This window comes from Phodopus roborovskii, unplaced genomic scaffold, assembly GCF_943737965.1.
Source record: "Phodopus roborovskii unplaced genomic scaffold, PHOROB, whole genome shotgun sequence".
NCBI lineage: Eukaryota > Metazoa > Chordata > Mammalia > Rodentia > Cricetidae > Phodopus > Phodopus roborovskii.
The window spans coordinates 17,906,167-17,978,255 of NW_026126571.1; the positions used below are offsets into that span (position 1 = coordinate 17,906,167).

The following is a 72,089-nucleotide window of genomic DNA, read 5'->3' on the forward strand; positions in this document are numbered from 1 at the left end:
GGGGATGAGAATGGGAGGATCCGGTGGGAAGTGGGGGGAGGAGATGGGATTTAGTGAGGAAATGAAGGGACAGCTAGAAGTGAAGAGCTTGTCAGGGCAGTATGGAAACTTAGGTCAGTGTAAACTTCCTAAATTACATGACAGCAATCCCAACGAAGTCTCCAAATGAGGGAGACAGAATCACAGATGGCCATCTGTTCTCCCCAGAGGAAGCTTTCAGTCCAGGACCAAGTTTCATCCAATTGAGTTGTTGGCTGAAAGGGCCCCTATGAAATTCCCAAACATCCTAGGCTGTTGCCAAAGCTATAGGTTACAATCAACAAACTGACAGCGAGGGCTGCGTTGCTGGAGACAACCACCACACAATTCATTGAACATAAAGAGAGGTAAGGCTGGTGCCTACATAGATCCCTCACCCCCACGTTCTAGTGTTTTAAACACGGATCGGTACTCTGCAGGCTACCAAAAGACAAACATTAACACCAACCCAGCCACAAATTTTTCCTGCCTGAAAAACATGCTAGGGGGTGGTTATACAAACTTTGTGGGAGCAACCAACTGATTTGACTTAATGCCTACTCCATGAGATAGAACCCATACCTGAAACTGCTTAGGCCACCATGAACCAGGATCACCACAATCTAGATAGCCCAGAAACCAAATAGCACTTGCCTTGAAAATAAAAATAAAAAGGAAAAAAGAAACATGGAAACAATAAAATGACTCTTACAGATAGATATTCGGCAATACTTATTCAGCAGTCATCAGAGAGGCTTCATCCTGCAGCAGATGGGAACAAATACAGACACCCACAGCCAGACATTATGGAGAGAGAGGGGAGAAAAGGAAAAGGAGAGGGGGGAGGGAGGGAGGCAGGAACAGCTGTAAAAGCGGCACCTCCATTAACTTCCTCCCCTCAGAGCTCAGTGAACCCAAATCCCACAGAAGAGAAGGCAAAGGGGGTGAGGGAGACAGAAGGGATGGAGGACACCAGGAACACAAAGACCCTCTAAATCAACTGAGCCCACCCACATGGATTTGCACCGGGTCCCCTGCTTGTGTGCCATAGCTTTCAGTTTAGAGCTTGTATGGGACTCCCGAATGTGAGAATGAGAGGATATCCGATTCATTTGCCTTCTCTGGAGCTCTTTTATTTTTCTGTTGACTTGGCTTGTCCAATTTTGATATGAAGGTTTTCATTTCTCGGCAACTGGACCGTGCCCTCAGCCTCTGCAACTGGACTCTGTTTTGCCTCTGAAGTTGGACTCAGTTGGACAACAGCCTCTTCCTTGCAGCTTAGCCCAGGGGTTTATTATTGTATTCCAGTAGGTTTTCCAGCTCTGGCTTTCTAGGTCTCTTTGAAACTTCTTACCCTTTTAAATCCTCGTGCACACTCCATTGTCTATATATTATACATATAGATAGATGGATTTACCTTGTGATGTTTAATGTGTGATCCGAAAGTCAATAAACAAGACTGGCATAAAAGAACCTCAGCGAGGGTTGACGAGAAAAGCAGAATCCATGAGAATTGGCTGCCACTGAAATTGCTATACCTTGTGAATTTATTGTCACTTAATAAATATATCACAAACCTAGCAATTTGCCCAGAGTAGCAGGACTCACAAGTGCCTTAGTTATGGAGGAGATACTTTCTATTTCCTGGTCTCCTCTGCTACTCATGCACAGGAAACTCACACAGCCAAGTTTAAGAGGACCTGAGGGGGAAGCCCCGTGGGAAAGCTGTTGGGGGCACCAGACAAGAGGATACTCATTCGAAAGAAAGAACCGTGACATCAGAGATAGGGCAGCGTTCCTGGGAGGAGTTAAGAAGCCCGGCCACTCACTAAGAGCCCATTTGACCTAGCTGTCATACCAGAGTTGCGGGTGGCTGGGCTCTGCAGAGATGTACTTCCATTGGGCTGCGGACTCACCGCAGCGTCGGTGGCTGAGGGAGAGAAATGGCCTTAAGCTCTTGCAGGCAGCCAGTGGAGAGCGCCACTCTCTGCTATTGTTCAGCAATCACCAGGTGTACTCCTGTGGGGACAACAGCTTGGGCCAGCTGGGCCAGAAGAGAGGGCAGAATACCAAACGGCCAGGTGAGTACTCAGCCCAGGAGTGGGTGCCCGGGGATGAGATGTGGATGGCTCTGTTGCACTGGGGATACCTCGATGCTGGTACCCGGCTTTGAGCTGCAAGTCAATGGTTTCATTTCCCGGAGCTCTAGAGTTTGCGTTTGTTTCGGTTTCCAGTTCCGCTTCCTTGAGAAACTGAGAGCTAATCAGAACTGCATTCCTGTAGACAGAAGTAAGGTCCCTCCCCACCTCCCCCCCACCCCACCCCCCGGACTTCCCAGACTTTCTGGGGGAGGTCTGTCTTCCAAACCGAGTGAGTTGCGCACCTCTAACTAGCTTAGCAAATCCCCTGGAGCATCTTTCCTCCTAATTTTAAACAAAAGTATAATAGCACTTTTGGGTTAAGGCTATTGTAGGAATATAGAAAAGAAGCCACCTGCAGGATCTGGAGAGATGGCTCAGTGGTTGAGAGTTCAGTTCCTAGCACCTTTGTGGCAGTTTACAATCACCTTGTGATTCCATTTCCAGAGCATCTGATGCCTCGGTGGGCACCAGCACACACACACACACACACACAACACACACACACACACACACACACATGCACACAGGGATGTACATGCACATACAAATAAATAAAAATAATAAAGTATTTTCAAAGAAGCTACCTGTAATCACACCAAGAGGCAGCTCTAATAACAGGGCATAGTTCATGCTTGCCTTATTTTTCTGTGTATGTAAATTTGATCCTTATAGAATCGCGACATTATAAAGTATTGTATTTGTATTTAAAGAAGTTGTGCTTTTATCAAAATATATTAACCTATTAGATTATTTTAAAAAATATATGATACTGATTGTATTTTTGTAAGTAAGGATCTAACTAAAACTCTAGTTTGTTTTTCTGCTTTTTTTTCTTTTATTCATTTTACATGCTAGGTAATCACTCTACCATTGGGCTATATTACATTCCCAAACCTTGACCATAATTGATTATGTGTTTAGAATAGTTTGAAGAACTGTGTGGAAAATGAAAACTAGTCCTTTGTCCTTGTAGACACAGTTCCTGGAAACTGAAACAGGGAAAAGAAACTAACAGAAAAACAAAAACAAAACTTGTAATATTATTCATCTTTTACCTAGAGAGCAATTGTGTGCATGGGAATTTACAGAAAGTAAATGGAACCCAAAGAGGTGCTTAGATTCAGGAACTATGTACTCTATTTAACAAATGAAAGGGGGTTGAGACTTTACTGGATAATAAATTGTGTGGAACCATCAAGAAATAGTGATAGAGCACTTGCAGGCAGGAATGGGACCCTGGGGTCAAACCCTAGCATTGCAGAAACAAAGCAGAACACAGAAGAAGCAGAAATAAAAAAGATAACCTGAGTACATTAATAACCTAGAGTATTAATTGGGGCATTTTGTCACTCATGAAGAAACCAGCACCAGGACTCAGGCTGCACTGAGGGATTGAACAGATTCCAGTCAGAAATTTCCATAAGCGTATACAGAGCTGTTCTCTGTGGAGAGGTTAGCTGGACGTTTCAGTTTTGTTTCCCTGGGCTTGTGACCCTCATTTTCAGCTGGGTTTCAGTTTGCTTATGTAGGAACTTGTGGTGCTCAAGCCTTGCCAGCCAAGGTGTGTCCAGGTAGTCAGTATAACGTAGCTGTTTCCACACACATAGTATGAACGTGATGGATTGTTTCCTCTTGATGTTTAGTAAGGACTTCAGATTTTGGCTTAACAGATATTGAAGGAGTAAAAGATTCTGTATAAACCCTTCCTTTTTTGAAGGTAATAATTCTCGTAAACTCTTAGACACATATAATCTGATGGGAGTTTTCTATTTGTTTTTGTTTACAAAGAACCAATTAAGGCTTTGGATACTCTGCATGTCAACCTTGTGAGCTGTGGGAAGGAGCACTCCATAGCTGTCTGCAACGAAGGAACTGTCTTTGCTTGGGGAGCAGGTTCTAAAGGGCAGCTGGGGATTGGAGAATTTAAGGAAATAAGTTTAACGCCTATGTAAGTATTTAAATCCACTCCTTTTACCAATATTTTTGAGTGCTAGGTACTTAAAGACCAGTCACAAAGATGACTACAGCTAAGGCATCCCTAGCCTAAGGGTTAAAATGTGAGGACAGGAGTGGTCAGGAAATCATTTGTAGAACCTGCTGATTAATTAGAGCCCATGAAGGAGAAAGTAAGAATGACATGTCGTATAATTCTTGAGTTCTGATTGTATTCATTATAATATACATATGGGGGCACACTTGGGCTCCTACAGTAAATCAAAAGCAAAGACAAGCATTTTAAGTACAAACATCAAGATATGAAGGATTCCGAAAGAAATTTCACTTGATGATCTTGTATCTGACTAAAGCAGAACCTCTCACATTAACCACACTCTATGTATTTTCCAAATATTCAGTGAATGAAAAAAGCCTAATGGAACCCACCATTCTCTTCCATTGAAGCTCTGAAACACATAGACCTTCACGAAGATAGCCACAGGAGTTCAAAGCCATCCTCAGTTACACAGGGAGTCAGAGACCAGCTAGATCTACATGACACCCTTTCACACCCTCCTCCTCTTAAACACACACACACACACACACACACACACACACACACACACACACACACACACACGCCCAAAACAACTGATACAATGTGATTTTGGCCATGTGCTGTGTATTAAAATTCGATTAGGAAGGAGTGGGTCCTCCTTGGATAGTCGGATGTGTTGTCACTTAGTGACTCATGAACGGGATTAGATGACTGAGATTCCTGTTGTCCCCTGCACTGTCCAGGGAAACCTCAGCCATGGCAGTGGCATTAGCAGGGTCACTGTGAGAAAGAAGATTCTGTCTAGCCTGACGAAGAGATATGAGAGACGCGGAATAGGTGGGAGACGCCCATGCTACTCTGTCTTCAGAAGGGAGCAGAGGTGTGGAGTTCTTGGGGGTTGGGAGTGAAACCATTCCTCTCAGTAGCTAAAAGTCACAACAAGAAGGAAAGAAAAAGCAGCTTAACACTTTGAAAATGGCATTGCGGGGCACAAGAGAATAAAATTGTTTCCTGGGATGTGATGTATTATCTAGACTATGTGGTGATGTGTTGTTTGTGATTTATTAAGACCACTGAAGATCAGAGAGATCAGAGCAGTAAAATAGCCAAGCCAGGAGTTCTTAACCTCTACCTACATGAGCCAGCAATCTTGTCTCCATGAATCCTCAGAGACAAAAAGGCTCTCAGATCTTGTCTCCTCCCCCTTACATTCCTGTCTCCGCCCAGCCATATCACTCCTTCCTAGTGCTAGGATTAAAGGCATGTAACCCCAAGTGTTGAGATCATCTTTGTATGAGCTGTTTCTTTTAGACTGGATCAATTTAGTGTAGTCAGTGTGACCTTGAACTAACAGAGATTCATCTCCCCCTTAATCCTGGGCCCTGGGATTAAAGGTGTGTACCACCACCTTGATTCTACAGCTAACTAGTATTTGCAATTTTTGATCTCCAGAGGCTTTAATAAATCATAAACAATATATATCCACAAGAATATTTTTAAAATGTGTGTAGTTTCTTTGATAATTCATCCTAAACAAGGTTTAACAGACTTTTGTGACTTTTTCTTACAGGAAAGTAGAAGTTCCAGGTGGTGTAAAAATAATCCAAGTTTCCTGTGGACACGACCACTCCTTGGCATTATCTGAAGGTAAAGAATATTTTGGGGACCTCTGAATGTCACTAGGAAATATTTTTTTTTTTTTTTTGAGACGGGGATTTTCTGTGTATCCTTGGCTGTCCTGGAACTCATTCTGTAGACCAGACCTTGAACTCACAGAGATCCACCTGTCTCTGCCTCCTGTGTGCTGGGATCAAAGATGTGCAGCACCACTGCCCGGCTCATTCTCTCTCTTAGTGATCACACTAAGTATTAAGTTTTGTTACGACTCTTTTCATGCTGATTTATTTTCTGCCCTGCTTCTCTTCCCTTTTCTCAACCCAATGCTCAGACCTCACACTCTCCTACCACAGTAGCCTTCCTTCTGTTGTGACACATGCATTCTATTCTTCTGTCCTTAGGCGAAGCCAAGGTGTACATCATTTCTCGCTGCTACTGAACTGTCTTTTCACTGGTCTGGAGTATTGAAGCTGTATAAAAGGCATTCCATACATTTGCTACAGTGAACTCTATGTCTCTACAGACATTTATAAGAACTTCACATTTCATGACATGTCCTCAAAAGTAGCTTTTAGAGAAATAAGTACATTTAGAGGAGTCAAAAGTTTGCTATAAATAACAGAAAATGTTGAGGATGCATTGTTATTGCCTTTGTTATTTGTGTATTTAAGCACTGGAAATGCTTAATTTTAAATATTCTTGAATTACATTTTTTTAATTGGTTTTCGTTTTGTGTACATGTGTGTGGGCATGTGGGTGTCGGAGAACAAGTTTCAAGAACTGGTTCTCTCCTAACATGTGAGTCCCAAGGATTGAATCCAGGTCACCAAGCTGTGTGACCAGTGCCTTCATCTGTGGAACATGTGACCAGCATAGAAGAGCTAAGTTCATCTCACATAAATGACTCAACTCTGGTCAAATCCAGCATAGCTGCTGATGTGTCTCACCCTAGTCACCCATAAACATGTACTGAATGTCTGAACATTCGGACGAAGAAGAGAAAGCAAGGGACAACTCCTGTTCTGGAGGAAGTAGAGATAAACCAGGAATCACATGGATACAGCGCTATATAATAAAACAAGGAAGAGAACAAAACAGACCTTTAGGGGACAGAGGCTGAGTACTGGAGTGGAAGGGAAACGTCTTTCTACTTCATAAAAGAAGTTCTTAGTTCTAAGGATTGAAGTACAAGGTTTGCTAAGCAAGGGCTCTTCCACTGAGATATCTCCAAGTCCTGGAGACATACACATATATGTATTTAACATATAATCTGTAAACTATGTATTGCTATAACTATAATATAATTTTATTTAATTAAAATAGAATCACATCATTTCTCCTCTCTTTCTCTTCCCTCTAACCCCTGCCATGTTCCCTTCTCAAACTCATGGTCTCTTCAACTTTAGTTCTTATTGTTATATATGTACAGCTGTATAAGTAGAGAAATATATAAATGCTGATTCCATTTAGAGTTACTTGTATGTATATGATTTCAGAGCTGAGCACTTGGGATTGGATAAACATTTAGGGAGCTCATCCCTGGTGAAGACTAGTTTTTCTTCTCTTAGCAATCTTTATTGCCTGCAGCTCTTTTTCTAGGGGTAAGACCTCTAAGACATTTCTCCCTTCAATTTTGGCATGTTAGCTGGTATCATTGTTCAAGTCCGGTTTAACAGTCATATTGAAGCTTCTCTGTCTTATCTAGAAGACACACTCTCTCAGTCGATTTCCCGCCATCTGGCTCTTACAGCATTTGTACCTCTCCAATGCTCCCTGTACCCTAGGAGTCAGAGTTGTGTTGTAGATGTATCAGTTGTGGTTGGGCACACAATAGGCAGATATTCTCTGCTTTATGACTGGCTGTTTATAACATTCCACTTCTTAATTGTTGATCTTAATTCATGGACCAATGGAGTCTTAGTCAGAAAGTCATTTCCAACCTATGAAGGGTACTGCCTGTTTTCTCCAAACAGTTTTAGTGTTTTGGGTTTGAAATTGAAACTTGAATCCATTTGGAGTTAATCTTTGTAGTGGTAGATATGGGTGTAATTTTATTCTTTGTGTGACATCCAGTTTTCCTAGCACCATTTGTTGAAGGTGCTGTCTTTTCTCCAGTGTATATTTTCAATTTTGTAAAATATCAGATGGCAATAGTTATGTGTAGTCATGGTTGGTATTCTATTTTGTTCCATTGATCTATGTCTATTTTTGTGCCAATACCATGCTGTTTTTATTATTGTATCACTTTAACATAGTTTGATATCTGGAAAGATAATCACTCCAGGTGTGTGTGTGTGTGTGTGTGTGTGTGTGTGTGTGTGTGTGTGTGTGTGTGTTTCCTGTTTATTTGAACAGGGTTGCTTTGATTGCCTAGGATCTTTCTGTTTCCATGTGAGTTTTTAAAATTATTATTTTTTTGTTTTTGTTTTGATGAAGACTGTCGTGGGTATTTTGCTTAGGATCGCATTGAATCTGCTCATTGCTTTTGGTTGTGTTGTCATTTTCACAATATTATCTCTACCTACTCGTGAGCGTAGGATTTTTTTATTTTATTTTGTTTCATTTTCTAATATCTCCTACCTTTTCATTAGAGATTCAGAGTTTTCACTGTAAACTCCTTCACATTCTTGGTTAGGTTTATTCCTAGATATTTATCATCTTTGAAGGGATTGTAAAATGGGCATATGTCCATCATCCCTTCCTTAAACTGTTTATTGTTGGTCTTTAGAAAGGCTACTGGTTTTCATGAGTTGATTTTTGTTATGTTGCCATTTTGCTAAAATTATTCTTTCTAGAAGTTTTCTGAAGGGGTATTTGGAATTTCATGCCAAATACCATGTTATAAGTAAGAATAATGTTGCTTTTTTTTCCCCTTATTTTTGACTCTTTCATTTCCTTCTATTGCTTTATCACTCCAGATAGTGCTTGGAGCACTATACTGAAAAGGAGTAAGGACCATAGACAGCTCTGCCTCATTCCTGATTTTAATGGGAGTGATTCAAGTTTTTCTCCATTTAGCATGTTTGTCATATGTAGCCTTTATTAATGTGATGTGTGCTTTCTCCAGTCCTACCCTTTCTAGGACTTTTACTATGAAAGTATGTTGGATCTTGTCAAAGCCTTTTTCTGTATCTGTTAAAATGACCATGAGATTTTTTTTTTCCTTACCTCTATATTACTTATTTACTGACTTACATATGTTGATCTATCCTTACATCTTTGGAATAAAGCCAACTTAAGTGATCTTATGAAACACACGCCACCATAGTTTTAAAGTATTTTATTGAACATTTTTTGTAACTATATTCATAAGGGATATTGGCTTGTGGTTTTGGCAAATTTGTCCTGTCCTTACCCGGTTTTGATGTGTAGTGATACTGGGTTCATAAAAGAGTGTGTAAGTTTTCTTTCTGTCTCTTTCTTTTTGAATAATTTAAGTACCAGTTGTACATCTTCTTTGAAAGTCCAGTAGGATTTTTCTATGAATTCATCTGGGCCTAGGATTGTTTTATTTGGTAGGGTTTTTTTTTTTTTAATTACAATTACTAACTCCTTAGTTCTTAGGGGTCTATTTAGGTTGTTGGTCACTTCTTGAATTAACTTTGGTGGTTTGGATGAATTACAAGATTCATCCACTTCTTTTAGATTTTCTGACTTAGTAGAGTACAGGCTTTTCAAGCATTTCCTTATAATATTCTGAATTTCATTGGTATCTGTAGCAATCTTTCTATATTCATTTCTGATTTTGTTCATTTGGAATGTGTCTTTCTTTCTTTTAATTTGTTGGATCAATGCTGTTCATCTCGTTTATCTTCTCAAAGAACCAGCTCTACGATTAGTTGGTATTTTGTATTCTTTTTGTTGGTTTGTTTGTTTGTTTCTATTTCATTAATTTCTGCACTGATTTGTATTTTATCTTACCATCTGCTGGATTTGGGATTGGTTTGTTCTTGTATCTCCAATTCTTGAGTTGCATCATTAAGTCATTTATTTATAATCTTTCTAGTTTTCAGTGTAGGAGCTTGGAGCTATACATTTCCCTCTGAGGATTGCTTTTAATGTAGACCAGCTGTTTGGGGTGTATTGTGTTCTCTTTTATTTCCAAAAAGTTTAAAATTATTTTTCTTGATTTCTTCTTCAGTCATTCATCACTCAGTAATGAGTTGTTTAATCTCCATGTGTTTGTATATGATAGAGATTTGTTTGTTAGTAATTTTGTTTTATTTCATTATAGTCAGATAAGATACTGAGTTGTGTAAATTTTTCTGAATTAGTTGACAATATTTTTTTTGTGCCTCAGTATATGGTCTATCTCATAGGAGTTTCCATAAGCTGCTGAGTGGAATGTACATTCTTTTGTGTTGGAATGAATATTCTGAAGGTATCTGTTAGGTTTATTTGAAGCATGATGTCATGAAATTCTGATATTTCTGAATCGTTTTCTTCAGATGGCCTCTATATCTCTCTATATTTTAAGAAAGTGGGGTGTTAACATCATCTGCTATTATTGGGTTGGTTTTAATCTGTGTCTTTTATTCTGAATTTATAGGTGCTATGAAGTTGTGTGCACTAGAGTTAGGCACCTCTATGTTTAGGATTGTAATGTTTTATTAGTTAATTGTTCCATTGATTAAAATGAATAGATTTCTAATTTCCTTGAGTCTTGACTATCTCTTTGATTAGTTCCAGTCTGAATATTTTGTCAGATACTATGATAGCAATACTTGCTTCTTGTCTGGCCCCATTTGTTGGGAATATTTTTTTTTAATCTCATCACTTTAGAGTTGTTCCTTTCCTTAAAGCTAAGATTATTTTCTATAGCTAAGAGAAATATGGATTTGTTTTCTTTTTTAATCCAGTCTCTGTCTTTTAATTGGACAAAGCCCATTAATACTTCAAGTTGTTCTTTAAAGGTGTGTGTTGATTGCAATCTCCTTTCTTTGCTGCCTGGGTTCTTATTCTTAGTTTGTGTTTTAGTAATTGAACCTTCATGCTTTTCTTCTTACAGACTGTTTGCTATGTTTATTCCTGTCTTCAGTCTGAAGTATTTCTTCCACTATTCTGTGCATGTTTGTATCACACAAAGCTTTTCTTTCTACTTCATATATGGCTGATAGTTTCACTGGGTACATACATACAGTTTGGCATTAGCGGTCTTCTAGAACTTGGATTCATTGCTCTAACCTCTTCTGACTTTCAGAGTTTCCATTGGAAATCAGCTATTATGATGATGGGTTTTCCTTTGTATATGCTTTCCTGTCTTGCAACTTTCAATATACTTTCTTCTCTGTATGTTAATGTTTTAACTATTGTATGCTATGAGGAATTTCTTTTCTGGTCTTGTCTATTTGGTATCCTGTTTCTTGTGTCTTTCTGTTGGGGCTGTTTCCCTCTGTGATCATGCTGACGTTCTGGCCTATGACACTCACCTGGGATCTATCTCCTATGCCTTAGTTCCAAGATTTGATCTTTTTTGTACTTTCTCACAATTAATGCCTGTCCCCTTCCTGTCTTAAAATAGGTTTCACATCCTTTGCTTGTGTTGTTTAATTCTTCTATTTTTAACCTTAATAGTCCATTTTTTTTTTCTTGATCCATTCTCCTTGTAAACCTTTCCTGACTTCTCTCAATGGGTTATTGGGTTTTTGTTGATTTTTTTTTTGGTTTGTTTGTTTGTTTCCTATCTCCATTTCAGCTTGAGTTCTTTTCAATATTTCTATCTTTTTATTGAATTTGAATCTCAAATCCTTTATTGTCTTCATCATTTCTCACTCATGCTTGTTTTCCGTGAACATCAAACAGGTGTTTATTCTTTAAGTTCACTACACTGTGTCTTTTTTTAAACTCCTTGAATTCTTTGATGAAGTTTATGTCGCTGTCTTTAGGTTCTGTATCTCAGTGCCCATATATATAATTTTCACTGAAGAACATTCCTATAGGACTGGTAGATTTGGCGGTGTCATGATCTTTTATATTGGTTTTGCAAGAAGACAAGGGCCTGAGGACTTCTTTCGTCGCTTGTGTTTCTGATGTGGACACAGCAGGCTGTGAAGCTGGACTCTAGTACAGGATGTATATACTGGGCTTGGACTAGAGAATGGATCTAATCTATACCAGTTTACATGGGGTGACCAGAGTTAGGAAGGGTCATGCCAAGGCATGCAGGAGGCTTACCTGTGCCTCCTCATCACATGGACCTGCTAGAAGGTCCTTGGGGGAAAGGAGCCTGTTATCTGGCGAGAAGAGTGGCTGGAGCAAGGCAGGGTGCCAGGGTCCCTGACAGGCAGCTGCAGGGTGACATAAGTTGGGAACTGGACTTAAATGGTTAAAAGTTCCCTCTTACCACCTTGGTAAAAAAAGACTTTTGGGAGCAAGGGGATGGAATGTGAGATAACAGTTTGAGGCTACTAAAACTTCCCTTGGTGACTTAACTAAAATGGTAACAATTGAGAGGCGAGAAAAGGTTATATTCTACAAAGATTTGGCAGCAGGGGGTGAGGGTTTAGGATTTTCTAGTTTGAATCATATTAAAAACACAAGTCAAGGATAACGCCAAGTATTTGGTGTCAGAAAATCTGTAAGAACGCAGTTGCCTTTGCAAAGGAAAAGAATGGGCTTCATTTTGGAGGGACTCTTAAATATGAATTTAACATGCATGCCTTGCCTTTTCATCACAAAACTTTAGTTCCGTTTTCTCTCATACTCATGTTTTACTTTTTGAAGGTTTGTAGAATTAAGTACAATACAGAATAGGAGAAAATCATGCATTTGCAACACATGTAGTAGTAATTTAAGATAAACATACTTACCAGATGCTACCTGGCATACATGTAAAATTAAAAGAAACTGGATTCATAGAAACGGAGTAGAATGGTAGTTATCAGGAATGTACAGGTAAGGGAGATGAGAGGTCCAGAGGCTACAAATTCATGTTGACGAATGACGTCTGGAAACCTGTTGTCCCATAATGTACCTATCATTAACAATAATGCTTTCTATACTTGACATTTACTAAGAATGCAGCGTTTTGTTTTGTTTCACTTTCCTGTTTGCTTATTTACTTGGAACTGGCCATTAGACCCAATACCTTACTTAGTCTGAGCACACTCTAGAGCTATATAGTCCAAGCTCTGCCAGCAGAATTTGAAAACAACACCATGAACAAAAATCCTGGGCGAGGCAATTTGATCAGCTAATCCTGGCATTTGTTTTAGAGAGTGTATGTACATTAGAATATTGCTTTAACATTTCAAATGTAGATAGGTTTGTTTTGTGGAACTGAGTGTGATAGTGTTTACTATTGTGGTAATTCAGTGGGCGTACAATTATAAATGTTCTTTATTTTTGTAGATAGCCAAGTGTTTTCATGGGGAAATAACAGCGAAGGGCAGCTGGGCCTGGGGAAGACCATCAGTTGTGAGGCCAGCCCACAGAAGGTGAAGTCCCTGGAGGGAATTCCACTGGCTCAGGTGGCTGCAGGCGGCACTCACAGCTTTGCTCTCTCTCTCACGGGGACTTCATATGGCTGGGGGAGCAACAAGGCTGGGCAGCTGGCCCTCAGTGGCAAAAACATCGAAGGTAAGAAAATAGTGTTGTTGTCTTTTTGCGGCTGGAACACTAGCCTACCAAAGGGCACATCACAGCGGTTTCCAAACTGCCAATTGGCATTGCCAGGAGAGCGGCTTCTGTTTCCTATTGCTTCTGGAATAATACCACAAAACTTTCAGTGACTTAAAACAATGCACTTTTTATCTAGAGTCAGAAGTCTGTTATTTGGTCTCAGCCAGCAGAGTTGCTTTGCTTCCTGAAGGTTCTTGGTGAGAATCCACTCTCTTGTCTTTTTTAGCTTCTATAGGACACTGTCATAGGATATTCCCTGTGTCTTCAAAGCCTGTAGTGGCAGATAAAGTCTTTCTTAAGTCATGTTATTGTGACACTGGCTATTTTGCCTCCAGTTTCCTCAGTTAAAGGAATAACATTGGTCCACCTGAATCATCCAGGCTAATCTCCCTACTTTAAGGTCAACTGATGAGCATTTTTAATTCTACTGACTATCTTATTGTGCCTTTATCTGGCAACTTATCATATTTACAAAGCTCTGGGTTTGAGATGTAAACCATTTGTCTACCTTTAAAGCTCTCTTTGCCCAGGTTGGCCTCCATGCCCAGTACATCAGAATGTCTGTGAGTGACGGTTAGGCTTCAGCCATTGTTAATGGATTTGGGACTCACTGATCATATTAGAGGAAATGACTAGCTCCTGTGATAAGGAAAAAAAAGTCTCTGAAAACTGTCCCTCTAAAATACAATCCCTTAAGAAGTCTTCTCCAAGAACTCCATTTTCCTGTTTATCTCTTTGCATTTGGCTAATAAATACCAGTACCTACTAGGTTCTAGAACTTTAAAGAGTGTTTATAGCCCATCTCACCCTCTTTTATTATTATTATTTTCTTATTTTATATATCGATCCAAGTTCCCTCTTTTCCTTCCTCCCTTCCATGCCCCCTGACCCCTCTTCTATCCCATCCCCCTCCCACTGCACAGGAAGCCTGATGCCTTCCAGGAGGGATCATCCTCCTGGAAAAATCTATCAAGTCATTTGGAGTATGGTCTAGACCCTCCCTTCTGCCTCTAGGCTAAGGGAGTATCCCTCCATGGGGAATGTGCTTCCAAAGCCCTTTTGTGCACTAGGGATACATCCTTGTTCCACTGTCAGAGGTTCTTAGTCTGCCCAGGCCTTCTAACTGAGATCCACGATCAGGGGGTTTGGGTTGGTCCAATGCTGGTTTCCCAGCTATCAGTCTGGGGTCCATGAGCTCCCCCTTGTTGAGGTCAGCTGTCTCTGTGAGTTTCTTTGCCTGGTCTTGATTCCATTTTCTTATCATTCCTCCCTCTCTGCAACTGGATTCCAGGAATTTGTGTCAGTGTTTAGCTGTGGGTGTCTGCTTCTGTTTCCATCAGCTACTAGATGAGGGCTCTATGATGGCATATACATTAGTTATCAATCTTATTATCATGGAAGGGCATATAATGTAGCCTTTCCACTGGTGCTCAGATTGTTAGTTGGGGTCATCCTTGTAGGTCTCTGGACATTTCTCTAGAGTCAGATTTCTCTTCAAACCTATAATGGCTCCCTCTATTATGGTATCTTTTTTGCTCTCGTCAATTTGTCCCCTGACTCAATCTTCCTGGTTCTCCTCTCCTTCTCTCCCATTTCTCCTAACCCCCTCTCCACTTACTGCCCCCCTCACTCCAAGTATGCTCAGGAGCTCTTTTTCCTTTCCCCTTCTGTGAGGGACCTTGTATGAATCTCTTAGGTTCCTCCTTGTATCCTAGTTCCTCTGGCAGTGTGAATTGTAGGCTGGTGATCCTAAAACCCATATGTTCCTCTTTTTGTGACTGGGTACCTCACTCAGGATGTTTGCTTCAAGTTCCATCCATTTGCCTGCGAATTTCAAGATTCTATTGTTTTTTTTTTCTTTTGAGTAGTATTCCACTGTGTAAATGTGGCACATCTTCTTTATCTATTCTTCAGTTGAGGGGCATCTAGGTTGCTTCCAGGTTCTTGCTATTACAAATAATGCTGCTATGAACGTAGTTGAACAGATGTCTGTTCCATCTCACCCTCTTAGGTATGTTCTCTCATTCCCTGTGTCACTAACATATGATCAGCCACCTATTATGTGTCAGAAATGAATACAGAATTAGGAAAACATATTGGGAGCTTGGTATGCTCTAAGTTAATAGCTGTATATGTTCTAGAAGGTTAAGGATAGAAATATTAGAGTGTAGATTCCCCCCCCTCAAATCATAATGTTTTTCGTTTTAATACTTCTGAATGTTCACTTTTAAAAATATGTTGAGTTGTAAGACAGAAATGTAGAGATTGCAAAAGCTATAAAAATATAAAGAAAATTCTGAGATACATACTCCAGAGTCTCACTTTGTAGTGCAAGTTGGTCTCAAGCACACAAACCTGCGTCTGAGTCTTTTTCTTCTATCCTAGAAAGTCTGCTTTCTTTCAGCCATGCAAATCTACAAGCCTCATGCAATTGGTGCCCTGAGAAATCTAGGTGTGACTTATATCAGCTGTGGTTATGAGCACACTGCAGTACTTACCCAGGTAACTCAAAAACGCACTTCTCCTTTTTAGTCATCAGTTAACTAGTAAAAAAAAAATATGTGTGTTGCTTATTGTTGAAAACAAGTGATCTTGGTCTGTCCAGGTTACTGTCACGACGCCCCATCAATTGGAAGCTTATAGACATACTTCTGACAGCTTTAGAAGCTGGGGTGTCCAAGATCAAGGTGCCAGCAGGTTTACATATAGTGATGGGTAACACTCTGACTCTAGGTGACAATTGCTGTGTTCTCATGTTGAAGGTGTCCGAGTGTCCTCTCTCGAGTCAAGAGAATCATTTTATTAATGAAGGATTTACCCTCATGATTGAACCATCTATCAAAGGACCCCATCCTACCCCCTAACAGCACTATGTTAGAAATTAAGTTTTGTTTTAAAGATTTATTTTGTGGGTATGAATGTTTTGTCTGCATGGATGTCTGAGTGCCACACACAACGTTCATGGAGACCAAAAGAGGGGCCAGATCCCCTGGAACTGACATTACAGACAGTTGTCAGGTTCCTTGTGGGTCCTAGGAACAGACCTTAGTTTTTCTGCAGGGGCAACAGGTGTTATTAACTGCTGAGTCTTCTCTCTAGCTCCTCGAAATTAGGATTTTAAATTTATAAGTTTTGAAACACAAGTGTTCAAATATGACATACGTTGAATTTCAGTATCGAAACCTATTTAATGTACGAATGTCTAAAGTAGAAAACTGAACTAAATATAAACTAAAAGATATTTCAAGATACTGTAGTCGAAGCTAACATAGGAGCTAATCTTTTAGGTCAGGATTCACTCACTGTCAATGCAGGTCTACAGAAAAATTTGTTTTGTCATTTTCAATAACCCACTCTGCAGACAAGAACACACTTTGTTACATTCCTTGCTTGATTCAACAACCAGCAAGTTTTGTTAGTGTTTTCCTCTACCTCTTGTTCTGGCTGTCCAGTGTATTTCAGCAGGTTTGATTCCTCTGCTCATCATAAGGAACAGACTTGAAAATGATGTCTGTAATTTAAATGCATGCTTTGAAATTGCATTCTGCAGGACCAAATAAGAGTATCAATGACAGAATGCTAGCCTTATTGGATTTGATTTTCAGTGCCTGAAAATGATTTTTAAATTTCACTATTATTATTAGCTACTAGTATTTTCAATAGATAAAATGGAGGACCTTAGAAATGCTAGATGAGCGCTTTACCACTTAGCTATATTCCTAGTTCACCAAATTATTATATTATTTTTAGTATTTGTTTTAAAGCCATGACTTAAGTTAGGAAACCTCAATTGCTTGAATTATATTAATCTTAGTCGACAAGAGGAAGCTAGCTCTGTGTGTGTGTGTGTGTGTGTGTGTGTGTGTGTGTGTGTGTGTGTGTGCGCGCGCGCGCGCAAGTATGATAGGATCCAGATTCCCTGGAACTAGAGTTATAGGTGGTGGTGAGCTGTCTGACAGGGGTAGTAGGAATCAAACTCTGGTCCTCTGTAAGAGCAGTGCATCCTTCTGAGTGCTCAGCCATCTTTCCAGCCCCTCTCTTTGCAATCTTAAGTGTGTAATATATTTTTAACATCTTTAAAGTGCATGATTTTAAAGAAAATTCCACAAATAAACTAACAAATAATCTTTGAAATAAATAAATAATTTTGGAATAATTTCTTAGAAATTTGTAAGTAAATGAATGTAAATAATTTTGGAATACATTGTGGAAATTTATAAGTCAATTTATAAAATATACAAACCAATTTCACCTATTGCTTTCATCTTGTGATAGTTATATTTTAAAACATGAAATTAATCTGATTTCTTATTTTTAAACAGGATGGGCAAGTGTTTACATTTGGAAAAAATAGCTCTGGGCAGGCACAGGAAAGCCCCAGTAAGAGAAGAGACCCACAACTCGTGGAAGGAATTGATGGCCAAGTTTCAAAGATAGAGTGTGGAAGGTATTGAGTCTTTTTTAAAAGTTTGAATAGAAAGTATTATTCTTATTACTTATAAACCAAAAGACACGTGGCTATACTTTCAATAAAGCATTTTCTTGAAAATTTACTTATTTCAGATATACTTTAATTCAAAATTCTCATTTCTATTAATAATTATGCAACAAATAGTTAATAGAAGTTTAGTATGTATAGGGCACCGTACTATGGGGAGAGGGTAAGAGAGAGGTAAATAATAAATGTTTGTCATCTTCAGGAGATTAGACAAATTAATCTCAGGCATGCAGAACATGCTGACTATTTGTATATACTCAGGGTTTTGGATAACCTAATTATGAGGGCATTTTGAGTATTTCTGTATCTAAACCAGCACATTAAAAAATAAAATGCTTGAAAAAAATAAAACAAAATGCTTGAATTCAGAACACATGGACTAGAATATGAGACTCAGAAATAAATTTACACTGATACAGCACCATACAAATGGTGCTAGTAAAACTGGATATCCACCTTAATAAAAATAAAATTAAAGTTATATCTCTTACCCTGCACAAAAAAAATAAATAGTTCAAAGTTAGTCTCTGGAAGGTAGCTCAGTGACTAAAGTGCTCAAAGCACAAGCATGAAGACCAGAGCTCATATCCCCAGAACACATGTAAATGCAGGGGGGGTGGTAATGGCAGTCCACTTGCAATTCCAGCCTTGGAAGGCAAAGACAAGGCATCCCCAAGAGACTAATCATATCAGCAGTCTGTGGCTGGGTTCATTAATAGATGCCCACCTTAATGAACAAGAAATAAAAGTGATAGAGGAAGATTCCCAACTTCAGCCTTTGGCCCCCATAAGCACACACACATACATTGCCCACACTCATATGGGCATGCATACCTACACACATGAACACCATACATACACAGACACAGGAAAAAGAAAAGCAGCAAAGTCAACTCAAGTGGATTCCAGACCTTAATTTGAAACCTGAAACCCTGAAAATGCTAGAAGGAGGCAAGAGTAAAATCCTTCAAGATGCAGGCATGGTCAAACTTTCTGAGTGGGTCTCTAATAGAACAAACTTTCTGAGTGGGTCTCTAATAGAACAGAAATAGCTCCAAGAATTAACAGATTGAATCGGGTGGCATTTGAAAGCTTGTGCAAAGCAAGGGAATCTACTGGCAGAGTGAACAGACAGCCTACGGAATGGGAGAAAATCCTTGCCAGCTACTTCAGACAGAGGGCTAAGACCTAGAACATAGAAACACACCCAAACTGCTAATAAATGGGCCATGAATTGAGCACATTTCTCACAATAAACAACACAAATGACCTGTAAACATTTTTAGACATGTTTAACATCTGTTACCTTTGAGATCCCACCTCACCCCTGTCAGACTGGCTGTTACCAAGGGAAAAAGGCACAGGGAACTTGGTGAGGGCGGGGGGGGGGGGGGGGGAATCCAGTGCTGGTGGGAATGTAAACTGGTGCAGTCCCATGGAAACCAGCACAGAGCTTTCTCAAACAGTTAAAAGAAGAACTACCATTTGGCCCAGCTGTAGCACTCTTGGACACACACACACATGAAGAACTCCATAGCTTACCACAAATACTTGCAACTACTCACAAAAGCAGGGAAATAATATCAGCCCAGATGTCTCTTGATAGACAATAGGGAATGAGAATGAGATGCGCATATACAATGGATTCTTTCTGCAGCTATCCAGAGAAATGGAATATGAAATTTTCAGGAAAATGGATAGATCTGGAAATTACTATATTAAGAGAGGTGACCCAGTCACAGACGAGTGTGTGTTCTTTCTCATTCAGATCTTAGCATCTACTGTTTGTCTGTCTATATACACGTGGGTGAAAGCGTCATGAAACTATAAAGGGAGCCAGAAAAGGGAGAAGAGACGCGTTGAGAAAGGAGAGCAATGGAGCACAGGTGACATGAAGGCAGAAAAGACCATACAGGTGTGGGAGTGTAAGGGAGGAGGGACACAGAGGGATGAGGACAAGCATGGCAAAGAGGATCTACAACCGCAACAACGAAAAACGTTTGAGGGCGTCATGATGCAGCCACATATTTTGTATGCTAAGTTTAAAAATTAAGAATAAATGCATAAAATCCACAATCTGTAGCTAAGCTGGTAGAGTGCTTGGCAGTGGAGTAAGGGTCTGAGAAAACGCTGAAGGAAGATCCCAGACTCGGACCGTGTGCAAAAGCAAAGAGCATTTATCTGCAGAAACAGCCAGCATATGCAGGGTCAGCCATGTCGACCGTGAACAAAGGCACTCGGGTGCTTTTAAGCAGGTGGGGGAGGTTGAGGAGCAGTTGGTCATCTCAAACATAACTGGTTAAGCAAGCAGCAGTCACATTAGTGCCCTTTTCATTGGCTGAGTTTAGTCTTGTCTTTGTCTTGCTCAAGCTTGGACAAGTCCGGACATGACTCAGAAGGGACTGCAGGAATTGTCCTTGAGACATTGTGGGGCTGACTAAGGCCTGTATGTCTTTTCCCCTCATCTCTGAATGAAAGGATGTTGTGGATGAAGGGCCCTTTGTTGTGAGAGACACCTGTTTTGCACCTCTCAGAGATCTGAAACCTAAATTCAGTTGTGAGAGTGAGTGAGTTTAACCCCTTCATTAGCACACACTAAATCCTGGATTAGATCCTGAGAATCACAGTCTAAACATGGTGGTAGTGGTGGCAGGTGTGATTTTGGTGACTAGAGAGGGTAAGGCAGCAGGATCAGAAAATGAAGATTATCCTGTGTGTAGCACTTGTATGGAGAGATAGTTTCAAGCCTCGGTTTCAAAACAAAAAACAAAAAAGCCACACTATAGAAAGCATAGTAACTCTGCAGCGCTAATGCTATTTTTAATATTACCAGTAAGTTAATGACACTGTTTAGTGCCATCATCTTGTTTGTTGCAACACTAACACTGAGTGGTCGTGAAGGTAAATCTGTCATTTTGTTTGTCCTAGAAATCACGAGTATGGTTCTTTGGAATATCATATTATCATTGCATTGTATTTTGTGTTGTAGTTATCACACCATTGCATATGTCTACACCACTGGTCAGGTGGTATCTTTAGGCCATGGACCAAGTCCCACAGGTAACCAAACTCACCAGGAGGCCCCAGCAGAGAGCTCTGATGTCACCTGCCTGCTCTCTGCAAAAGGTATGAGGGCTCCCACTAGCTCAGGGCTGACTTCCGTAGGATCCCACTGAGCTATGCTTATGGTTCCTAGCTCTTTTATTTAAAATTGCTGCATTGCATTTTTTCCCCTGGAGTAATTGGTAATCATTTCTAAAAATTTAACCAATACAAAAGAAGACATCAAGTTGATTACTTATGTATCTTAACAGCATGTTTGATATATTTAAGCAAACATCTAAGCATGTCAACCCTGGTTCATTGTGGAAGTACCTAGATAATCAAAACATTTTTTTGAATGAATAACATTTGATGTGGTCAAAACTAAATTCTTTGTGCTATTTGTAATAAAAAAAAATGGGAGAGTATAAATTTTCAACCAATTAATAAATTTGACTTTGCTGTATATAGATTAATTTTCCCCAGGTAAAACTCTAAACATGTATATTTTACCTTTTTTTAGGCCTCGTGGATATTCAAGTCAAAGACATTTTTGCTGGAGCATATGCCAACTTTGTGACAACTCATCCAGTATCAGTATGTGTTCTTTTTAAAAGTATTTTTTACTCTAGAGCTCAGGAATGATTTCTTTTTACGCTGCTGAGGAAGCAAACTCAGAGCCTTGTACTTACTAGGCAAGCATTTTCCCCTGAACCATACCCACCTTTTCCTAAATTTCAGGCTAGTGTTTGAGATGTTGTATTTTTCATGTTTTCCGATTCCTTACTAAATTATTGTGTTCCTCTGTTAAAATGGTTCTAAACACTGGAATGGTGGGCAATTTAATAAGACCTGGTCCCCAAAAAATGAACAGAGGGCTGGGATATAGTTCCGTGGAAGAATACTTGCCCAACAACACAAAAGCCCTAGAAAAGCCCTAGATTTGATCCCAAAGTGAGGATGCCAGGAGATGGCGGGGGGGGGGGAGGGGGGGGGACGCTAGGACAAAAGAAAAGAGGGCGATGGGACAGGGGACACGCCTGAAAGAGAAGAGGGAAGAGAAGAACAAAGTCAAGCTGTGGGATAATGTGGAACGCAGAGGAACAAAGAAGACATCTAAGAATGGTTTCTGACACACAATCCCGGAGGTGGCTTATCCACAGAAGCAACAGCACACAGAAGTCAAGTCAGAGGCACACCCAGTTTAATTTTCCTTTGGGAAGGGAAGATAGTGTTATTTTAACAAAGAGCAAGAAAACTGCCTGGGGTGGGGTCAGAACAAGAGGAGGAGAGGAAGCTTTGTGACAGCTGAGCCGTTCTGATGGAAAAGTAAATTAGAAGATCGCGGGAGGGTTTCTCATGACTCACTGAAGGAGTAGCAGAAGAATGTCCCAGAGCAGGAGGGAGAAAATGGAGTCCGGTGGGGCATCTGCTCCTCTGTGGCTGTGATGAGACACAGTGATGGAAAGCCAACAGGAAATGAAAGGGTTGAATCCCCTTGCAGCTTACAGCCCATGGAGAAGGGAAGTCAGGTAGGCACTCAAGACAGGACCTCAGTGACAGGAACTCAAGTAGAGACCATGGAAGCACACTTACTGGCATGTTCCATACTTTTCTCATAAATCCCAGGCTCACATGCTTGGGGATGGTACCACCCACATCAATTATTAATGGAGAAAATGCTCTAGAGACACCAAGTACAGTCCAATCAGATAGAGTCGACTCAATTGAGATTACCTAAGCTTTATGTCAAGTTGACAAAAACTATGGCAAGTGCAGAACTGAGATGTCTGAGCAGAGATATAGACTGTTGTGACTGCTAGTTGGGGGTAAGCTGGTGGTTAGTTATTGCTGATGACTAAAGCTAATGTGAGTGGGAGAGAAGTAAAGGCAAAAGAAGATGTGTATTGTTATCTTGAGGGGGGGAGAGAGAGGAGAAAGGGAGGGAGGAAAAGAGGGAGAGATGGGGAAAGAAGAAGAGGAGAGGGAGAGGAAGGGAGGGAGAGACTGTCTTTAGAAATATCCATTTGAAATTTGTGGTCATAGACTGAGTTTCCTGGGTCAGCACCCTGTGAAGTTGTCCTCCGTGGTGGTAGACATTTGGAATTGACTTTGGATTAACCCGGACGGGAACATAGTGACAGCTGGAATTTTGCATTACCATAAAGGAGTTGTGAGAGCGATTAGAGCAGTGAAGCATAGGAGATGTTGATGGAGAGTAAGATAATCATGAAATCTGAGATCTGAGTACAGGAGAGGATGCTGCACCCGGGGCTTCACTCTAAGAATGAATCAAGAAAATGGCGTGTGATGGTCAGAAGAGCTGTTCCAAACTCACCCTTAAAATAGAGCAATTGTTAATGATCAGGTCTAGTTTATGGCCTAGAAATAAAGTGGGGTGTGCCAAGTGTGATTTTGCATCCTAGCAACCGTTTGGAGGTGTCTGCAGATCTTTTCGATTGGCGCATTGACAGTGACGACTCCTGGTATCTAGTGGGCAGGGGCTAGGAGCAGTGAGAATTAAATATCTTATTATGTGCAGGATCCTTCACAACAAAGAATTATCCAATCCCAGGTGTCAATCATTTCAGTTTAGAAACCTTACCCAGATCATGAAGGGCTAAAACAAGAAGAGACAGGAGTGGAGATAAGGTTGGGAAAGGAGATACTAGAATAAAAGATAGAGTGCTTCCATCAACTTTGAAGCTGCCAAGAATGAAGACAAAAGCATGATGACAGGAGCAGTGGGGGGGGGGGCACACAAGCGATGCGTGCTTATTAAGTTTCCAAGGAAGGAGGGGCAGAGGGCACAGTCCAATATCCTGCACATAGAGGAGCTCAGGGCTTCGAGTAAATGACATGTAAATGTCAGTAGGTGGCAGCACGTTGCACTGAGATCCTTGGATGTAGGAGAAAATAAACCTTGCTATTGATAAACTACAAAGATACTAGGATTCAGATGAAGGAGCTCAGGTCGGGTGTTGAGGTGTGACTCAGTGGCACCTCTGCTTGTGCGAACAAGGCTCTGGCTCAGACCTCATCACTAGGAACTGGTTGGGGGGGGGGGGGCTTGCAGCATAGTGGTACAAATATTTTTCGAGAGGATTTTATTTGATTTCTGGGGAAAAAAAAAAGTGATATAGAGTTTTGCTAGACATGTCAAGTTCAAGTTCAGAAGAGATGGAGGTCACTTTTATACAAGTTTTCACTGTGTATCAAATCTGATCTAGAACTAGGATCTTCTTATAACAGCCTCCTGAGTGCAGAGAGGACAGGCATATGCCACTATGTCCAGCCACTTCAATTTATATATACATATATATCACATCACCAAGTACCCAGTGTTCAGGAGACTGAGGCAGGAGGATCTCAAATTTCAGGCCAGTCTGAACTGTACAGTGAGGCCCTATCTCAAATTACATATGTGGTGCATGCTACCATTTAAAACACATTGCCTAAAGTATTCTGTGGCATTAATTGCATTCATAATGCCATCAACTATTTTCACTACCTCTCAAACCTTGTAATCAGCCCAAACAGACACCTGATGTTTATTAAACAATAATTCCTCACTCTCCACCTCCTCAGTCTTAGGTAGTATTTGCTTTCTGTAAGCTGGTATATTTTATACAAGTGGAATCTTATAATGCCTTCTGTCTTTATTTGATTTATTATAGCATGTTTTATTATACACCCACCTTATATTAGTTTATCAATTTCTTCAATGCTAAATAATGTTTCATTGCATATTATATATCTTTCATATTGAAAATGCACTCACCTGTTGATTGATATGTGCTATTTCCATCTTTTAACCATGTGAATAATGGTAAGATTAATTTTTATTTATGAACACCCACTTTAGTCTCTATTTTCAATTTCTCTTGTCTTACTATACTTTCTAAAATGCAGACCAAGTGAAATGGCCCAAGTCAGAAAGCCAAATGTCCAGGCCAATCTGATGCCAAAGCTCAACCCATCAAACACATGCCCAAGAAGGCAGAACTTACGTGTGCAAGATGCTTTATTGACTGTTACTCAATATGTGTGTACATTTGCTGGTCACTTTTGCCTTTATTTTCTTCCTTGAAGCATACCAGGTCCACAAGTGTTTCCATGAAAATCCTGCCAAAAATTAGCCACATCAACCAGTCGCTAGCAGAGAAATGGGTAGCAGCAAAAAGAAAAAAAGAACACAAAGAAACCAAAAGGTGACCCAGCTTGATGACTTACAGCCACTTCCATCTTTTAAATGCTGATCACATTGTCCTAGTTGTAAGAAAGAAAGTTTGGCTTTGCTGTGACAGAACAATTCTCTTTTACTATCTCTTGGTTGGATCCATTGTTGATGTACACAGCAATTAATCTTTTATTTACTATATGTAAGGGCTACAGGAAGAATGTATACCCCACAAGACTGAATTAATGTAGGTTGTATTGCTCTCAGGTCTTCATAGTTGACTCACTAGCATTTCAGAATTTAGGTCTTCAGAGTGATGGATTTTATTTAAATATCTAGAAAATCAATTATGAAGAGCTTTGATGAGACTCAGTAGTAATAACCACAAGTAGTATACTCATAATCTGGGTATTCATAATGAATTTAGAGCTCCATATTTTACTCAGGCATAAGATAAAGGAGGCTTTAGGTATATCTAGCCTGCAGCCTACATGCCATGTAAATCCTAGGCTAGCTATAAGTACTACCCAATATATGTGTATATGACAGTGGCTCTCTACCTTCCTAATGTTGCAACCCTTTAATACAGTCCCTCATAGTGTGGTGACCTCCAACCATAAAATTATTTTTTTGCTACATCATAACTGTAATTTTGCTACTATTACGATTTATAATGTAAATATCTGATATTTCTAATGGTCTTAAGTGATCCCTATGAAAGAGTCATTCAACCCAAGAGGGGTCATGGTCCACAGGGTGAAGACTAAGTATATGACAATATTACCTCACAATGTCAGAAGACTGAACACTCTTGTCTGGTTTTGAATTTGCCTTTGTTATTATATTTGCAGGAAAATCAGCATAATATTTTCATCTCCTGCTTGTTTGACTGCAAGCTTTTTGAAGAAAAGGTAAAAATACAATGGGAATTACCATAATTTAAAATGCTGGGTGGTTATTTAAAATGAAAATTATAGAACCAGGTTGCGTAAGAAGTATGGTTTTTCCGCCTGCCGCTGCTGGTCTTGTCCCGCCGCCGCGCCAGCCCCAAATAATGCACAGAGACTCTGTATTTGATATTATGCTGTTGGCCAGGTGCTAGTTATTTTGTGCATGGTATGTTTAAAAAAAAAAGCAAGTAATATCATCTGCAGTTTTATTTTCATTTGTTTATGTGGTTTTAACATTTATTGTGTTTACAGAGATACTGAAGAGAATTTTATTGATGTGGACTTAAAAATGGCAAGGAATGTCTTCAAGAAGTTAACAGCAGTGAAATGGATTTCTTCCTTGGTAACAGCCACTATTTATTTGGCTTACTTGAGATACAGCATAATCACACTTCTTTATAGGAATAATATAATAATGGCTCAGTTTTGGTGGGAAGTGGGTGGCAAGGACCTGTGGACAGGGTTGAATAGGGGCCAGTCTCCATTATGAAGGTACTATATAGTTCAGACATTGTAAAAGGTTGTGTCATTTAATTCTTTTTAAACCATTAAATGTGCGCTGGATGTAGTCTTTTTTGCTTTCAAAATGAGGAAAGTAATGCTGAGACAGGAATCTAGTAATACATGTGAAAAGAATGGTGTGGGTTAAGAAGCAGTATACCCTCTGGTGAGTGGTTTTAAAAAAACAATGTCTGTTTTGAGATGAATCCTGGGTGTGTGCCTAATGAATCTCTGCTACTGATTCATCCCTTCTCTTCTTTAGGTAACATTTTCTTTAGTTATGATTTTAGTTTGATTTAAAGTCTGTGGTTCTGGGATGTGTAGAAAGGAAACTACAACTTGTGAGTACAGGAATTACCAATTACCTGCCAATTAACAATAGACAGCTATCAGGATGTCTTGGTACATTGGGACACCACAATATTGTGTAGCATGTAGTATGGGTGTCTTATAAACAAAGGAAATTGACTTTTTATAGCTTTGGAGCTGGAATATTTGGAAACTCTAAGATTAAGCTGCCAACACAACTAGTATCTGATAAGGAGGAAATTGATAGAAGACTGTGTCTTCATTGTGTTTTCATGTAGTAGAAGGAAAGGGCTAGGGATTTTACTTATAAGACCACTAATCCCATTGATGAGGACTCTATTTTCATGACCTAATCATCAACAAAATTCTTTGCTGCATTGAAAGGTAGGATTTCAACATATGAATTTTGGGGAGACACAGACAATCTGTTGCACAAGAAAAAGGAAGACAGGATGATTCACTTGCACTGAAGGCTAGGGACAGCATTTGTGTACTAACTTATTGGGAAAAGAAAGGGAGAAAAAGGACATCTATGGGCGGAACAAATGGGTTTCTACAGAGAGAGATGGGAAACATGTCTACCTCCTCATTCATGTGTATGTGGTCTTGAGTGCTCAGTTTCCTTCTCGGTAATGAAGCGACCTAGCAGGGATTTATGACAGCTTTGCTCCCAGGAGTCTCCACATGAATCAGATGTAAGAGGAGCTCCAAAACGACTGTTTCTGCCTTAGCTATATCTCAGTTGACCTTGGTTTAAAGTAATCTTCAGGGTTGGTGTAGCTCAGTACCAGTGTACTTGCCTAGCATACATGAGCCATAATTCATTCTCCTTTACCATATACACAAGTATATGTGTGGCTAATCTCTATACCATTTAAAAGGATCCAAGCACATTCTACATTTGGAAGAGAATGGGGGAACTTTTGCTTACTGTGTAGTACATACTGTACTTTTATTTTTAAGATAAAGAATAGTAGATGATGTTCAGTACCTTTGGTCCAAGAATTTATTTAGATGATAGGGAGATAGTGCCAGGTGCTCTTCTCCATGCAATTTCTGTGGCTGTGGCTGTGAATTTATGACCATTTTCTCTATCTTTGAGTGTTGCACAACCATATCTGGTTTAGATGGTGCTATGGGTCAAAGCCAGGGCTTCAAGCACACTAAGCAAGCCAAACCCTCACCCAAATTGAGTTGGAATTTGTGAACTCAAGTGACCCCCCCCCCATCTCAGCCTTCTGAGTAGTGGACTCCACACATGTACTAGTGCAATCAGCTTACAGAATTGTTTCTGGGGAACTTTGCCTTAGTTTCAAGCTATTTACTGTGTGTATCTGTTTACATGTGATTTCACTTTATTTTCTTAATGCATCCTACAATAAAATAGACAGATGGCTCAAAAGAGTCCTGCCTCAAAGGTACATAGAATGTTTAAAGGTTGGTGGTGTTTTATCAATAAGTTCAGGACTTAAATGGACTTCCTAGTTAGAAGATAGTAGAATGAAACCCACAGACATAATTTGTACTCAGTCACAATACTGTGTCTTCTATAACCCTAGCCTTATTCTTTGTCCCCTTTTGACCACAGATAACCACATGTCTTAAGGATAATCTGCTCGGACGTCTTCCATACCATTCTGTACATCAAGATGCTCTATTGATTTTTCTTTTGCTCCCAGAATGTCTACTGATGCAGAATGCTAAAAACTGGGAAACCCTGGCATTTGAATTTGCAAAGGCTATTTGTAAAATGAATGAGAAATCATTAGCAATCTTGAGTAAGTTTTATATCATTTTATAAATATATTCAGTAGAATCACTTTTGCAGTAGAAATTGGAGCAGACATTGGATGGATTTCATACCTATTTGAGTATATGGTACATGAAGTTTTGCAAAGGCTTGAATGGGACTTTAGTCTTAAACTTTGTTAGTTAACCATACAGTGTCCAGTCAAGGGAAATCATACTTTACAATGCTCAATCACTTTTTGAAAACTTCAAACATTTGATAAAGAGTGATTTTAAAAAATTAAGGTTAAATTTATCACTGTTATTATATTCAAAATTAAGGTATGTTCATAATTTTAAATGAATGTTGAATGTTGGATGCTTTAAAACCACAAAGGTATGTATGAGTGGACTATAAATGATCCCTGTAGTACTTTAGAAGGAGATTAAAGACTCTAAGTTTTATGAGTAAACATCAAAACCCCCCTTTTATAGTAATTTGGGAGATGGGTAAGTGCACATGTTCCAGCCCTCAGCACCCACATGAAAAGGTGGCGTAGCTGTGAGCACCTCTAACCCCAGAGTCTGGAGGAGCAGGGGAAGGAGAAGAGCTGAGGCTTTCTGGCTACTAGACTAGCTCCAGATTCAGTGACAGACCCTCTCTCAAAGGAATAAGGCATAGAATGATGAATCAAGACAATGGGCATCCTTCTCTGACCTCTGTGCATGTGCACACAAATGTACACACACACACACACACACACAAACATTTATAATAACACTCTCTCAAGAAATACCAAGTGTTGCTTAAGGGTTACATTAAACTAACTCTTAAAGTTCCCATCACTTTCACATTGCTAGTGCACAGTGCACAGGCCTAGGGGAACAAACTCCAGTCCAGAAGATGGAATGTGCTATGGACAGTTGCTTCCATTCTTCTGCTGCTATAATAGTAATGCCAGGCATTTCTTCAGTGTATATAAACTTACATGTGCAAGAAAAGCACAAAGCACAATTACAGGATTAGGTTATTAAATTATATGTGCATTTTATTGGTTGAATGAACACTGTATTTTGAAAATTAAACATAAAAACTATGTGTGTGTACTTTAAATGAATTAATGCACATCAAGGGTGTACCAGAGCTGATGGAGGCATGGAAACAATATCAGATGCCCTGGAACTGGCCTTATAGACCATTGTGAGCCATCGTGTGGGTGCTGGGAACTGAACCATGAAGCCATCTTTCTAGCTCCAGCATTTGCATTTTTTTTCCAAGAGAATTTTCTGGGTGTGGGAGTGAACATCTGTAGTTCCAGCACTTGGAAGTTAGAGGAAGAGGACCAGGAGTTCAGGGACCACCTTGGCTAAATTGTGAAGCCTGGGTTACATAAGACATTTTCTCAAAAAGTGCTTTTCTTTTATTTGTTTATTTATTTTATATAACCAAGTCCATTTAAATGAAAACAAACATTTATAGACAATATTTGGGAATTTGGGAGTTGTTCTTTCCAAACTACTTCCTGCTGGTAAGGGGCACTGTCATGGAGGATTCTAAGAAGATGCAGAAATCCTGGCTGTAGTCTGTAAGGCTACTTTGTCCAGCTGTTTTGAATGTAGAATCACCTGGTACTCTGTTTCAGGTGGTCTGGCTTGATCAAATCACATTAGTCTGGAAGGAATCCACAGCTTTTCATTTTCTGTGGCAACAAAAATAGAAATCCTTTTCCCCAGTAACTTGTCCTTGAACTTAAATTTTGGAGTCAAAGCATTTTTTTTAATTTAATTTATTATTTTACATGTCGATCCCAGTTCCCTCTCCCTCCCTCCGTCCCTCCCTCCCTCCCTTCTTGCCTCCCTTTTATCCTCTCTGCCCTCTCACATGCACTCTAACCACCCTCCCCTCCCATCCCCACCCCAATTCCATATGTAGGGGAATGCCATCCAGTTGGGGTCATATAGCTCTGACAGGTCATGTGAAGTAGGGACTAGGGCTTCTCTCCTGTCTCTGGATTAAGGCAGTTATCCCTCCATGGGGGATGTGTTCGCAAGGTCCTTTTGTGCACCAGGGATACATCCTGGCTCCACTGTCTGAGGTCCCTTAGACTGTTCAGTCTTTCTGGCTGAGACCCATATTCAGGGGGGCCTGAGTCAGTCCCATGCTGGCTTCCCAGCTATCAGTCTGGTGGCCCGTTAGCTCCTCCTTGTTCAGGTAAGCTGTCTCTATGTGTTTCTGCCGCCTGGTCTTGTCCTCTCCGTCTGCATCCTGGCAATCCCCCTCTTAGGCATATACCCAAATGATCCACATCCATGCAACAAAGGCATCTGTTCAACTATGTTCATAGCAGCACTATTTGTAATAGCAAGAACCTGGAAGCAACCTAGATGCCCCTCAATTGAAGAATGGTTAATGAAGATGTGGCACATCTACACAATGGAATACTATTCTGCAGAAAAAAATAATGGTATCTTGAAATTCTCAGGCAAGTGGATGGCACTTGAAGAAACCATCCTGAATGAGGTAACCCAGTCACAAAAAGAGGAACACAGTATGTACTCACTCATATATGGATTTTAGACCTAGATCAAAGGATCACCAGCCTATAATTCACACCACCAGAGGAACTAGGATACAAGGTGTATTCTAAGAGATTCATATAAAGTCCTTCACAGAACCAGGAAGGGACAAGTCCCCCAGAGGACAGGGGAAGTGGGGGGGGTCAGTGAACGGAGAGAGAAGTAGGAGAAAACGAGGGGGAGGAAAGGAAAACATGTGCGACCAGGAAGATTGAGCCCGGTTAGGAATAGAAGACAAGAGAAAGAGAGAGAGAGAGAGAGAGCATAAAAGAGGGAGCCAATATTGGTTTGAAGATAAAATTGAACACAAAGAAAGGTCTAGAGAACTACAAGACTGCTGCCAACTAACAATTTGAGCTTCCGTGGAAAGGCTACCATAAATGCCCTTCCCGGAGAGAGAGATCAACAACTAACTTATCCATGGAGCCCTCAACTAATGTCTGTTAGAAACAGGAGCAAACACCCATACATAAACACTGAGTTGAAAAAGTGCTTTTCTTTTCTAGATCTAGGAGTCATATTTCAAAAGGCCTGCCTTTCTCTCCAATTAAAAAAAAAATGTTTCCATGTTTCTAACACGATTTGTACATGTTTGTGTGTACCTATGATGCTGGGGACTGAGCCTGGCACCTTGCACAGTCTACTACTAAGCTATATCCCCAACACTTCATATTATCATTTTTATTTATTTGTAAAGATATTTTAATTGACAAATGGTAATTACACATACTTGTGAAATACAGTACTTTTTTATCTTCAGTTTTTTTATGTACATGGGTGTTTTGCCTGTATGTGTGTCTGTGCACCACATTCATGCCTGTGGCCAAAGAAACCAGAAGACAATGTTGGAACTGGAGTTACAGATGGTTGTGAGATGCCACGTGGGTGCTGCAAATCAAACCCAGTCATCCATAAGAGCAGCTAGTGCTCTTAACTGCCGAGCCATCTCTTCAGCCCCAATATGACATTTTTATAATGCATACAAATCAGATCAAAGTAACTGGCATATTTATCTTCTCAAACACTTCTTGCTTCTTTATGTTGGAGACATTTGAAATTCTTCCTACTAGCTATTCTTAAACAATGATTTGTTATTAGCTGCTTTACAATGTTGGGATGTTGGAAGTCTTTCCAACTGCATACTTGTGATAGTTAATTATCCTCCTTCCTCCTATCTTTATGGGATCAACACTTTTAGTTTACATTCAAGAAAGCATCACATATTCCTAGCTTATTGAGCAAGTTCTAGAGTTCTATAAATGTCAGAATTTCTTTCCTCTTATAATTTTCATGTTTAGATCTTTGATCCATACGATTCATTGATATTAGATTTTACTTTTTCTGACAAGTTTTCAATTGTCCTTTCACCTTTGTTAAGTGCTAAGTTTTATTTTCAGAATATGCAGTGTACTAAATTTCTAAATTTCTTGTATACTTGAGTCCATGATCAGCATGTTTTGCATCTAGGTATTATCACTTAATTGCATTAGCTTGAGAATTTATTTTATCCTTTTTGGTGGTTGTTTTCTGAGATGGAGTCTTTTGTAAGCCAGGATGGCCATCTTCCTGTCAATGTCTCCTGAGAACCAGGATTTTAATATTTACTGAAGTTATTGTATGAGAATGCCATTTTATTTATTTATTTATTTTAATATATTTTTCTTATTTGACATATCAATCCCAGTTCCCTCTCCCTCCAACCCTCCCTTGCTCCCTACAATCCTCTCATCCCATCTTTCATCTACTCCCCAGGGAGGGGGAGGCCTTCCAGGAGGGATCTTTGTACATTTCCCTAGTGCCAGATTTCTCTTTAGACCTATAATGGCTCCCTCTATTAAAGTATTTATTTTCTTGCTCTTCTCTATTCTTTGCCCAACTCAATCTTCCTGCTCCTTCATGTTCTCCTCTCCCTTCCATTTCTCCCTTTCTCTTTCTCCTAACTTCCTCTCCTCTCACTCCCCACCCCCAGCTTGAAATTTGATCAGGAGATCTTGTTCCGTTCCCCTTCTGTGGGGGACCATGTATATATCTCTCTTAGGATCCTCCTTATTTCCTAGCTTCTATGTTGGTGTGAATTATAGACTGGTGGTCCTTCTCTCCCACGTCTAAAATACTTATATTAGTGAGTACATACTGTTTGTCTTTTTGTGACTGGGTTACCTCACTCAGAATGGTATCTTCAAGGTCCATCCATTTGCCTGCGAATTTCAAGATTCCGTTGTGTTTTACTGCTGAGTAGTACTCCATTGTATAAATATACCACATCTTCATTATCCATTCTTCAGTTGAGAGGCATGTAGGGTGCTTCCAGGTTCTGGTTATTACAAATAATGCTGTTATGAACAGATGCCTTTGTTGCATGGATGTGCATCTTTTGGCTATGTGCATTAAGAGTAGAATTACTGGATCTTAAGGTAGACCGATTCCCATTTTCCTGAGGAACCACCATACTGATTTTCATAGTGGCTGTACAAGTTTGTACTCCCACCAGCAGTGGAGGAGTGTTCCCCTTTCTCCACATCCTCTCCAGCATAAATTGTCATTGGTATTTTTAATTTTAGCCATTCTGACAGGAGTAAGATGATAACTCAGAGTTGTTTTGATTTGCATTTCTCTGATGACTAAAGATGTTGAACACTTTCTTTTTTTCAGAATTCAACCTTTCCTTTATTACCTCAATATTACTGCTTCCTAAATTTAAAAATCTTTTTTATTTTTTAAAGTTTTTTATTAATTTTTCTTATTTTATTTTACATATAGATCCCAGTTCCCTCTCCCTCCCATCCTCCCATCTCCTCTGACTTCCCCTCTCATCCTATTTCCTGTATGTGTGTCTGTGTTTCACAGGGGAGGTGAGGCCTTCCAGGAGGGATCATTAAAATCTGTCAAGTCATTTGGGGTAAGGCCTAGGCCCTCCCTCCTGTCTCTAGGTTAAGGGAGTATCCTTCAATTGGGAATGATTGAGCACTTTCTGAAGTGTCTTTCAGACATTTTAGATTCCTCTATTGAGAATTCTCTATTTAGTTCTGTACCCCAGTTTTTAAATTGTATTATTTGGTGTTTTGGTGACTAGCCTCTTAAGTTATTTGTATATTTTTGAGATCAGCTCTCTGTCAGATGTGGGGTTGGTGAAAAACTTTTCCCATTCTGTAGGCTGCCCTTTTGTCTTGTTGACTGTGTCCTTTGCCTTACAGAAACGTCTCAGTTTCAGGAGGTCCCATTTATTAATTGTCCATCTTAGTGTCTGTGCTACTAGTGTTATGTTAGGAAGCAGTCTCCTGTACCAATTTATTCAAGGATACCTCCCACTTTCTCTCCTAAGAGATTCAGTGTGGCTGGATTTATGTTGAGGTCTTTGATCCATTTGGACTTAAGTTTTCTGCATGGCGATAGACATGGATCTATTTGCAGTCTTCTACACACCAGCATCTAGTTATGCCAGTACTATTTGCTGAAGATGCTTTCTTTTTTCCATTTAGCTTCTTTGTCAAAAAGCAGGTGTTCATAGGTGTGTGGATTAACATTGGTCTACCTGTCTATTTTTGTGCCAATACCAAGCTGTTTTCAGAACTATAGCTCTGTAGTAGAGCTTGAAGTTGGGGGTGGTGATGCCTCTGCACGTTCCTTTATTGTACAGGGTTGTTCTGGCTATCCTGGAATTTTTGTTTTTCCATATAAAGTTGAGTATTGTCCTTTCAAGGTCTGTGAAGAATTATGCTGGTATTTTGATGGGGATTTCATTGAATCTGTAGATTTGCTTTTTGGCAAGATTGCCATTTTTTACTATGTTTATCCTATGTATCCAAGTTCATGGGAGATCTTTCTATTTTCTGGTATCTTCTTTAATTTCCTTCTTGAAAGACTCGAAGTTCTTGTTATACAGGTCTTTCACTTGTTTGGTTAGCATTACCCCAAGATATTTTATGTTGTTTGTGACTTTTGTAAAGGGTGATGTTTCTCTGATTTCTTTCTCAGCCCCTTTGTCATCCATATATATTAGGGGTACTTTTTTTTTTTTTTTAGTTAATCTTGTATCCTGCCAATTTGCTGAAGGTGTTTGTCAACTGTAGGAGCTCCCTGGTAGAGTTTTTGGGTCGCTTATGTAAACTATCATATCATCTGCAAATAGTGACAGTTTGACTTCTCCCTTTCCAATTTGTATCGCCTCGAGCTCCCTTTGTTGTCTGATTGCTTTAGCTAGAACTTCAAGTACAATATTGAAGAGGTGTGAAGAGAGTGGGCAGCTTTGTCTTGTTCCTGATTTTAGAGGAATCCATTTAGTTTGATGTTGGCTGTTGGTTTGCTGTATATTGCTTTTATTATGTTTAGGTATGTTCCTGTTATCCCTGATCTCTCCAAGACCTTTACCATGAAGGGATGTTGGATTTTGTCAAAGGCTTTTTCAACATTTAGTGAGATGATCATGTTTTTTTCCTTTACAGTTTGTTTATATGGTGGATTACATTGATAAATTTTTTTTTTATGTTGAACCATCCCTGTATCCCTGGGATGAAGCCTACTTGGTCATGGAGGATGATTTCTCTGCTGTATTCTTGGATTTGATTTGTGTTTTAGTGAGTATTTTTGCAGCAATATTCATGAAGGACATTGGTCTGTAGTTCTCTTTCTTAGTTGTATCTTTGTGTTTCTTGGGTACCAAGGTAATTGTAGCCCCTTAAAAAGAGTTTTGTAATGGCCCTTCTGCTTCTATTGTGGGGAACAATTTAAGGAGTTTTGGTATTAACTCTTCTTTGAATTTCTGTTAGAATTCTGCACTGAAACCATCTGGCCCTGTACTTTTTGATTGTGAGACTTTCGAAGACTGCTTCTATTTTATTAGAGGTTATAGGTCTATTTAAGTTGCTTATCTGTTCTTGATTTAATTTTGGTAAGTGGTATCTACCCAGAAAATTATCCATTTCCTTTAAATTTCCCAATTTGTTGAGCGCAAGTTTTCAAAGTGTGACTTGAAGATTCTCTGGATTTCATCAGTGTCTGGTGTTATGTCCCCCTTTTCATTTCTGATTTTGTTAATTTGCAGAGAGATCTGCTCAATTGACTAGTTTGTATAAAGGTTTGTCCATCTTGTTGATTTTCTCGAAAAACCAACTCTTTGTTACATTGATTCTTTGTATTGTTTTCTTTGTTTCTACTTTATTGATTTCAACCCTCAATTTGATTATTTCCTGGAGTCTACTCCTCTGAGGTGAGTTTGCTTCCTTTTGTTCTAGAGCTTTCAATTGTGCTGTTAATTCTCCAATGTGACTATCCTCCATTTTCTTCATGTGGGCACTTGGTGCTATGAACTTTCCTCTTAGTACTGCTTTCAAAATGTCTCATAAGTTTGGGTATGTTGTGTCTTCATTCTCATTGTATTCTAGGAAGTCTTTAATTTCTTTCTTTATTTATTTCTTCCTCGACCCAGGAATGGTGCAATTGTGTATTGTTCTGTTTCCATGAGTTTGTAGGGCTTCTGCTGTTGTTGAATTCTAACTTTAAAGCATGGTGGTCTGCTTTATGGGGTTATTCCAGATTTTTGTACCTACTGAGGTTTGCTGTGTTGCCGAGTATGTGGTCAATTTTAGAGAAAGTTCCATGTGGCACTGAGAAGAAGGTATATTCTTTTGTGTTTGGATAGAATGTTCTATAGATGTCTGTTAAAGTCAATTAGGTCTCTACTTATGTTAGTTCTTTTGTTTCTTTGTTAAGTTTCTGTCTGGTGGTCCTGTCTAGTGGTGAGAGTGGGGTGTAGAAGTCTCCCACTGTAAGTGTGTGAGGTTTTATGTGAGATTTGAGTTTTAGTAATGTTTCTTTTATGAACGTTGGTGCCTTTGTATTTGGGGCATAGATGAGAGCTTCTGTTTAAAGTACAAAATTCCATTGTAATCTCAATAATGTTAAAAGTGAGGTATCTGTTATTTAAAATAAGCATATATGCGTGTTAAAATTGTTTATGAAATCTGAAAATGCATTATTTATTTTTACATAAAACTGTCAATAATATTGATCCGTATAGTTTTAGATTTTAGCATCTGACAAAACTGCTAGTTTGAAGTCAGCATGTGATCTTAATGTGAGCACCTAAATGGTGAAGTGGGAAGCCTGATAGAAGTTCAGGGCCAGCCTGGACTACATAACAATACCCTATCTCAGAAACATCAACTCGTATAAAAACAACAACTGTGAAAAAAACTAATCATAAATATGCACCATTAGCAAGTTTCTTCAAATCCTGAGTTTGGGTTCTTTAATTTTAACGATTCTTTTTTTTTTTTTTTTTCCAGAATAAAGCCTTCCCCTACATCTGTTGAGTAGTATGTTATCTGTGATAATATTCATAGAAGAATTTTTATGATTATGATGGTAGATATGTTGTAAATAACCCAGCAGAAACATCAGCCTGTGAGGCTGAGAGGAGGAACAGATTTACCATGTTTGATTTTCACGCCCACAGAAAAGTGTTGGCAATCTTTGGAAGCTTCTTCTCTGGATACACTGGTCCAGATGCTAAAGAAAGCTATCATCACCATCTCTCAACTGCGTGATACAGCCTCAATTAGGCAGCATGGATGTAATCTTAAAGATCTTTTAGAAGTGATGAAAAAAGTGCATGAGGTAAGGTTTCCTCTAAAAGAATGTATATACTGACTTATTAAATGACAATTCTTTAATTATTAGTCTGAGCCTTTGCATTACATAGTGCTGCATGCCAACTTTCGGCACATGTCCTGAGCTTTAAACACTTTCTATATATCATTGTGCTTCTTGCTTTCATCTTTTCTGATGCATAGAGGGGGTGGTACATGACACTGCTTCTTTTTTGTTTGTTTGCTTCTGTTTGTTTGAAACAGGATTTCTCTGTGTAGCTCTGACTATCTTGGGACTCACTCAGTAGACCAGGCTGGCCTTCAACTCAGAGGTCACCTGCCTCTGCCTATCCTGGCATAGTGGTATATCCTATAACTCCAGCATTTGATAGAGGAGGAAGGAGACCCAAAGTTTAAGCTCATCCTCAGCTATCTATATATAGGAATAGATGTCATGTGTGTGTATGTGTGAGTCTGTGTTTGTGTCTATTTCTGTGTGTCTGTATGTGTACACACACACACACACACACACACAACCTGCTATCAGTTTCAAGCCAGTCTAAGCTACATGAGTTCTTAACGTCTATTTGCTCTTAAAATAGTTTTCAGAGATTCTTCCATCACCATAGGCTTCTTTTAAAGCACTTGTGTCACCTTTTTTGAGGCCCATCCCTAAAGTTTCTTATTGGAAAGGGCCACTGTGCTCCTACCATGACCTACACTACCTCCATCATTACTCTGACATGGAATAAAGTCCCCCTCAAGATTATTTTTTAATTTTAATTGAATTTATTGAGATCTTTGTAAAATGCCCACAGATGCCTTATATTGGTTGTATTTGGGATACCTACAATATTTCCTTGAGTATTATAAATATATATATATGAAATTAAAATAGCAAGAAAGACACACAAATACAAATTGACATACAACTAGCATTTATAGACATAAGTAAAGGAAAAAATTCATTCTCCTACAAATGTACAGAGGGATTCGCACTAGAAAAGACACCATGGGTAAGCCAGAATTTTCTTTCTTAGTGACTGATAGATACCATGTGGAAAATTCTTGATTGTTTCAGTGAAACATGCTGAGTGAAGTTTATCCCCTCCAAGTCAGCTTGTCTAAAACACCCTTACTCTATCACAGACAAGTATATATTCAAATATGCATATAAGTGTAGGTATCACACATTACATCATTTATTAATAGAAAGTAAAATTTCAGCTCATGTTCTCTTTAAGGCTAACTGCCAACTTCCAGCAAGTGCTTTCGTCATACCTGAGCTTTCTGCCTTATTAAACCCTAATGTAGAGGAAATCAAACTGATCTGCCGGCATAACAATCAGGTAAGTGTGACGCATTCCCTTGTGAGAATGCCTGTGACATAAAGCAGTACGTGTAGGAGCTGTGCTATCCCTAGATTAAAATATGTCCTTATGACAACACTAACTTGGCTAAATTGCATGGCCATTGAAAAGTTATCCATTTTAGTCACAAAACAAATGTATTTTCTTATAAATGTTCCTGTAAGGGCTAGGTCTGCAGCTCAGTTGGGAGAGTGCCTACTTAGCATGAATGGAGGCCTGCTCTCTTGATCCCTAGTACCACATAAGCAGGTGTGGCAGTGCGTGCACCCGCTGAGTGGCTCACAACTGTCTGCAACTCCAGTTCAAGGTGACAGGTGCCCTCTACTGGCACCTTTGGACACTGCAGAGACTGCATACATCTAGGGTACAGACATACATGCAACAAGAAAACACTCACACACTTAAAATAATTTTTTTTAAAAAATGGAATTTAAAGCAGTTTTTTAAGAAGGAAGTACGAGTTCATCCTCTGGTCCATAGTGCGTTTGAGGTCAAACTGGGATATATGACATTTTATCTCAAAATCAACGGAGAAAAGACGGGCAGACACACTGAGGACAAAACGAAGAGGGTGCCCATTGGTAATTAGATTATTAAAAATAGACTCATAAGATCCTAGCAGTAAGCTTGGCCATGGTGGAGCAAGCCTTTAATCCCAGCACTCAGGAGGCAGAGGAAGGCAGATCTCTGTGAGTTCAAGACCAGCCTGGTCTACAAGAGCTAGTTCCAGGACAGGCTCCAAAGCAATACTGATAAACCCTGTCTCTAAAAGCAGAACAAAACAAAACAAAAGATCCTAGCAGTAAATAAAGTGAAGGAATTAAGGAAAGGAATGAATGTTCGTTGTCAAATTGTTTATTTCTCTTTCCTTTTTTCCCTTAGTTATCAGAATCCCAACAACTTGTTTTCAGTGACTTTCTATTCAGCTTTGAATTGTCATCCAAAATTATATTAATGAAATGTGACTCATCTGCAAGACTGGCGGTATGTATGTTTTTGTTACCATGATGAAATAACTGAGACTATATACTTTAAAAAGTGTTTTATACTTTTAAGGGATCTTAGACATTTTTACTAACTGTTCATGCCCAGTCACTAATGTTTGCCCATGAACACTAGTTGTCACAGTTTGTTTGGTCCTATAGTTGCATTATCTTACATTGTAACAATTCAATAATACCTTTCTTAAATTACAAATGTATAGAGTGTTGACAGCAAGGCACAAAAGATATTTTTACTAGAAACATTAAATGTACGTCAAACCTGGTGCTTTGTGCCTATAATGCCAGCATTCAGAAGGTTGATGGGGGGTATTATGAGTTCAAGGTGCATGGTGAGACCTTTTGCAAGAGCAAAGTCAAAAGAGCAAACAAATTCAAGGGTTCTATTTTATAAAAAGATTGGGAATCAGGCAGCCTGGGCTAGAGCTAGAATTGATCTTGACCCTGGCATATAATCAAGACCCTTGAATTTCTTTCTGGAACATGTTTACATGGATGTGCTGCATGTGTGTGTGCTGCTATGGAGTTGAGAGGATGACTTCCCTGAGTCAGTTCTCTCCTTCCAGCTTGACACTGAATTGCAGCTAGGAGGCCTGGCAGCAAGCTCTTTGCCTTCTAAGCCATCCCACCAGCCACAGACTTTGAGTCTCTCATTCCCCAGCTTCCACCCTCATGAATTGCAGGCCCGCTGCATCATTCACACTTTTATCCTCCATAGTCATAACGGAGAACCAACTGAAAATTTTCTTTTTCTAAAAGTATGAAGCCATGACATCTCTAGGAAGCTTGAGAACATGTTTAATACTGAAAGTCAGACGAAGTCACCTGGTTGAAGACACCATACGGCAATTAAGTCATGCTGAATACAAGGACTTTAAAAAACCACTAGCGGTAAAGAAAAATGTCTTGCTGGACTCTTTTTTTTTTTTTTAATTGTCGGAGGGGACATTCATAATTAAGAAGCTGCTTTCACAACCATGGTGATTAAGGTCTTAAGGTTTTCAGAAGTCCACCTTTCCCTTAAGGGAATGGAATGTTTAATTATGTATTGAGTTGAGGGTTAACTCATTTATTGATGATAATAGCAAATCATCCCAGTGCTTAATGTCATAAATTTACTTTCCAAATTTTCTAGTCCAGCTGAACTTCTGGTTATCTTATTTTATGAACATGTATTTGTAAGTACAATGCTAGGAATAAAACCACAGTTTCCACACATGCTAAATAAGTACTTAACCACTGAGCTACATTCCAAGCCATATGGATATTTGTTTGAATTTGTTTACATATCTGAAAGTTAGATAGGGATTGGCTGCAGTATGCTGATACTAGCTGAGGACATTGAGTTATGCTTTGTATGTCCTTCCTCCTCTTGGGACCATCACGCATGTTCTTCTCATAGTACTACTGAAGGTGCATGCTAGCAATCATTAAATATTGTTTAAATCAAAGAAGAGTCATGAATGCACCCAAGCCAAAGGCTGGGAAAATATATTAACCTCTTAATGGGAGAAACTGCGGAATCACATTCAAAAAGAAAATTCAACCAAAAAATAGTAAAGACTGGGGCTGTTCATGCACTCGATAGGTAGCAAGTGTAATAGGCAATTTCTCCCATATTGTGTTTTTAGAATTTCTACTGAGTAGGTTCCAATTACAGGCACTCTTTATCGAAACCTTTATGGATGCCTATTGAGTATTTATTGTGTGGCACCTCAGGTCATTTGCCATATTGCATGTTTAATAGAACACTGACTGATGCTGTGGGTAAGAACTGGAACCTGGAACTCCAAAGGGTAAGTGGTACTCTCCCAAAGACAACACATCCTGGAGGATAGCGCTTAGACCAGAGAGGGCGACTTCTCAGCATGTGATTCAAATCAAAAACAGAGAAACAATTTTATTTTAGAAACCAGACTCCCTTTGTAGTCTTCTCATACTTTGTGAGGGAAATCTATAGAACATTCTTCCCTCTAAATGGCTATCCTTCAAAAGGAAGAAGTTAACTTTAAGACAGAGACAAAATAGATCAAGCATGATAAGACTATCCTTACTCACCCTTGCCCTCACTGTGAGTCCTGAGCAGGCCAAAGAGTTTGATCGAAGGTCAGCAGGAATGCTCTCAGACAGAGTAGAGGAATAAAGCTTATGGAGGCTCACATTCATAATACAAGGTCCGGGAGTGGTAGAGCATAAGGGCCCAGTTCAATCCCCGGCACCAGAAATCAGATAGATTTATCTGATAGATTTATGAGATAGATAAATAAATGAAAGAAACAAAATCAGCGAGAAAAGGAAGTAGAAAAGGAATTGTCAGAGCACCAAGGGTAAAATGAAGTCAGTGCCGGGCCATGAAATTCAGAGGCAGGGAAAACTGTTAAAAAAAGAGGAACTGGTTAATGTATGTGTTGCCCCGGTGCTATGGCAACAAGCTTACTGTAATGGTACTTAGCCCACACTCGTTGAAGGGCTGCTTGCTGGAAGTAGAGGCTGGAGAAACCAAAAAAGCTATTCATTAGAGAGAAGGTTGCAGTCAAAAAGATAATATGAAGACATGCAGTAAGGTTAAATAACTGAAAAATGTCTGGCTCAGGGGGTTGAAATATATCGAAATTTATATTAAGATATTGCTCCTTCTTCTGGAGCCGAGTGTGTCAGTCTAAAGGATCCGTGCATTCGCTGTCTTAACAACCTGAGGATCAGTGGGCTTCTGGCCTTTACTGCCTGCCAGCAAACTGAGGGAAGATAGGGTGTGGGAAGGTAAAGCGGTGCATGGGTCTGGCAGTTCTAAAGAATTCTATGATGGTCAGGACAGGCCCAAGACTTTCCCATAAAGGGCAAAGAGATGTATTTTAAATAGGTTTTCTTTCTGTAGGTTCAATTTATTAAAGAAATCCGTGCTGAGGGTGGAGGGGTGACTTCAGAGTTTTTCCAGTGTATATTTGAAGAGATGACAGACCCCAAATATGAAATGTTCATGTATCCTGAAAAGGGTTCCAGCATGTGGTTTCCAGTCACTGTAAGTTATGTCTCTCTCATAAAACATAGTAAATGCAAACTATAGATGATAGTGTAAAGTTAGGACTCTACAACCTAGCTTCTCTATTTTAAGTAGTACCATATCACCCATGGAGCAGGAGCTATGCCATGGCGGCATGATCTGGCAGCATGTAGAAAACCAGACTTATCTAGGTATAGTATCACATACCTAACCCCAGTGTTCAAGGCACATGAGGAAAGGACAAAGCTTGAGGACAGCTTGAGCTCTTACTGCTGAGCTCAGGAACAAACAAACAAGCAAACACCCTGGTCCTATTCAAGATCTACAGAATAGGAACTCATAACACATATAAAATCCCTTCAATGATTCCTATACACATTAAATTTTAGTATTAGTAAGGCGTCATCAAAATACAATAGACAACACAAAAATGCCCAGTTTGGTGATATGTGTATACACGAGTGAAATGATCCTCATTTGACCTCAGTCAAAATAATAAACATGTACCTCATCACCAAAGGCTTCTCTCACACTCCTTTCTTCCATCCTTCCTAAGCAATCACTGATGTGTTTCTTGTCACTGTAGAGAGAACCATGGTCTGCTCCTATCATTTTATATAAATGAAATTAAATATGATCAAATTTAATATCTGCCTTTTTTCATTGAATTACTCTGAGATGCATTCATGTCATGGCATGTGTCCATAGTTCATTGCTTTTTTTTTTCTAACTGTGGAGTGATATTCTATTGGGTGGATATCCTAAGGATGTGTCCTTAATTTTAAAAGTTATAGTACAGAATGTTTCAAATTAATAGAAACTGTTGATAAAATACCACAGGTAACTTAATTCTAAAGAGTTGGGTGAAGTGGCTGAAATGTTTTTCATTTTTATCTTTTTATACACTGTATTATACAGTGTCTTACTGTATATGCCAGGCTAGCCTTGACCTCACAATCCTCCTGCCTCCAAGTGCTTGGATTATAGGAATGCACCACACTCAGCAAAGCCCTCACTTCTAACGTATTCATACAGTTATGCTTAGTAGAAAACAGATACACACATACCCCTAATTTAAAAATGTATGTGGCTTGATAAATAACCAAGTTGAAACAGAGTACATATTACAAATCTGGGGATATGTTAGGAGAGGTCTTTGAAGACCATACTCTGCCTTTAAATCATTTCAAATTCCATCTGAGGAGTAAATAAGGCATGGTGAGTGAGGAGAATGAATATTTTGCAAACTACTAATGCTCACCAACCTGCCAACAGCAAGAATGTCACTGGAGAAGAAATCTTAGAATTTCGCACTTGCAACACTTCCTCTCCTGGGCTGTAGTTTGGGCCTGGAAAGTTTTGTTTTGTTTTTCTAACCAGAACTACAAGAAGCAGAGAAGAAAAGTAAAGGCAGCTACCATTAGTCTGTTCTTGTTATTGTCACTTTAATGAACTACCTGAGTACTTTGTTAAGGAGAGTAAGTCTATTCAACTCAGAGTTCCAAGGGCAGGCGCTGATATTCATTACTTCTCACAAGGACTCCTGGCACAAGGCATTATGACAGGATCTTCTGCAGGCTAGGAGACGACATAGGAAGACAGGCTATGAGAGTGGAAAAGGGTCCCATGAGAGCTATTCCAATGGCAGGCCTCCATGTGGGGCTGCATTGCTAAATGAAGACATCATTCATGGAACACTCATCTGGCCTTTGTTCTGTTAAGCTGAAGCATCAGTACAGAACCACCTTCCTTCCTCAGGGTTGCTCTTTTCCATCCATTGGAAGGCAAGGACCTTAAAATTCCACATGAAAACTTTGTAATTGCACCTGAGCATTTGTTTCTACATTTCAATAACAGAAACTTCTTCTCTTAATTTTCTGTATTGTTAATTTATATTAAAAATTGTGCAAGAAGCTGGGCATGGTGGCACATGGCTGCAATCCCACACTTGGGAGATTCAGGCAAGAGGAGTTCAGTGTCACCCTTAGCTCTACAGTGAGGTTTGAGATCATTCTGTACGTCTCAAGCAAGCAAACAAACAAACAACAGAAAGACCATTATGGAAGAAATTTAAATTTTATTATAACTTTAGAAAGAGTCTGACATGTTTATTCTTTTGAAATCTAGTTTGTGTCTAACTTGGTATGTTAATTAGAAAAGGGAGCTAAAATTTGTTCTTTATTAGTCTAATTGTGCTTTTGTATAACTGATTAATTATAATAAATTGGGAAATTTTTTTCATTTTACTTTCCAGCCTAAGTTTGAGAAAAAGAACTACTTCCTCTTTGGGGTCTTATGCGGACTCTCCCTATCCAATTTAAAGGCTGTCAACCTTCCTTTCCCACTGGCTTTATATAAAAAACTTCTGAATCAAGAGCCATCTCTGGAAGATTTAAAGGAACTCAGTTTCCCCTTGGGGAAGTAAGTATGTGTTTGCTCGTTAGGAACAATATTAAGGCTCAGCTGTTTAGGCATAAATAATATCCCACACTAAGAGACACAGGCAAAGTCTTCAGTTTTAATGTCATGTGCCCTTTAGATAACCTTCATTTAGCATGCCGTGTAATAGAGGAAGCCTTCAAAAATGAAGAAAAGCCAGATCTCCTCTGATCATTAACTAACTGACACACCAAGCTCTTTATCAAGGTGAAAAGTACTTAGGGGAGTTGTCAGGATGAGCATCAGTTATCCTTTTTAGCCTATAAATACAGATAGTGCTGAAAGTGCACATACATATATAGATATGCCTTATAAATAAATTAATGTACAAGTGCAAATGTATATGGTTTATAAACAGATACAGTGTTATAAGTTCTATACGTGTAGTTTATAAATATAGTGCTATAAGTGTACATAAGTATAGATAAGTGGAGTGCTGTAAGTCCATATTCATAGAAGTAATTTATAAATAGATTCAGTGCTATAAGTATATATATATATATATGTGTGTGTCCATACATATATACAGAGATATGATTTATAAATGTAGTGCAATAAGTACATTATATAAATAGATGTGGCTTATAAATAAATAAAATGCTATTAGTGTGTGTACATACAGAGATGATTTATAGACAGATATAGTGCTATAAGTTTATAGAGATAAATGTGTTTTATAAATATAGTGCTTTATGTGGTATATATTGTTTATTAATTGATTTAGTACCATAATTGTGTATACATGTGGTTTATAGATATGCCATAAGTACATATATGTGTACACACACACACATATATGCCAGGTCCTTGGGCAGGTAGGGCTGTGGAAGGGCCAGTCCAGCCTGTCCTTCCTTGGGGCTGAGCGGGATGGAGAGTGTTGATGACCCAGACCTCCCTTCTAGTCACCCATGAGAATCACACTAAGTTGGGAACCTTGTCAAAGCAGGAGATCATTATATTGTAAAAGGCATGCACTTATATAGCCTTGAGAAAGAGGGTGGGGGGCCTCAGGATGGGGTAAGGTGTGAGGGTCAATAATATTTCACCATGTTAGCAGTAGCTGGGTAGAGGCAGTTTTGCTGAGTCATTCCTATGTGGAAGTGATAGGCCAAAGACAGTTCATCATACTCTAGCCAGGCTCAGGAAGTTCCACTAGGCCTTGCGTCCTGGCCTTTTTAGGGCCAAGACACACACACACACACACACACACACACACACACACACACACACACATATATATATATATAAAACCAAAAAATGAAAGCATGTTCACTAATAACTGAGTGAATGTACATGAAATGTCCTTTGTCTGCCAACAAGTTTCTTTAAAGTGTTGACAAAAAAAATTGAGGAAAATTATTCTTTTTCATGGACTATAAGGGCAAATTTTTATTAAAGCAGAGTTCCTCAACATTGGGAATCTTGACATTTTGAGCTTTCCTGCTTTGACTGTATTTGGTGGGGATCCAAGCCTAGGCCTCCTACCTCTTAGATAAGAGCATCTAACCACAGGCATCTGGTCACTTGAATTCTCTTTGCGGGAGGGGAGGTGGTTCTGGGCACTGTGATGTGTTTAATAGTCTGGAGCCACCACTCACTAGGTGACAAACCTTAACTGATAACCAAAGACATCTCCAGACTTTGTAAAATAAATCCTCCCCACACAAGAGGTAAGGGCTCCTCTTTAATCATTTTCACAATATGCAGCAGTATTAACAAGGTAGAGTATACTAGCAAATCAAATTTGAAATTGGGATAATTCTAGGAAGATGAGTGGGAAAGAGTAGGAATGGCAATTTATATTGAATTTTGTGCATGGCTACATTACTTAATTTTTTTCCCATTAAATGATCATTCCTTGGAAATTTTATATCAAATGTGTAATTTTATTAAATTTTTCAATAGGAGTTTGCAAGAAGTTCTAAATTGTAAGGCTGGTGATGTTGAAGAACTTTATATACATTTTTCCGTGAGTAACAGAAAAAACTAGATTATAGCTTGGCTTTAATCTCTTTAATCTGCTTTCTTGGTGGGGAGTTGCTGGAGATTGAACCCATACCAAGAAAGTATGATACCACCAAGATATGCCCTCAGCCATTGTCTTTTATTCTAAAAACAATTTTATTCCAGAACCTTTAATATGAAATATTTACATTTTTAAAGATAATTTATTTCTGTGAAATTTTTCTCCAACTTGATCTTCATTTGTATATCTTATATCTACAGACAAACACCTAAATATGTATATAGCAAACATTCATTTAATGCAAACAATGTCCTCAACTAAACAGGTTTATTTGTGCTTGAAGTATATACATCAACATGCATTAAGCAGGGTTTAAAATTTTTTATATGGCAAGGCATGGTAACTCCTGCCTTTAATTCCAGCAGTTGACAGGCAGAGGCAAGGGATCTCTGTGTGTTCAAGGCCACCCTGGTCTATATAGCAAGCTCCAGATCAGTGTGTGTGTGTGTGTGTGTGTGTGTGTGTGTGTGTGTGTGTGTGTGTGTTGAGTGTAGTGGTGCATCAGAGAAGGAGGTATGGGCAAGACAACAGCAGGTATGAGTCCAGCTTGGGCTACATAAATAGACTGTCACAACAAACAAAAGGCTGAACTGAAAGATTATTTTCTATCTCGGGTCATTTTAAATGTTATAGGGAAAACGTACTGACAATAATTACAGACTTATGTTCAGCTGATTGCATTTTGGTTACAGATATACTGGGATAAAAAAGATGCTGAGTTAATTCCCAATGGGATCTCTGTACCTGTGAACGAAACCAACAAGTAAGATTTAAGACCTAAAATATCTATTTCGAGTAGGCATAAAATGTTTGTAACAATACAATTTAAAATATATTTGAACTTCTCAGATGTTCATTTTAGTTCCTTGTCTTTTAGAATGCTAAACAAGTAGGAGAAGAGAAGAAATGATTTAAGAATAAATCTTTCTGTCATCTAAGATACTTTTAGTCCCTATTCTATGTTATACTGTCTTCCAGATACCAATGATAAAAAGCTGTGAAAAATGTAATATATCAGAATGTGTAGAAAGCTTATACCTAAATAGACCATCATGTAATATATTAAACAAACCAACTAGTACCAGCTTATGGGATCTGACTACAAATTTTTCAACAATATTCAAAGGTTATTATTTAAAGTATTAGTAACCTGTAGTCAGCTGTAGCAAGAGTTTTTAGAAAAATTGGCAAATGTTACAAATGAGGTTTTCCTTTCTGTTTTTTTTTTTTTTCTGCCCCCTCCCTCTCCGGCCCATCATGCACCCTTTCTCTGTATTTCTTCTCTTCCTCTGTTTCTTTACATCCTGCTCTCCCTCGCCTTCCTTTTGGAAAAGTGGTTGTTAAGCATATGAGTAGTTATGGTGAGGACAGAAAGAGATGGTTTAAACAGGTTAGTTCACAAGGACAGTTCAAAGGGGTTGTTGGGGTATGTATGTGTCCAGGTTTCTAGTAGCAACCCTACTTAGCCTACTTTTCTTTACTATAATGAACTACCAAGCACTGGGTGACTTAACAGAAAGCAGAGCTTTACTTACCTAACAGCTCTAGAAATTCAAGGACCACATATGGCAGTGGCTTTCTCGATGGCAGCATCCTAAATGTGAGAGGGAAGCACCTGATACTACATAAGGAGCATGAACATGTGTCTCTTTTGGTCTTTCTCTTGTGCCTTACAAGGCTACCAGAGTTGAATCAGGGGCTCTGTGTGGTGATTCTGTGTAACTCAAACCACTCTCCATAAACCCCACCATAAACAGTATGGTCAGATCGAGTTTCTGCCTTCTTTATACCCAACAATGGGAGAAATAAATGTCATAAATGTCAACACATAAATCCTTGCGTGACAGAGTCAAACCACATCTACACTGTGTCACTTGCCACCAGGAAATCTATCATACTGTGGAAAGTGCATTCTATAATGCAAGGCAGACCTTTCAGAATTTATTTCCACAAATGAGTTCTGCTAGAAGAGAGACGGGGAGGTGCAAAGGCACCAGACCTCAGAACATCACCTTTTGTATGAAAACCTGATGTCTGGGTAGAAGTTTGTAGGTAAAGAGGAATCATACCATGCTAAAGAGAATGTTTACACTGCATGGTCCCCTACAAACAAGAGGGCTCGAGATAAGAGTGGCAGAGAGGAATGTATTATAGAGGCGAAGAAGCAAGGGTCAAATGTTGGACTTCTGTCAACCCTCAGTTTCCTGTGATGTGGAAGCACCTGGCATTCTGTAGTCATCATACTCCACAAATTCTGGGGTTTTAACTATTTTCTAAGCTAGTTACAAAAAATACAATACTTCCTTATGATGCTTGAGAGCAGCCAGTGAACGAAAATGGCTAAGCTATAATTTTTAATAGATTAGATGTATTAAATGCATGCCCCATATTTAATGAGCTTATTAGGTTATATCCCTTATGTTCAGATTGGAGTTACAATTGCTCCTTGCAATAAAGAAAATGAGAACATTCTAAAGTCTGAATCCTCCTCTTATATTCTCTAAGAACCTTTCTTCTAGTTTGGCCAGATTTTCATCTCCCTGTGTTGTATAGACTTGTAGGCTACACAGAAGAAATATACTTTTCTTTCTCAACAGAGTAAAAAGAGAAAAATAGATGATATTGTAGTCACTTATAAGGTATGTTACTGTTTTTTTTCTTCTTCCCTCAAGGAAACTCTATGTTTCTAAGTATGTTGATTACATTTTTAACACCTCTGTAGACACAATTTATAAGGAATTTTATAGAGGATTTTACAAGGTGTGTAACATGGATATAATTATGAAGTTCCAGCCTGAAGAACTAATGACAGCAATAATTGGAAATAATGATTGTGACTGGAAACAATTTGAAAATGTAAGTGACAACCTAAAAGTACCCTTTAACTTTTCCAAATTACTGATACATATCCCTCCTAAAACTTTCTCTATCTCTCTCTTTTTTTTCTCATTCTCAAGAGTTCACTATATGAAGAAGAATATCACAAATCACATCCAACTATTCTACTCTTTTGGAAGGCTTTCCATAAATTAACTTTGGACGAAAAGAAAAAATTCCTCTGTAAGTATTGTAAGGTTTTTCAATTTTAAATTTTTTAAATTTACTTTACAAACCAACCCTTCCCCCCCCCTCGTTCCAGTCCCCCATTACTCCTGCCCCCATCCACTCCTCAGAAAGGGTAAGGTCTCCCATGGGGAGTCAACAAAGCCTGGCACCTTAAGTTGAAGCAGGACGAAACCCCTTCCCCCTGCATCAAGGCTGAGCAAAGCATCCCACCATAGGAAGCGGGCTCCAAAAAGCCAGTTCATTCACCAGGGATCAATCCTGGTCCCACTGCCATGGCCCCTCAAATAGACCAAGCTACACAGCTGTCACCTATATGCAGAGGGCCTAGTTTGGTTCCATCAAGGCTCCCTAGCTTTCCATGAGTTCAGGTCAGCTATTTCTGTGGGTTTCCTGTCATGCTCTTGCCATATAATCCCTCTAGGCTTTACCTGCCCCTGTGTAGTTTTCTCTGAACAACAACAACAATGAAAAGTGTACTCAATATTTATTAAATACAACCATTCATTTCTTCTTATTTATCTTGAGGGTTTTTTTTTTTTAGATGAAATATCTTAACAAAACTGTATTCCTTTCTAGTATTTCTTACAGGATCTGACAGGTTTCATGTAAAAGGCCTGTACTATGAAGGAATAAAATTTCGTTGTCCTCAAACTTTCACTGAAAAGGATAACCCGAGATCATTGACATGTCACAATATTCTAGACCTGCCTAAATATTCTACAATGAAAAGGATGAAGGAAGCACTTCAAGTGGCAATCAACAATAACAAGGGGTTTGTCTCCCAAGGATGATGACAATCACCTCCTAGCATCATAATCACTGGCCTCAGGAATTAGATCTTTGCCTTTTGGGTTCTTCTGTCTTTCCTTAATCTAATTAGTACAAGAGGTTAAAGAATTTCACTTAGAATTAGTTGGGTAGTTTTTTAGATAAGGAAGTTATGAATTAATATTTGTTAGTGAAACAAAATTCTGTAAAACATTTGTTATATCCCTAATTTTGATATTAGAATGTTTGCTTTGGCTGAAATATTTTCTGAAGAACAATTATCATTTAATAATATACCAAATATTTAAAATATTCAGTACTGGGGCTAGAAACAGAGCTCAGTGGTTAAGAGCACTGGCTGCTTTTCCAGAGGACCAGGGTTCAATTCCCAGCATCCCCATGGCAGCTCACATCCCAACTGTAAGTGCAGTCCTAGTGAATCAAACATCCTCTTCTGGCCTCCAAGGCACTGCCTGGGTATGGTACACAGACATACATGCAGACAAAACATGCACACATGTAAATTAAAAATAAATAATGTAGCATTTATTTAAAATGTTATTGTACCAATAATAAACTATTGATCTGAAAGAATGCATAATTGAAAAAGCTAGCAAAATATACACTGCTTTCAACATGTTTTTGAGGCATATAGATGTATGTTTTGTATTAAGAATTATATTTAAAGTTTTTGATCTTAGTAAATCCTAAATAATTTATTTTTTAAAATCTATGTGTTGAAATTTATGATTATTTGAAAGTATACATATGCTTATTACAGGATTCCTGAAGTCATTTTAAATGTAGATACTGCTATTTTGGTAAAATACTGAGTCAAATCAGGAACCCATACCCACTGTCATTAGAAAAATGTAAAGAAGTTAAAATATGTCTTTGTATGATGTTACAGAGTAAATTAAGCAATGTAACTACTATGGGAAATGACTAATACATCTTGTATACTGGTTTTACTTAATGTTAAAACATAAACTGTATGCAGGTTTGAAATAATTTCATAAACTCATATAGTTTGTCCTAAGAATGGCCTATATGCTGCTGTGACAGACCCTCCTCATAAAAGTCCCTTTCTTTTACGGATATTGTATAATGCCTTGTGAGACTTTGCATGTAAGTTGTTTACTGAACTCCAAAAAAAAAACCAAATAAAACTAATGAATGTAGAAGATCATGAAATGGTTGTCATCAACAGCAACAACAAAAACAAATAAATCACTAGAAGAGTGAACACTACAGTTAATTCCAGCATTGCTCCCGTATCAAACACAGAGGTTGCAGAGAAAGACAACTATGGGAATCTTAAGTAATCAGACACCAACATCCTTTGCTACATTTTAATGTACTCAGCACATCCAATAAAACAAAGACAGAATAATGCCTCAGAACCAAACAGAAATTAACCCAGAAATGCATTTAAAAATCAACTACAATTCACCACATTAACAGGTAAGGATGTCCATATAACACCTCAGAATAGGCAGACAAGAAACTGAGCCAATTTTTTTTCAGTTGAACCAGTAGTTCTCTCTCTCTCTCTCTCTCTCTCTCTCTCTCTCTCTCTCTCTCTCTCTCTCTCTCTCTCTCCCTCCCTCCCTCCCTCCCTCCCTCTCTCTCTTATATATTTTATTTAAGTTATAAATAATCTTATTTTACATATCCCAGATCCCTCTCCCTCCCATCCTCTCATGCTCCCCCAAACCCCCCCATCCCACCCCATCTACTACCCAGGGAGGGTGAGACCTTCCATAGGGGATCATCAAAGTCTGTCACATCATTTGGGGCAGGACCTAGGCCCTTCCCAGTTTATTTAGGTTGAGAATGTATCCCTCCATGGGGGAATGGGCTTCCAAAGTCCATTTGCCCACTAAGTAAATACTGGTTCTACTGCAAGAGTCCCCATAGATTGCCCAGGCCTCCTAACTATCACCTACCTTTAGGGGGCCTTGTTCGGTTCCATGCTGGTTCCCCAGCTGGCTGGCTGGGGTCCATGAGCTTGCTCAGGTCAGCTGTTTCTGTGGGTTTCCCCAACATAGTCTTGACCCCTTTGTTCATCACTCCTCCCTCTCTACAACTGGATTCCAGGAGTTGGGCTCAGTGTTTAGCTGTGGGTGTCTGCTTCTACTTCCATCAGCTACTGGACAAAGACTCTAGGATGGCATTTAAGGTCATCATCAATGTCATTTTATGGGAAGGGCATTTAAGGTAGCCTCTCCACTATTGCTTAGATTCTTAGTTGGGGTCATCTGTGGATCTCTAGACATTTCCCTAGTGCCAGATTTCTTTAAACCTATAATGGCTCCCTCTATTAAGGTATCTTTTCTTGCTCTCCTCTATTCATCCTCCAACTCATTCCTGATCCCTCATGTTCCCCCTCCTCTTTCTCCTCCTTCTCCTCCCCAGCCCCACACCCCTCTCCCAATTCAATTTGTTCAGGAGCTCTTGTCCCTTCCCCCTTCTCCAGGTGACCATGCATGTCTCTTAGGGTCCTCCTCTAGAAACGGGGCCAAATTTAACACCTAGTCATGCATGAGAAAACAAACAAGGAAATTGACAACGTGATAAGCCCTACATACTTTTTCATGTCAAAAGACTGAATGCTTCCCACTGCCAAGGAAATGAGAAGGCTTTTCATGTCCATGTAACACTGTATTCAGGATATGTATCCATATTATAAAGTGAAGAAAACAGAAGACACCATTTCAAAAACAAAGACCAAAATTGTCTGATATTTAGACTATATTAACTATGTAGAAGAGTCTACGAAAGAACAGATTAAGTAAATACAGAAAGAGCTCAGGACTCCAGATTACAATAATGTACTAAATTGAAAAAAGTATCATTTACAATATAAAAAATAGCAGAGAGCAATTTTAATAAAAACTTTAATATTTACAATGAGAACTATATTGTTGAAAGAAACTAAAGAAGTCTTAAATTAATTTACACAGAGATTATGTTTACTGATAGCAACATGCCATTTTTCCAATTTTTTGTGTTTGTGTGTGTGTATCTTTGTGTATGTATGTACATATGGTGCCTTTGTGTGTGTGTGTGTCTATGTCTGTGTATTTATGCTGTATGTGTTTGTCTCTGTGTGAGAGAGACAGAGAGGCAGGCAGAGAGAGAGAGAAAGAGAGAGAAAGACTCGCTATGTTGTTTACTGTCTTGAGAGATTGTTTAATCTCAGACCTAGAAAAACTGGGACTCCTGACCAGCACATGTGAGCAAATGAGCACCTAATTTAATCCCAGCAATTTATTCTGCAGAAATGATAAATTGATCCTAAAACATATTATGTAGAGGGCTCAGAATAGTCAAGATGTAACTGACAAAGAGCAATGTTGAAGGGTATGGTGATTTGAATGAGAATGACCCAATAGGCTCAGATATTTGAATGCATGGTTCACAGTTAGTAGCCCTGTTAGAAGGTGTGGCCGTGCTGTGTCATTGGGGGTGGACTGTGAGGTTTCAAAAGCTATGCACCATTCCCAGTTTGCATGGTGGGCTTACTGTTTATAAGTCAAGATGTAAGCTTCCAGCTCCAGCGAAGATGCTTGCCTGCTTCTCTTTTGCCATACCTCCCCACTGTGATGGTACTTGTATACCTCTGGAACTATAGCTCCAAATAAACCCTTCCTTCTATAAGTTGCTTTGTTTGTGATGTTTCATCATAGCAATAGAAAAGTACTAATACAGGGGCTTTGTGTGTGCTGATTTTGTGACTCACTTTGAGTACATAGTGAAAAACAGAGTATCAAGTAGAAAACAAAATTTACATGTCAATAGATCAGGAGTAAGTCCAGCCACAAATGGCCAACCTAGAGCCCCTCCCTTCCAGCTGGGAGTAAAACCTAGAACTCTACATGCTAGGCAAGTATCTTGCCACTGAATTACCCTTGGTAAGAGTACATGCCTGCATCTTTCAGCCAGATCCTACAGCCAGAATCAGACCATGCCTCTCTGCAGTACTCTCTGGGACACAGAGTTAACATACAGTCTGCACTATAGCCTAACAGCAACTCCTGAGTTATGGTCCTAACCAGCCAGTAGCTGGCTTCTCCATGCTTTTTATCACATACACTATGTTAAACCAAATCACTTGGTGTGAAACTTCAGCTACCCCTAAAAGGTTATAAAAAGTCAGATGATTCCTTTCTTCTGGGGATTGAGCTGAAATGCCTCAGGAAGATTTTCTGGGAACGGTGTCTCCCCTACACACAAAGGCACTCTCTGAAGAGGTTCTTTGGCATCTGCCATTATCCTTTTCATGCTCCCCACACCAGCCCATTTGTTACTGAAGTTGCTCTCCAGGCTTTCTCATCCTTTGACTTTAACTACTTTTTATTTTGCCTGTGTGTGTGTGTGTGTGTGTGTATGTGTGTGTGTGTGTGTGTGTGTGTGTGTGATGCATGTATGTATGTGGGTATGTGAGTGTATTTGAATGTGCATGTCTGAATAGACCAGAGGTTGAATTTTAGTGTCTTCCTCTACCATTCTTTACTGACTTTTTGAGAAAGAGTCTTTTATTGAACCTGGACTGGACGTCTCTGTTTTATCTAGACTGGCTGATCATCGAGTCTCCGGAATCTGCCTCTGCTTCCCCAGTAGGCTTACAAGCACACACCTCTGTGTCTGGCTTTTGGGTGGGATCCAACACAGATCTTCATACTTACATAGCAAACACTTTGCCCATGAAGCCACATCCCCAACCCTGAATTAAAGTATTTCTGTATATTTCTATTTAATAACTGTCTATATTTTAAACAGCACATAGTAGAGAAGTCATTCGTTTTGGTTTAGATTATAACAAACTTTGTGTTTCTGTTGTTCTTTACTTTGAGATAGTCTCCTACTTTTACCCAGACTGGCCCTGGACTTAGGGGTTCAAGACAGCCTCTTGCCTCAGTATCTGAGAAGTTGGTACTACAAGTGCAAGCCATCACAGCTGGCTTCTTTGAAACAGCTGTCTTTATTCTGAGATGTTTTGGAAGGTTTCCCCTTAGTTTTTGATCTTCAGGTAGTTTTGTTATAATGTACTTTGGTTTAATTTCTATTTAAACACTGCTTGATATGCTCGGTTTTGATAAATATTTGGCTTCTTCTAGTTTTCAAGGCTAGGTGAATGCGGACTTTATAGCAATCTCTGGGTTTGCACTCTGGACTCTAAGTACATGTCTCCTCTACAGCCTGGAGTTGTGTAGTCTCTTGCCATTTCCCATCCTTGCTTCATAGAGTTTTCTGACACCTCAAAATCCTCTAACCTCTTCAAGTACCTTAGGTTCTCTGCATTTTTAACTTTAGTTGTTCCATTTTTAAGGTATAAGATTTTAGTTTCCTCAGGAATTTTTTCATATTGTCATTGTATCTGAACAATTAATCATATATATATTTTATTTTTTAATCGGATACATTACTTGTACAAAGAAATGGGTTCCATGATGACATTTTCATAAATAGAAAATAGATTCTGTTCATATCCAATCCCTCTATTATCTTTTATTTTATTGGCTGAAGCATTGGCTGAGCAGTTAAGAGCTCCTATTAATCTTTCAGAGAACCTAGATTTGATGCTCTGTTCTCATATGGTAGCTGACAACCCGTTGTAACTCCAGCCCCAGGGGACTTTATGCACTTTTCTAATGCCCTGGGCACAACCACGCATGTGGTACACATACATACACGCAGACAAAAACACACATGAAATAATAAATCTTTAAAAAAATTAAATTTTCCCCACCACTCCCCCACCTACGCTTTATCCTTGGTTGCCTCTTTTCTCTCCATGTCCTTCTTTTCACTCCCCTAAATCCCATCTGTTAGAGGAAATATGGCCTTTGCCTTTGTGAGGCTGGCTCATCTCACTTAGCATCATCACATGATTTGGTCATCTTTTGGCATTTCTCTGCTGTTTTCTGTGTCCCTTTTCGCAGTATACTGAGTCATGAAAACAAATCTATACAGGTCTGGAATGATGATTTCTCTGAGGAAGACACCAGGTCACAGGAATAAAGAGGGTTGGCACCACCTACTGAGGACTGTTGCAGGCATTAAGGCCCAGTCTGTTCCAGCGTGCCTGCACACTTCATCTGGGGCTTTCCTGGGACTGACTCAGTGACTTCCTCACCCTCTTACTCTGAGTCTTCACCTTTGAGAAGCAGTTGTCTTCATTTTCTTGTTTTTATGAGTCACATGTATGTTGGAAGACGCTCAGACTTATAGGGAACCCTCCATGAGGGTCCAGCCTATTTCTGAACTCTTGGACGGCTGGTCAATCTTCTTGGGGTGTTGCATTCTCCCTGTTCTGTGGCATGTTTATGTTCTAGGGAATTTATTTCTTCCTTGGCTCTCATACCTTACATATTTTTTTTTCTTTCTGTTTTTCTTTTTCTATACAAGAATTAAACACAGCTGTGTGATTTCACTTTCCACAGTTTCACTGAATGTATACCCAACCATAATCTAAAAATATTAAACAGAAATAAACATTCCATATAATTTAACATTCTAAGTAGTATGGTGAAATCACGTGCCATCTTAATCTGTTTCACCAAAATATAAGCCATCTTTTAATTTTTCACATTGACTGGGAGGTATCACAGTGCTTACATTCAAGTAACATCCACAATATGCATATTGATATACTTAATCACTTTTAATTTTCATATACATAAGTCACAAAGCAGGTCCTTGAAGGAAAAGTTTAAATGTTAGCTCATGTACCATGTTTGTATTGTGGTCATACTGCCAGGGGCCCCCTGATAGTCCAAGCTGTACAATGGCCTCCCACATATGGGGGGGGCCTAGATCAGTCCCCTGGAATCTCCACAGTTGTAGGTCTAGAGTTCATGGGTTTCCATGAGCTTGGGTCAGCTGTCTCTGTAAATTTCTCCATCATGATCTTGACCTCCCTTGTTCATAGGTTCCCTCCTCCCTCTCTTCACCTGGATTCCTGGAGCTTGGCCTGGTTCTTGATTGTAGATCTCTGTGTCTGGTTCTATCAATTACTGGATGAGGGTTCTATGATGATAGGGTAAGATGCCATGCTCAGTGGCAGTATGTTCACAGTACAATCTTGGTACATGAGCTGGCTTGTTGGAGCCCATTCCCTATGGTGGGGTGCCATGCTCAGTCTTAATGCATGGAAGAGGGGCTGGGCCCTGTCCCAATCTATTGTGCTAGACTATGTTAATTTCTCATGGAGACCCTTAACGATGAGGAGGAGTGGACTGGGGTGGGCTGGGGGAGGTAAGGGGGTTGGAGGAAGCAAGGGGGTGGGGGAAAACTGTGGTTGGAATGTAAAATGAAATTAAAACTGAATTTTTTTTAAAAAAAGTCTTTATAGAGGTGTGTATGCATAGGAAAACACAACCTACATACTATTTCAGATGACTGACATTCTGAGGCCTCCACATGTTGCCATCCTAAACATTTATGCACCCATTATTAAAAGAGATACTACCACAACTAAAATCACATATTTATCCTCACATGGGGATAGTAGGTAACTTAATCATCCCACAGTCACCAATAGGCAGGCCCTACAGACAAAAACTAAATGGAGAAATGCTGGAGTTCAATAACGTCATAAAACAAATGGAACCATCAGATAGCTACAGAACATTTCAGCTGAACAAAAAAGAATAAACTCTCATCATAGCAGTTCAGGAACTTTCCCTAAAATTGGCCACATGCTTGTACATGAAATGAGACTCAACAGACATAAGAAAACTGAGATAATAACCCACATGTTGTCTGATGATAATGGACCAGCTACCAACTATCAACAGCAGCATTGTTGGTGATAGTGTGACCTTGTATGGCCACTATGAAAGTCAGTGTGATAGTTCCTCAGGAGGCTGGAAATAGATCAAATAAAGATCCAGCTATTAGGCATATTCACAAAGGACTATATCCTAACTACAGGGACTTGCTAAACCATGTTCATTGCTGCTCTATTCATAAGATACAAAAATTGGAAACAGCCCAGATAGTTCCAACTGTTGAATAGGTGATGGAAATGTGGCATATTTACACAATGGAATTTTCAAAAATAAAATCATATTTTAAAAAAAGAAACAAAAAAATCATGAAATTTTTAGGAATGTATGGAGCTAGGAAAAAAAATCATTCTTAGTGAGTTAACTCGGATCCAAAAGGATAAATATTGTGTGTTTTCTCTTATACATGGATGCTAGCTTTTAGGCTTTTGATGTGTGTGCTACAATCTCAATAGCCACCGAAGTTAGGTATCTAGAAAGGGATTATGGGGAAGGAGATGCTCTCCCAAGGGAAGGCTAAGTAGAATATACTGTTATAGAAAGACAAAAGGAAAATTGCAATAGAAAATTAAATTGGTAGGGGGATGAGAAGAACTGTAAAAGAGGGAATATGGTGAGGGACAAGTAACACTAAAGGCCATTTGAAAAACTGTATGGAAACCTGTTGCTAGAGAAGCACTGAATACATACATACATACATACATACATACATACATACATACATACATATCAAATAATAGGGAGGCAATGCCACAACTAGACATGGCACCAAGTAAAATTTCCAGTGCCAGTTATGGGTTATATCTTGTTGTCATTGCCTAAGTGACAAATTAGGAAGCCCCTGTGGTGGTTTGAATGAGAATAGCTCCCATAGACACATAGTTGAATGCTTAGGTCCCATTTAGTGGAACTCCCCATTTGGGAAGGAATAGGAAGTGTGGCCTTGTTAGAGAAGGTATGGCCTTACTGGAGGAGGTGTGTCATTGTAGGTAGACTTTTGGATTTCAAAAGTCATGTCAGGCCCAGTCTCACTCTCACTCTGTCACCAACGTATAGATCAGATGTGAGCTCTTAGCTACTACCCAGTGCCATGCCTGCCTGCCTGCTGCTACACTCCCCACATGACGATCATGGGCTAACCCTCTGAAACTATAAGCAAGGCCCTGATTAAGTGCTTCCTGTTAGAGGTTGCTTTGGTCTTTCCTCACAGCAATAGAACAGTAAATAAAACACTCCCAAACATCACAGGGTATTGGCTGCTCTCTATAATTTGATGGTAAGGTTCTATTTATGAAAACACATCATAGAACACAGAGAAGTTGAGCTGGTGCCTAACTAGAAGCTTCACCCCTAGTGACTAATGTTCATGGTTCTGGAAGGTACTCGGTATACTTGGAATAATTGTGAACAATTCTTCACTACAAAACCTGCAACTTGCAACAACCATCTGCCTGTAAGACATACTGGTACAATAGTGGTACAGATGCTATGGGAGAAAACAACTGCTTTCTGATTAGATTTGTCTCACTCCATGAGTTGAAACCCATACCGGACACTACTGAAGTGGCCAAGAACCTGAGACTAGATAGATCATGGGCATAATGAGAAAACTTAATACTATCATACTATTAAAGAAACATAGGTATAAAAGAACTCCTAATGACATACTGCCATACCCATAGATCAGTGCCTCATTCCGGACACATCTTCCTTCATAAGACAGGAAATAATACAGAAACTCAAGCCTGGACAGCATGCATAGAAAGAGTCAGATCCTTTGGAGCACTCAATCCTAAATGGGATACCTTCATCAAAATCCTCCCTCGAGGCTCAGGGATCTGTGCAGAAGATGAGTGGGTTGATTTATATAAACCGGAAGTGATGAATGACTCCTAGGAAACAGTATCTTCCAGACACGACAGGCCTAATGCACATACGAACCCATAGAGACCGTGGCAGCACACACAAAACCTGCACAAGTTCCAGCTAGAAAGGGTCCCAGCACTGGCAGGGGAAAGTAGGCACAGGCTGCTTGCACAACCAAGAAGCTATCTATAGTAGCAAAGGAAAAAAAAAAAAAAAAAAAAAAAAAAAACCAGGATCTTTCCAAGGGAGTTTCACTGGGTATATTAGCCAAACTTTAGCCCCATCCCCAACAGTAGACAGCCAACACAAACACAAAATTAATTCAATGGTATTTTTGTAGAGTTTTTGCTTTGTTTGAGCCTTTATTGGTCCTTTGCTTGCTTATTTAGGTTCCCCTTTTGGTGTTCTTATATGTAGGTGTTTTTTTTTTTAATTCAAGTATATTTATAGAACTGATTACATTAACTTTATGATTTCTGATTCTCTTCTCTGCCACTGTGAATTCAAGTTACCAGCTGTTACCATTTGCTTGCTCTGATTACAGCTTTGTTCACATCTGCTTCCCACATAGTTAATGGGAGTGCTATGCTATAGCCTCCCCCAAAGAGCTATATATAGTTGGGATTTTCATATGAATTTATTTATTTTATATCCTGACTGTTTTCCCTCCCTTCTCTCCTCCAGACCCTCCTCCACCCACTCTGTTCCCACTCCCTATACACAGTTTCCTACAGTTGCTCCACACATCAGTTTGAGAAATCCATGTGTATATTCTCTTTAATAATTACGTGATTTTTCTGGTGACCTGATCTTCCCAGGAGCTACTTTAACCTTTACCTGAGAATTCATATGGAAGGAGGCCTGGGTTCTTGGCCACACCCTTCTGTAGTGGTCATCACTCCAGAAAGATGGAAAAAGAAAACTGTTGGTGTTCCAGACACTAACAGCTCACTATTCTGGCCGAGGTTTTCTTAAATGTTTCAAGTACAAAATGCCTATGGGACAATTTCTGTTTTATAAATTCAACTAGGTAGGCTTGTTCCCCCTGGAGAAATGGTTTGTGGTGTTCCACACAGTATCATTATACAAGTCAGTGTCTTTATTTATTTTTGAGACAAAGTACCTCTATATAGGCCTGGCTATCTGGAAACTCACTATGTAGACCAGGCTAGCCTCAAACTTACTAGCCTCTGCCTTCTGCACGTGAGGATTAAAGGCATGTGTCACCATGCTTAGCTCATTTAATTCTTTTCCTTTTTTACTTTTATTTAAAAAGTTGGGTATTTGTTTTTTACATCTCAGCTGCAGTACCCCCCCTTCCCACCTCCCACTCCACCCCTCCTCCATCTCTGTTTAGGAAAGGGCAGGTCTCTCGTGGATACTAACAAAATGTATATCAAGCAGCAGGTAGACAAAGCACCTTCCCATATATTAAGGCTGGGCAAGGTGACCCAGTATGGGGACTGGGGCTCCAAAAACCAGTAAAAGAGTAAGAGACAGCCCCTGCTCCCACTGCTGGGGTCCGACAAGAGGACCAAGCTACACAACTGTAACATATATGCCATGGGCCTAGGTCCATCCCACGCAGGCTCCATGGTTGTAGGTCCAGTCTCTGTGAGCCCGAATGAGCCAGGCTAGTTGATCCTGTGGGTTTTCTTGGGGTGTCCTTGATCCCTCTGGCTCCTACAACTCTTCCTCCCACTTGTCTTCAGGATTCCCTGAACTCTGCCTAATGTTTGGCGTGGGTCTCTGCATAATAATTGGGCTGGGCACCTATCTATGAGTATAGCAGAGTATCATTAGGCGTCATTGTATTGATGTTTTCCCTTTCCAGTCATGTTTGGTTCTTTCCTAGGTCTCTGGGTCATCCAGTCTCTGGGTACTGGTGATCCAGGTAGTATCAGGGAGGGAGGTTGCTTTCCTAGCACAGGCTTTTAAGCTAGGCCAATCATTGGTTGGCCACTCCCTCAATCTCTAGGCCATCCTTACCCCAGGATAGACTGTGGCTGGGATGGTTTCCCACTCCCCCCACTTGAAGTCTTGCCTGGTCACAGAGGATGGCCAGTTCAGGCTATGTAGCCACTATTGCTAGAAGTCAGCTGGAGTCATCCTTTAGATTCCTGGAAAATTCCCTTACATCAGGGTTTTACCTGACTCTGAAATACCCCCTTTCCAGTAATCGTTTTCATTACTTTCCCCCTCCATCTATTCCTCTGATCTGATCGCTCATGTTCCCATCACCACCTGCCCTCAGTCCACTAATGAAATCTCTTTAATTTCCTCTCCTCAGGGAGATCCAGGCACCACCCGCCCACCCCACACCCCCCCCCCCGGCCCTCCTTGTTTGCAGGTCTCTGTGGGTCTGTGATTTATAGCATAGTTATGCTTTATTTTACAGCAAATATCCACTGAGGAGTGAGTACATACCATGTTTGTCTTTCTGGGTCTAGGATGATTTGTTTCCCTAGTTCTATTTGCCTTCAAATTTCTTTCTGTCATTGTTTGTAACAGCTGAGTAACACTCCATCATGTAAATGTACCACTATTTCTTTATCCATTCCTTGGTTCAGGGAACTTTCACACTTGAATTTCAATTTGATTCTTAGAACTTTTAAGAATGTTCTGTGTACGTTGTGTATATATATGTGTGTGGACACACGGGTGTGCCTGGGTGCATTTGCAAGGAGGCTGAAGCCATTGGACGGCCCATTCTATCACTGTCTTATTACACCCAGGCAGTCGCCACTGAATCTGGAGTTAGGCTACCAGGCAGTCAGACTCAGCGCACCTCCTGCCTCTGCACTCTGAAGTGCTGGGGCGACAGAGGGTTAGGTAACTATACCCATGTTTTAAATGTGGGTTTTAAGCAATTAGAATAAGGTCTTCATGCTTGAGAAAGTACCTTACCTGCTGAGCCAACTCAGGAACCTCACAACTTTATATAAGCAGGTTTTCTAGCTCTCAAGATGCCATCTGAGCTGAAATTATAAGACTTGCTGGTAAGTTCCCCATGCTTATTCAGGCAGAACTAATTTAATTCAGTGGGTTATTTTAAAAAAAAAAGTTATGAAGGTGTGAGGGCCATGTGTCTGGGAGAAATTGGGGGTAAATATGATCAAGGAGAAATGGGGGGTAAGTATGATCAAGGTAAATATGTAGTATATTTTATATGCTACATATATAGAATATATATACTATGTATATATAAAATTGCCTAAGAATAAACAAAGACACTAAAAATTAGTAAGGCTTGTCTGAGTCATGTGTTTGCTCAGGAAATAACTGCCTGCTTTGTACTAAGCAATATTTTAGAAATATCGTGACAGCCAGGCGTGATGGCTCATGTCTGCAATCTTAGCACCCAGGAGGCAGGAGGAGTTGGAGGAGCTTCAACCTGAACTTAGAGACCCTGCCTTAGACAGGAGAGACACCTCAGGAGTTAAGAGCACTTACTGCTCTGTCATACGATCAGAGATCCCAATACCCACACATTGGGTGGTTTACACTTACCTGAAACTCCAGGTCCAAGGGACCCAATGTGCCTTTTGAGCTTCCATATCACCTGTGCACATATGTGAGCATATTCACACATACATACATACATATTTAAAAAGATAGACAAATAAAGTGTTGTAATGGTAATCTACCATACACAAGGCACTGGGGTTCAATTGAACAACCAAAAGAAAGCAAAATTTTGGACCCGAAGTTTACTTTCTAGACCAGTGGTTCAAAGCCCCTCTGGGGGATAGAACAACCCATTCACAGGGGTTGCCTAAGACCACAGGAAGACACTGATAATTACATTACAATTCATAATAGTCTCAAACTGTATTAAAGGGTCACAGCATTAGGAAAATTGAGAACCACTGGTCTAGACTGAAAGCAAAAAACAGATAATCATAATACAATGTACAATATTAAAATATAAGGTGCCTTTTAAATTGACATAAAATTACAACTACTTAAGAGGCATGATATGTGTATATATTATACTATGATCAAATACAGAAACTAATTTCCCTCTGCTATAACATTCTGTTATTAGAGATATTCCTTATAATTTATAAAATGCCATCCATTTAGTCACCCTATTGTGCTACAGAACAAACTGCTCAGGTCAGTATTAATGTGCTTGTTTGCCCATTTGTAAAATGGTGCTATTAGCTCCTCTCTAGGTTCTGAGATTAATGACTGTGTACTATGCCAATAACCACACCTGGGGTAGTTTGTACACAGAGATTCTATAATGAGCTCCCTCAGAGACAACTTGTCAGCTTCCTAAAATGATTAAGTTCAAAAAGCCACAACTGAATTATCAGAGTAAGACTAGCTTTATCAGCAAAACTGTTCATTTACATTGTTCAGTTTCCAGATAGTTAAATGTGAAATTCAGGGTTAAAAACCCCACTTCAGGAACTGAGATGCTACATGGTCTTCTAGCTCAGCTCTGTGTTGCCAACGGATAATTTAAGAATGTGACTTACACTTATATTGACAATAAAATAGGAAACACATGACAGGTTGTAATTTTCTCTTGACAGGAAGAATCATTGTCAATCTTTTATGAAACTACTTTAGGATGCCGGCTCATTAAGGATTAATTGGGGGACAATCAGATGACAAAGGTCTCACCTCCAACTCTGACCACCTGAGCTGAAGCATTCACACTGTGCAAGGAGAGACTCAACTCCACACAGCTGTCGTGTGATTTCCCCATGCTATGCTACCCCACATAAATAGAAAGTAGGTTAGTAAACTAGGGGTAGACTATTTCTGTGGCTGCACCCTTGCCTAGCACGCACAAAGCCCTGGGCTGAGGTGTGTGTAACCAATTAACTTAACCAATCTTAAGTTTCTTTAAGGTAAGAATTGAAACATGCCATGCTTCTAAAGTAGACACTGCATCATCCAGTTCTTTAGGACTTACCAAATTTCCCAGGGCAGAAATAACTGAGTGTACCTTGAAACATGACTCTAAACTTAAATGGACACAATCAGCTTCCCATTCCTGACCTTATCCACCGAAGGTACCTTGTTTTTCTGAAAAATTACTCATGTTGAATATTAAGTACCTCCGAAAATAAAATGTAGTTACATAGATTATTTCCACATTTCCTCTTACTATCAGACTCTTGAGACAAAAACATTCATTCAAGCAGTCACCCTTCCACCCCAGCAAACTGGGTTTTGTAGTAAACTGTCAGCATCTTATTTTATTATTGGTGAAAGCATGTGATGCCAAAGTAATGGAAGTAATTTTACACACTCAGAAGTCTCTAAGTTCTGAAGCTTACGACTGATCTTGAAACCAAAGGACATTTCAAATGACTAACTTTTAAATGCATGGGATGAAAGACAGGCCTCAGCTGATGACTGAAGCTGTTCATCTGCACTGAGATATTTCTCTGAAGGCTTCTGAGTGCAAAGCTTCAAACCATGAGGACAGACATGGATGAAAAGCTCCCACAGCCCGCCCCACAGTCCTAAGCCCGAGAACAAGACAAAGTGTTTTTGTTAACCAAATGGGATTGTATGCAGTTTTCACAGATGTTGCCTCAGACCTCTTATGTCAGCCAGCCCCTGGTTACACTAACAGACCCATCCAGGTCGGAAGCTGGAAGAACGCACACACACATACACTGGCCTGGCCGTAAGAGCAGACTGTAAAAGCAAAGCCTGGCTGTGCTGGTGCAGCCCTTGGGGGAAATTCTCCTCCTGAAAGCAGGTCAGCCAGTCCTGCTAATGAGAGTCAGCAGCCAGAAGAGAGTCACTGTTCTTCCCTGTTTTAAAGGTACACAGTATCACGAGAAGTCAGTAGTTACACATTTAACAATCATGGTCTAAGGCTGCTCAACCTCTTCTTGCTTCTTATTTTGATGTATTGTCCTTGCTGCCTGTGGTATCATATTAGGGATCCCATCGATGATTGGGTATGCTATTCCCAACTCTTCATTAATCAATTCATTTGTCGATTCGTCATATCTGAGGAAGAAAAAGAACACAATGAACTATGGGAAATCAAAGGTCAGAGGAGCTTGCTAATAAAGACCGCCTATCCAATTCTTGATAGAGTTATTCCTCTATCAAGTTATTTAGTCTTAAATGCACTAAACCATTTCTTTTAGGAAATCATCTTACAACCTGTAGTTATTTCCATTGGAATCAGTATACCTCATATTATCTTTTAAAAGTTCATTCCCAAGTTATGCTTAACTTTTTTTACTAGCTAGAAAGGATGTCTACATTTCATGCCAGTATTCCTTCCTTGCTATGGTCAACTCCAAATCACTCCTCAAGGAAGAAAAGGAAAAAAAAAGAAAGAAAGAATTTCCTGTTGATGTAGATGCTAGAGTGACTTATATGACACAACAGACAGAAATAACTGATCATCTAAACATGCAAAGTAAAAGCGCGGAAGATGGCCAGGTGGCGGTGCATGCCTTTACTCCCAGCACTCAGGAGGCAGAGGCAGGTGGATCTCTTGAGTTTGAGGTCAAGCCCAGTCTACAAAGCGAGTTCCAGGAAGGGCTCCAAAACTACACAGGGAAACCCTATCTCGAAAAAAAAACAAAACAAACAAACAAAACCAAAGAGCCCAAACGCTGGTCCTGATACTGAGGTTCAAAAGGCCCTGGGGACGCCGGTCTGAGAAACCCCGGTCTTTGCTTCGGTCATGGGCGGGACTGACCCCACCCAGCAAGGGCGGCCCGGGGACCCGCCGGCTGTGGCCACTGGGCCGCCACCCTCCTCCCGGGCGAGGCCACAGGTGAGTCTCACCTGAGCGGCTTCTTGGAGAGCGGACACACCAGGACTCGCAGCAGCGCCGGGTGGAAGGTGCGGGGCTCCTCCGCCCTGCCGCCCTGGTCAGCCAGGGACCTGACCCCAGGCGCCAGCAGACACCGCCCGGCGACGGCGGACGGTGCCCGCGGACCCCGCAGCGCCGGGGCGAGCCCGCGGCACGTGGCGCTCAGCATGGCCGCTCCGACAGCCAACGCGGCCGCCATCCGGCCTCCTCCGCTGCCTCCACGACACCGAGTCGCCGGGTCACCCTGGCCTGGCCCGGCCCCGCCCCTCTGTGCTCTGCAGAATGCAGCCCCCCCGGCACAGCCAGCGCCAGCGTTGTGGTTCCGGGAGCCGGACTGAAGTTCCGGGTTCAGTGGCTACGCTACCCTTTTTAGGAAACTGGGAACTAAACCAGTGCTCATTCGGTGTCCAACTTTTCTGCAAGGCTAATGACAGAAGCCAGGGGCCGGACTCCAGTCACACAGCGCTAGGCTTCGACTTGGGCGGTTGTCTTCAGAGTCTTCAAACACAAGCATATCGAGTGTGTTAGAAGCAACAGCTTGCTTAGTGTTAATCGTACAGACTCAGTTTCTGTGACCTTCTTTGGATTCCATCCCCATTCAGATATTTGAAAACCTGGAAAGAATGGCTTTGTTCGCTTACTCTGTTAACTGTGAAGGCTTTTATGATCTAGGCGTGTTAATTGTAAATACCACTATTAAGCACAACTAATTAATTCCTGCAAGTCAGAGTTCTCAACCCGCGATTCAAGACCCCTGTGGGCTGAGTGACACTTTTGCAGGGGTTGCCTAAGACCATCGGAAAACATATTCACATTAAAATTCATAGCAAAATTACAGTTATGAAGTAGAAATGAAAATCTTTTTATATCTTTATGTTGGGGGTCAACACAACATAAAGAGCTGTATTAAAAGGAAAGTTGAGAATCACTGCTGTAAGTGAACCTGAAGGCCGTCTGGGAAAGTAATCAGACATATGTTCATTAGTCAAATGGTCCTCTAGGATTATTCAGTGGGTTTTTATCCCAACTTTGCATGGAATTGATACCTGTTTGATTTTCCTTATGCAGTAGTGAGGTGGACAAGAACTTGCACCCAGACAGTTTGTTGCACACCTATAAGCCAGACAACTCAATCTCCTTATTGTTATAATAAAATAATTCAGTTTCCTTATTGGTATAGTAAGATTAATATTTGTCACAACTATGAAACTGAAGTTGGAGTGGGCATAGGGAGAGCCTAATCTATTTTAAGATTGTACAAGACTAGCCAGGCATGGTGGTGCACACCTTTAATCCCAGAACTCAGGAAGCAGAGGCTGGCAGGTCTCTGAATTTGAGAGTTTGAGTTTGAGGTCAGCCTGAGCAATACAGAGAAACCCTGTCTCAAAAGAAAAAAAAAAAAAAAAAGGTTCTACAAAGCTGATGGACAGATTAAAACTTTCCATGATTGTGGAAAATTGGAATGTTACAGGTCCAGAGCCAGATTAACTTCAGCTGTCTTTAGATGCTGTAACAGCTTTCATTGCCTACCTCTGTCTGACCTAACATCTTGGCGACTATGGGTAATTCCTTTGGGAATGTACTAACAACCCACTGTCAGCTAATATGAAAGACAATTCCTGGAAGAAGACAGGTTGGCTGGTTAGAGCTTCAGTGCTGCAGACATGTTTTGGGGCATTTCTACCTCCCCCATTTATTACCCTCCTCTGGACATGACCGGACACCTTTGTGGCCAAAAGGTAAATTCTTTAGACTATATGAACAGACCTAGCTTCCCCTGGTCAGAAGGATGCTGTCAGATATCAGCTAGGGCCCATAACAGCTTTCCTTGCTTTGGTGTAGCCCACCTACCTGATGTACCCACTAATATATTTTATATTATGACCTTTGAAATATATTTTTAAAAGGTCATAAATTTGCTCCTGAATGAGAATTAGAGGGACAGGAAAAGTGAAAATTGCTCCCTAAGATGGTGGCTTCTTGTTTCCAGACAAGAATAGGCTGCATAGGGTATGTATCTACACAGGACTAGTAGAGAAAAGAGAAGCTGGCCTTATAAAACACCCAACTGAATGTCTGTTTAGCACATTCCCATCTTTGTGGCTTCTCAATCCCAAAGGGAGCTGATTGCAATAAAATCGCTACTTTGGCTTTCTCCACAGACAGTCTTGTCTTTCCCTGACATTAAATTCTTTTTTTTTTTTTTTTTTTTTTTTTTTTTTTGTCCCATTGAATGAAGTCAGAGATCCCTTAAATGACTACCAGAACCCCATTACATCTCTTGGGGGTTCATCTGTGATTTGAGAAGGACTCAGAAGTGGTCATGACCTTCTGGTACTCCAAAGGCTTTGGAGTGAGGGAACCCTGTGACCATAACTGACATGGTGAGACAGCCTCCACCTCTACTAGGAGTAAGGAGGGTAGGGAGATACGGCTCTGATATAACAGCACACCTTGCTCTCACATGGCTAGATGGAGATTTGCCCTTCAAAAACTAGGGCAGGGCTTATATGCTTTTATCGCCATTTAAGTGGCATTGCAAACTGGACCCCAAGGAAGCAAACATCTTTCCAGGGAGAGAAGAGGGCAGATTTCTCACTTGATCCACCTGCAAAGGCCCATGGGGAAAGTCACTCTGGTTGATTCATGCCTGGCTTTTGAGCCCCGAGAAGGAATGGCTAAGTGTAGGCACCTGGGCCTAGGCTGTCTGGGGAAAGAATGACTCACTCGATTTTCTCTATTTTTTGAGCCGCCCTAGCACATAAGTGAGTCTTGAAAAGTTTTGATTTACTGAAAAGAAAGTGACGCCAAGCTTGCTTTGGAGGTGGGGATGTGCCTGGAACACGAATGGAGGTGGCCAAAAATGAGCAGGTGTGTAGGGAAGCTCTCCTGGGTACTGGCACTCCTGAGGGGCCTTGGCTGTCGGGGGGGGGGGGGCACATAACTGCTGAAACTTTGTGCTTCCTTAGAGCTCTCAAGAAGAACAAACATTTTCCCTCAAAGCTTTGCCACTATATACGGCATGTGAGGGAAGGGACACAGGTATCGGAAACAGGGCCTCCTTTAGCTGAACTGTTCATAAAATGACAACACTGGCCTATCAAATACTCCCTTCTGCACACACCCTTTCTCTAGCCCAGGCTCCACCAAGTCCCCGAGTGTGTGCAAAGCTCTCTGCTGTCTTTGTCAAAGACACTGGGTTCTTTAGGTCCCCCAGATGGTGTGGAAGTGAGGAAGAAAATGGCAAGGAATGCTAACAGTAAGGCTGTGGGTGGGACTCAGCAGAAGACTAACACGCGCTAAGCCCTGAGTTCCAGCCCCACGACTGAAATAAAAACAAATTGCAGCCAAAATATCCATAGCTACGAGCAGGGGTAGGTGTAGGTTGAGAACTAACTGCACTGGTTTCTTGTTTTGTGAACCTTACATGGATGCTGCAGGTTCCTGTGTTTCCTAACTGTTGTCAATAAGGGAAGCATTTTCAGAGCACCTTGCAGGGGAGGGTACATCAGTTATAGCAGAAACCATTCACTCACTGGAGTTAGGCTGGGTGTGGTGACACATGCCTTTAATCTCAGCACTGGGGAGGCAGAGACAGGCAGATCTCTGTAAGTCTGAGGCCAGTCTAGACTATAAAGCAAGTTCCAGGCCAGCCAGGCCTATACACAGAAACCCTGTTTCAAAAAGCCAATGCCCTCAAAATCCAAAACAACACCAAAACAAAAATAAAAACAAAAAACCCCAAAACATAAAACAAACAAACAAACAAAACCCCAAACTACAACAACACTGGGGTTAATTACTCTGAAGTCAGACTGCTGTGTTCAGAGTATCTGGGATGATTCTCCTCCCACGTGCTCACTTCCCATGGCTAAGGGGGCGGTGCTGGTATCTAGTTTCTCTACCTAAATCGTTTCCACTCTGCTCCTGACGCTACCTTCCTATCTCAAACCCCACTCCTTAGCCTTCCCAGGCTGGTTGCTATGGCCAGGGGAAGTTGGAGGATACTGCCATCCTAGTAGCCAAAAGTGCCCTTGCAGCCATCCACTGGCTGTACCAGGAGCCTTCCTATCCTGATGATCCTTGGGACTCTGGGTACTTTCCTCTCAATTAGATCTTCCTACTATAACCGGGATGGCATTAGGTCTTTTCCCTGTTGAGGATCCAACCTCTCTATGGCTGATTTG

At 40.0% G+C, this 72,089-nt stretch overlaps 2 protein-coding genes across 2 annotated transcripts; one reads left to right on the forward strand and one right to left on the reverse strand.

Moving 5' to 3' along the window:
- The first annotated feature begins 1,860 nt into the window (after positions 1-1,860).
- On the forward strand, positions 1,861-52,616 carry Herc6 (HECT and RLD domain containing E3 ubiquitin protein ligase family member 6). Its single transcript, XM_051202947.1, has 23 exons — positions 1,861-2,099; positions 3,948-4,107; positions 5,723-5,799; positions 13,120-13,347; positions 15,794-15,891; positions 17,712-17,836; positions 20,877-21,013; positions 21,453-21,526; positions 25,022-25,140; positions 25,961-26,020; positions 26,312-26,402; positions 28,458-28,647; positions 37,629-37,789; positions 39,006-39,110; positions 40,014-40,115; positions 40,892-41,023; positions 43,008-43,151; positions 45,388-45,554; positions 47,478-47,541; positions 48,291-48,361; positions 50,271-50,454; positions 50,556-50,658; positions 51,241-52,616. Exons 1-23 carry the CDS (start codon positions 1,907-1,909, stop codon positions 51,453-51,455), a joined length of 3,000 nt encoding a protein of 999 aa, XP_051058904.1. The 5' UTR covers positions 1,861-1,906; the 3' UTR covers positions 51,456-52,616.
- Positions 52,617-66,282: 13,666 nt separating this feature from the next.
- On the reverse strand, positions 66,283-68,106 carry Pyurf (PIGY upstream open reading frame). Its single transcript, XM_051203054.1, has 2 exons — positions 67,875-68,106; positions 66,283-67,079 (listed from the first exon to the last, which is right to left on the reverse strand). Exons 1-2 carry the CDS (start codon positions 68,099-68,101, stop codon positions 66,938-66,940), a joined length of 369 nt encoding a protein of 122 aa, XP_051059011.1. The 5' UTR covers positions 68,102-68,106; the 3' UTR covers positions 66,283-66,937.
- Positions 68,107-72,089: the final 3,983 nt, after the last annotated feature.

What these genes read in the sequence shown, in the direction of transcription:
- Herc6 (XM_051202947.1), top strand. Translation starts at nt 1,907, where the DNA reads ATGTACTTCCATTGGGCTGCGGACTCACCGCAGCGTCGGTGGCTGAGG. An exon ending in CAGTGGCAAAAACATCGAAG is followed by an intron (nt 13,348 to 15,793) that starts GTAAGAAAATAG and finishes GCTTTCTTTCAG; the next exon opens with CCATGCAAATCTACAAGCCT. An exon ending in CCTGTGAACGAAACCAACAA is followed by an intron (nt 48,362 to 50,270) that starts GTAAGATTTAAG and finishes TCTTCCCTCAAG; the next exon opens with GAAACTCTATGTTTCTAAGT.
- Pyurf (XM_051203054.1), bottom strand. Translation starts at nt 68,101, where the DNA reads ATGGCGGCCGCGTTGGCTGTCGGAGCGGCCATGCTGAGCGCCACGTGC. An exon ending in CTCTCCAAGAAGCCGCTCAG is followed by an intron (nt 67,080 to 67,874) that starts GTGAGACTCACC and finishes TTTCTTCCTCAG; the next exon opens with ATATGACGAATCGACAAATG.